The 63155-nt window shown below is 44.1% G+C and overlaps 4 protein-coding genes and 1 pseudogene across 4 annotated transcripts; 4 read left to right on the top strand and 1 right to left on the bottom strand.

Moving 5' to 3' along the window:
- Positions 1–12613: 12613 nt before the first annotated feature.
- LOC136650191 (5S ribosomal RNA) lies at positions 12614–12728 on the bottom strand (annotated as a pseudogene).
- Positions 12729–29596: 16868 nt separating this feature from the next.
- LOC136648377 (protocadherin alpha-5-like) lies at positions 29597–31978 on the top strand. The gene has a single exon (XM_066624485.1). The coding sequence runs from the start codon at positions 29597–29599 to the stop codon at positions 31976–31978; it is 2382 nt and encodes a 793-aa protein (XP_066480582.1).
- A 4006-nt stretch (positions 31979–35984) lies between these two features.
- Positions 35985–38345, top strand: LOC136648378 (protocadherin alpha-6-like). The gene has a single exon (XM_066624486.1). The coding sequence runs from the start codon at positions 35985–35987 to the stop codon at positions 38343–38345; it is 2361 nt and encodes a 786-aa protein (XP_066480583.1).
- Positions 38346–42314: 3969 nt separating this feature from the next.
- LOC136648379 (protocadherin alpha-13-like) lies at positions 42315–46692 on the top strand. Its single transcript, XM_066624488.1, has 2 exons — positions 42315–44627; positions 46597–46692. Exons 1-2 carry the CDS (start codon positions 42315–42317, stop codon positions 46690–46692), a joined length of 2409 nt encoding a protein of 802 aa, XP_066480585.1.
- A 2433-nt stretch (positions 46693–49125) lies between these two features.
- On the top strand, positions 49126–60443 carry LOC136648380 (uncharacterized). The gene is made up of 3 exons (XM_066624489.1): positions 49126–51489; positions 55797–55922; positions 57918–60443. The coding sequence occupies exons 1-3, from the start codon at positions 49126–49128 to the stop codon at positions 60441–60443; spliced, it is 5016 nt and encodes a 1671-aa protein (XP_066480586.1).
- The last annotated feature ends 2712 nt before the right edge of the window (positions 60444–63155 follow it).

The following is a 63155-nucleotide window of genomic DNA, read 5'->3' on the forward strand; positions in this document are numbered from 1 at the left end:
CAGCTGTTGATGTCGATTTAGTGCCGTTGGGATGGCACATGCTTTTCCACCTGTGCTGCCTACTCCCAAGTTCTGAGTGCTTTACAGAACTTTTGGGCAGCTAGCACTAATGCAGCAGCTGCTGTCCCAGTGGGTAGAGACTGGGCCATTAAATTGTTGGTTTGAACACACGATTCCCCTCCCCCCAAAGACTAGAGTTTTGAGGGTTCTTTACTAATTGACCAAATAGGCATCTTTTAAAGTGGCATCCTCATATTTACCAAGGGGAGAGCAACTGTTGCTCCACCGAATCTTGAGCCTCCGTGTCGGGCTGTCCACCCGACACAGAGTATCTAAATTCTATGCTGACCCTTGAGTTGCCATAGAATTGAGTAGCCCCATTGTGAGACTACTTGCCTTATGCCAGGGAAGGGGGCGAAAGTCGCCTTCTCCTGCGGAGGTGGCGGTGGCTGCCTGGGGTGTGCTGGATGCAGCGGCAGCCATTTTTGGCACTGCTGCAACCCTGTGCACTGGGCAGTTCAGGATTGGGCTGTCAGGCTGCAATCCTATACACACTGACCTGGGAGTAACTCCCATTGAACTCAGTTGCCCTGTAGCCAGTTCCTTTCCACTGTCTCCCCCAGCCTGCTGCTCGCCAGGAGTCTAGCTCAGTCTTCTTCTTGTGTGTTAATGTGCTGGTGGGGGGCAGGGGAGTGGGTAACATAATTTGGACAGGTGGTGCTTTAGCATTGATTCTCCCCCACCCCGGTATTTGGGTCTGTGCTTTCTTTCAGTACTTTTGAATGTTGGAAGAAAAGAAACACATCCATCTTCTGAATAACAGAATTGGCCTTGTATCTCTCTGCCTATTTATTCCTGAAAGCCTGCATCTCTAGAAACATGTGCAGATATGCGTAGAGTTATTAGTTTAATTTTGTTCTGAATAATAAGAGGAAACAGAGAGAATAAGGCTGGTGGGAGGAGAGAAGGGAAAAAATGAAGTTTTCTAGTTGAGGTGTTCATATGAAGCTATTCATTCTGGTCAGTGTTGGGAGGGGGCACATTCCCAGGGTTCCTAAGTTAATTGGGAGCTGGAGAGCAGCAATTTATAAAAATGGGAACAAGAGAGGGGAAGAAAATAAATTATTGATTGACGGGCTGAGTTGTTCATTAGCACTTTGTGTCTGATTTCTTTCCCTTGAAACATGAAATAGATAGCATGTTTGAGTGAGCGTGTTCAGTCTAGAAAGTAGGTGCCTGGGGGGAGACATGATTGACAGACCAATCCTAACCAGCTTTCCTGCATGGATGCAACTGCGCCAACAGGGTGCACGCTGTATTCTGTGGTGGGAGGGCAGTCATGGAGGCCTCCTCAAGGTAAGGGAACATTTGTTACCTTAACATGGGGCTGCATTGCGGCTGCATTGGCGCTGCAAAGTTAGTTATGCACTGTCAGACAAATAAAGTTATGCATGGGACGGATAGAGTTTAAAGGCATCTAGGCCAGATGCTGTCACCACATCCTGTGGCAAGGAGTTCCACAGACCAACCACATGCTGAGTAAAGAAATATTTTCTTTTGTCTATCCTAACTCTCCCAACACTCAATTTTAGTGGATGTCCCCTGGTTCTGGTGTTATGTGAGAGTGTAAAGAGCATCTCTCTATCCGCTCTGTCCATCCCCTGCATAATTTTGTATGTCTCAATCATGTCCCCCCTCAGGCGCCTCTTTTTTAGGCTTAAGAGCCCTAGACGCTGTAGCCTTTCCTCATTAGGAAGGTGCCCCAGCCCAGTAATCATCTTAGTCGATCTCTTTTGCACCTTTTCCATTTCCACTATGACCTTTTTGAGATGTGGCGACCAGAACCGGACACAATACTCCAGGTGTGGCCTTACCATCGATTTGTACAATGGCATTTTAATATTAGCCGTTTTGTTCTCAATACCTTTTCTAATGATCCCAAGCATAGAATTGGCTTTCTTCACTGCCGCTGCACATTGGGTCGACACTTTCATCGACCTGTCTACCACCACCCCAAGATCTCTCTCCTGATCTGTCACAGACAGCTCAGAACTCATTAGCCTATATGTGAAGTTTTGATTTTTTGCCCCAATTTGCATGACTTTACACTTACTTAGAAACGCACCTGCCATTTTGCTGCCCATTCTGCCAGTTTGGAGAGATCCTTCTGGAGCTCCTCACTTAAATTGCCTGGCAGGAGAGTTAGAACAGTAAAAAGGAAATATTTCTTTGCCTAGCATGTAATTAATATATGGAACTCCTTGCCACAGGATGTGGTGATGGCACGGACTAGATCCTTTAAAAAACGATTGGACTGATTTATGGAGAAAAGGTCTATCACAGGTTACAAATAACAATGACTATGTGCAACCTCCAGGTTTAGAGATAGCCTGTCTCTGAATGCCAGATGCAAGGGATTGGCAACAGGATGATTGATACCTTTGACCGTGTGCTTTCAGAGTCATCATGCGGGCCACTGTGAGATACAGGAAGCTGGACTAGATGAGCCCTTGCCCCGATCCAACAAAGCACTTCTTATATTATGTTCTTGTGTGAGAGTGGCATTGGATAGGAACACAATGCAGCATGGGGAGGAATAGTCAAATGTGCCCACTGCTGATGCAAAAAGAGCTTGTGCGTAGATGCTTGTGCATTATGTAGAAAAGATACAGAAATTCACTACTGGGCTACTACAAGTATGCCTCATTTACACAGCACCATCTAGTGGGACAATCTTGTATAGCTTATTTCTCCTAAACTACAAACCTGTACAAATCTCTATTATAATCTTATGGGACTGGCGTTGTGTATGCAATCTGTTGTTGGCCACAACATTGTTATATAGTGTGTACCTGTACAGAGAAGCATAGAAGACAGAAAGCACAAATTACCTGCACTTCCTGTTTCCTGCCACTCCATGCATCCAAAGTCATCCTGGGAATTTGGGGGATGCCTGTTGTCAGGCTAAGCACTGAGGCCTCTTTATCTGCAGATTCAGTATCCATGGAATTTCCTCACTACAGATGCTGAACCTCCAGATCGCCCCCCTGCAGACCTCCCATATGCAACTGGAACCTTGTACCGGTTGTGTCTGGAAGTTTTTCTGAGCCTCAGAGAGCAGTCGACCTCGCCAAGGCTCAGAATGCCACCCAGAGCCTTTTTTGACAACTTTCTGTAAATCAGAAGTCATTAAAAAAAATGCTCCAGGTGGCATCCTGAGCCTCGGAGAGGCTGCGTGTGGCTTTTCTGAGGCTCAGAATGGCTCCGGATGAGACCAGAGCAAAGATGGGCTCTGCAAACCACAGATTTCTTTTTCTGCGGTTTTCAGGATCTATGGAGGGGTCCCAGGTATGGAAACCTCGCAGATAAAGAGACTCTTCCTGTATGTTCATCTCTGAGATTATGTGACAGCTTGTTGTAGATTTGATAAAAGAGTCAAAGAAACTGGGCACGTCATTGTGTAGGAAATGTAGTCCCTTGGAGGAGCAGAGCAGGTGGTAGTAATTTATTTTTCACATTGTTATATTGCCCTTCCTCCAAGGATCTCAGGGTGGTGTACGAGCATGGTTCCTTCCCTCCATTTGTCCTCACAACAATTCTGTGAGGTAGGTTAGGCTGAGAGATAGTGACTGGCCCAAGTCACCCAGGAAGCTTTGAGGTTGAGTAGGTTTGGCTCATCACCTCCTCTTGCAACAGCATTTGGGATATCTGTGGTGGTAATCAGAGCTTCCATTTTTTTCATCAGTTATAGTCACTCCAATCACTTGTCACCATTGGGGTGATGTGGGACCAGTCTCTGCCTAAGGTTTAAAGGCTCAGACAACATATTGTTGAATTCCACAATTCTTTTCCTCCATTGGGAAGGACAGTTTATTGTTTTTAACCCGTAACATCTTGAAGCAGGCTACATTTGAGTGGGAAAAGGGAGGGCAGAGAGAGCTTATGACTTTCCCCTACTATCATTTTTCCACAGCCCACTCAGCACATAGCCATACCTCCTTAGGCTGGCCCCAAATAGATGTCATGCCATCTTCTGACAGATGTCATGCCAAAAGCTGCCCCTGCTGACCCAATGATGTGCTAGCCTCTGTGCCACCCACTCTGCAATGATGTAGCTCAGCACTCCCCATTTCCTTGTCCTCTCTGTCCCTCTCTTCTTTTTCCAGTTTGGGGAGTAGAAAGAGGAGGAGAACAGTCAAGATAAGCTGGCAGACAAAAATGCCTCCCCCCCCCCACCAATCTGCTGCCTGAGACGACAGCTTTAGTTGGCTTCATGGATGGGCCAAACTTGCCACACCTTCAGCTTCCTATGATATGATGCCTCTAGGAGCCCTGGGTTCATAACCCACCAGTTGCCCGCCAGTGCTGTAAATCCACTAATATATTCTAGACGGAATCCTCAGCAAATCTTTGCACCAAGCCTTTCATGCTAAATCAAAACCAAATGCTTATTTTAATGCACTGGCAACAATAGTAAACATGAATTTTGCAATGCTCCTTGAAGATGTAAAACATTAAGGAGCTATTGAGGCTTCCCCCAAAGCCAATTCCCCATGTGGGATTATTTTTCAAGATAAAGTCATTTACATAGCATCCCTCTGTGAAACATCTTTGGTTTATTCAGTAGGATAAATAAAAGCCTTGCAGGTACTCTCCTTTTTACTTCAGCATGTGTAGTAGATGGGGAAGCTTACGCAAATCGTTAATATTTAATACAATGCTGGGGAAAGCAGAGGCTCCTTTTGAGCTACCTTGCAGTCTCCGATCTCCTTGTCCAGCTCAAATAGGTCCCCAACCTGGAGAAAATAACCTTTACTCATATGAAACAACCCCTGTCTGCTCTTGGGCCTCCCAAATGGAGCTCAGCTGAGTCTCTTTATTCATCTCCTCTCTGACCTCACCTTTGGAGTTTGGTAAGGAAGGTCTAATTATCAAGAAAGATGACAGTTCTAGTGATGAACTACTTTAATTTCCCTTTGTTCCTCTCCCCAGTAGGCAGTGTGCTTTGGAAAAGTGTGCGGAAAAATGTCATTATTTTGCAACCCAATTAGATAAGCCTGGGTAATAATAAGCCACCTACAGATAAATTTCAAACTTCCAAACGTCAAGTTTTAAAATGGCAGGTAGAGCACAGCCACTCTATGCTTCCACCACAGAATTCCTGTGGAACTGTGGCAGAAGAAGCCTCTGTGACACCTCTAGCACTTGTTGGCCCTCCATACATATTCCTATCGCTCTGAAAGATTAACTGGCACACTTCGATGGCATTTCCCAGTGCCTGCATCAATCTAACCTTTTCCCTTCTCCCATGAGCCTCACTGCTAGTTCAAACAGACAAGCATATGAAAGATAGAGTGAAAGTATTGTCTGGCCCACACCCTGTGTTATAAGAACAGGCTGGATCCCTGGGGGAGCTGGATTATTATGAAGCTATTCTTATTTGTTTTTTTAAGTTTTGCATATTCACTTTTTCAGATTTTAACTATTACTGTGTTTTTGAACTGATTGTACCTTACTATGATCCAATCTGCTGACATTTTGACATTTCTAGCTTAGAAGCAGCATACCAATTTTCACACACACACACACACACGCACATTAGAGTTGCAAGGGTTGTTGGAAGTCATCTAGCCCAGGGGTGCACAAACCCTGGCCCAGGGACCACTTGTGGCCCTCAGGGGCTCCCAATCTGGCCCTTGGGGAGTCCCCAGTCTCCAATGAGCCTCTGGAGACTTGCTGGAGCCAGTGCTGGCCGGATGCAACTGCTCTCAGCATGAGAATGACTGTTCGATCTCCCATCTGAGCTGTGAAATGAGAGCTCCCTCCACTACTTGCTGTTTCACGTCTGTGATGCAGCAGTGCCAGGGAAGGAAAGGCTGACCTTGCTTTGTGCAAGACCTTTATAGGCCTTGAGCTACTGCAAGACCTTCATTCATTCATATGTTATATCTCTAAATAATTCATTTATGTAAATTTATTCAAATTTAAAATGTAAATTAATTCTTTTTTCCTGGCCCCCCAATAATAATAATAATAATAATAATAATAATAATAATAATAATAATAATAATAATACAGGTATTTATATACCGCCTTTCTAGGTCCTCAGATTTCTCCTCAGACTTTATTCAAGGTGGTTTACATAGGCAGGCTAATTTAAATCCCCGTAGGGATTTTGACAATTGAAAGAAGGCTCTATCTTTCAAGAGCTACAACAATTCAGATGTTTCGTTCTGATCTGGCCTCCATCCTGGCCTCCATCCTCCCACGCTCAGAGCAGATGGAATAACTCGGCCCAGCTTGTCAGCTGCTTCAAGGTCGCACGGTGCCGGTGGCCTTGAACTGGTGACCTTCGGATGTTATCTTCAGGCAAACGGAGGCTCAACCCTCTAGACCAGACCTCCTGCCCACACAGTGTCAGAGAGATGACGTGTCCCTCCTGCCAAAATTTTTGGACACCCCTGATCTGGTCCAGCCACCTGATCAGTGCAGGAAATTGTTACAGCATCCCTGACAGGTGGCCATCCATCCCCTACTTAAAAGGAGGAATGAGGATCTTCAAATGAGGAAGATCCCACTACTACATGAGGCAGGTTGTTCCAGTGCCAGACAGCTTTTACAGTTAGGAAATTCTTCCTCATGCCCAGTCTAAATTGACTTCCCTGTAGTTTCAACTCATTGGTTCTAGTCTTGTCCCCAGAAGCCACAGACTGCTCAATCCTATCTCCCACCACATTATAGCATGCGCCACACCAACACAGCACACATTGCATGCAGTGAGGGGGGCATTTGGACAGACTGCAGGAAGTACCTTAGGTGAAATTTTTGCCAAGTATAGTGGTGAAATTTTTGCCTACTAATCAAGCTCCAATTCTCACTTCACCTTATCTCCCGGGTCAATCAGAGGGCAGAGCCTTTCAACTCTGAACAGTTTCGGTTCTTGCTAAAGCAGGCTCATTTGTTTCTATAGCAGCTTTCACTGCTGTACACTTCTGTACTGCAGCGAGTCATGGACTCTTCGCTCACAACAGGAGAGGAAACTGAGCGCTTTCCACATGCGCTGCCTCCGACGCATCCTCGGCATCACCTGGCAGGACAAAGTTCCAAACAACACAGTCCTGGAACGTGCTGGAATCCCTAGCATGTATTCACTGCTGAAACAGAGACGCCTGCGTTGGCTCGGTCATGTTGTGAGAATGGATGATGGCCGGATCCCAAAGGATCTCCTCTATGGAGAACTCGTGCAAGGAAAGCGCCCTACAGGTAGACCACAGCTGCGATACAAGGACATCTGCAAGAGGGATCTGAAGGCCTTAGGGATGGACCTCAACAAGTGGGAAACCCTGGCCTCTGAGCGGCCCGCTTGGAGGCAGGCTGTGCAGCATGGCCTTTCCCAGTTTGAAGAGACACTTTGCCAACAGTCTGAGGCTAAGAGGCAAAGAAGGAAGGCCCATAGCCAGGGAGACAGACCAGGGACAGACTGCACTTGCTCCCGGTGTGGAAGGGATTGTCACTCCCGGATTGGCCTTTTCAGCCACACTAGACGCTGTGCCAGAACCACCTTTCAGAGCGCGATACCATAGTCTTTCGAGACTGAAGGTTGCCAATACATGTAATGATTTAATTGTATTAATTATATTAATTAAAAATTAATTGTAATATAGTAATTAAATGTAAGTAAAAAACTGGGAGTGTGCCTTGATCATTTTAGTGCCTTGACAGTGTGCTGTGAGCTGAAAAAGGTTGAAAATGGCTGTTCTATAGTAACTTTCCTGGGAAATTCCAGCCAAGGTTAATCTTTTATTCTCCGTTCCCTTTCGCTGCTGCAACCTGGTTCCTTTTTGCAAATGCATGCATTTGGCAGAAATATTTTTTTTTTCTCAACACCAGGATGGGATCCTCCTTTCCATCAGAAATTCAATTCAGACTACAATTCAATGCACCCTTACTTAAGAACAACACCCATGGAAAGCAGTGGGTCTACTTCTGAGTAAAAAGGGTTGCAAATATGTGCAACTGCATCTCTCTGCTGTGAATTGAATTGCACACTCCCAGTTATGTGTTATGGGTTGTATGTTGTACGTAGAGCTTCTGGCTTAACATACCAGACAGGGATGGCTTCTGTCGCCCCAGGGCCATCCCTGTAAATGCTACCCCCTGATTTGGAAGTAATTGTGGTGATGTGATTATGACTGGGATGCTGAGTGCCCACACTTCACTTAGAGCGGCTGCCTGCTTTTTTCACTTTGAAAGAAATGGGTGGCTGCTCCAAGTGACAAGCAGATGCTTTGAGTGGCTGTGGGTGGGGGCAGGTTCTCCCAGCCCAGCCAGGCAACTTGGCTGCTCCTGCTCCAGGGTTCTCTTTCTCATCCTTGCTGCTGCCTTGGCTTCAGCCTCCAAACCCCCCCCCCCCACCCCTGTGGGCAGCTGGCTTGCCTTATCCTCTTGGGCACCTCCTTGGAGAGAAGCCTTGGCAGGCTGTGCAACAAAAGCCACCGGCCTTCACTGCTGCTGACCGAAGAGATGCTCACAGTGTGGAAGGATCCTCTGGGCTGGGAAGTGAGAGAAAGGGGACTCTTGTCGAGCACCACCCTCCCCTCCTTTTCCAAGGTGCGGAAAGAGGGGGCAATGGATGGTGCCACCCCCTCAAACCATGCCACCCAGGAGCACTTGTACCCACTGACCCACCCCTGGTATGCCAGTAGTTGGCTGCCTGATTGCCTGTATGTCAGTCATTTTGTTGGAGCATTCAGAAACATGGGGAACAAGATTTGGCACACACAACTGCAGCTGGATCCACCCCTTTCCTCCCTCACACCCCAGTTCTTCTCCCTCCATGCCCCATTCTCACTGCCAACTGATGATGGGGGCAGGGGGAGGTCAGATTAGGACTGGAAAGGGGGTAGATTTGGCAGCAGTGGCTTCTACCAAAGCCAAACCCCTATCCTGGCCTCAGTATGTCTTCATGGGTCCACAAGGACTTGTACCAGCTATGGAGCTGATGCAGGTCTGAGTAGGCCCGGCAGGGGCTTACCCCCGGGCAAGGGAACAAATGTTCCCTTACCCTCAGGAGGCCTCCGGAGGCTGAAACACCCCCACAGGATACAGTGGGTGCTGCGTTGGTGCTGCAGCATCGCTGTGCAGAGTTAGCTAGGATTGGGCTGTCTGTCTTCCTCTTTCCCTGTGTGAGAGCCTTGAGATACCTGAAAATGGCTGTCATATCTCCCCTTAGAATAACAGAAGCCTAGAATGTTAGAAGAGATTTTGGAGGTCATCTAATCCAACTCTCTACTTGGTGCAGGCAACTCTAGCATCCTTGACAGATGGGCATCCAGCCTGAAAACCTATAAGGTAGAGCACACTACTGCATGACTCATTTTGTTCCATGCCAGTCAGCTCTTGCAATTAAGTAATTCTTAATTTCTTCGGTCTACCCTTTGACTTCCCTATAATTTCAACCCATTAAGTCCTTTTCGTCTGTGGGACAGCCACAGACAACTATCATATCTTCCCTTATTCTGCACTTCTGCAGATGACACAAACTAAGCTCATTTAACCGTTCCTCATAGGAATTGGTTTTCAGACCCTTCACCATCTTAACTGCCCTTTTCTATGTTGGAATTTGGATGGAACACAGGCTGCAGGACTCTGGAGGACATTGTACTGCCGAGTCACCTGAGACTGTCCTCCTATCCCTCTATAGTTCTTGCAGGAAATGTGGTCCTTAACACTATTTCATTCCTTCCCTTGTTCTCACCTTTTCCTCTACACGCCACTGAAGAAGCAGTATGTGCTCTACTGGGGCTCCATGCCTACCAGGCCCATACTCAAGAACTTCCACACCAAGGAAACAACTCTAGGGTTCTATGTTCTAAAGTAGTAGGGCCTCTGATCACAAGATGCATGTGAGTAAAGTATTTCTTCTGAAACCTTAACCAAGTTTCCACTTGCTCCTGTGTATGTTTTATTCATAATAACTAGTGGGATACTTTACCCACTCCAGCTGATCAATGCCCTTCTTAAGGTATTATGCCTAAAACTGGACACAGTATTCCAAGTGAGGTTTAATTAGTGCAGTACAGAGTTGAACCATTACTCCTTGTAATTTGAACTCCATGTTTCTGTTAATGCAGTCCAGCATTGCATTCACTTTTTCTGCCGCTGCCTCACGCTGCTGCCTCATGTTCAGCTCAGACACCTGTATCTTGTTTGAACATGCTGCTGCTAAGCTAGGTCTTTCTTGTTCAGAACTTGTGCCTCTGATTTTATGGTACCTATGGGTAAGGATATACATTTGTCCCTGCTGAACTTCATCTTTTTGATGTGGGCTTCAAACATCTTGAAGACAAGATAGTTTTGAATCGTAATTCAGTCTTCCATGGTTTTAGTTATCCCTCCCAGCTTTGTGTCATCTATGCATGACATAAGTTTTCCTTCTATTCCCTCATTCAGGTTGGTTATAGGAATGTTGAATAGAACAAGACCCAAGAGCCTTGTGGCATCCCACTTGTGGCATCATGTCTTTTCAGGTTGACATGAAGCTATTTATTAGCACTCATTGGGAATGGCTGTTCAACAAGTTTTTAGCCCACTAACAATAGTATCATCTAGGTCATGTTTTCCCATTTTATCAACAAGTGCATAACTACCTAACGTTACATACATAAATATGATACTGCCTTTAAACACACTTCAGAAGCTTCAGTTGGTGCTGTACAACACTGTTGCCCAAACACTGGTGGGGACACATCAATTGGAACATATTGCACTACTTTTATTCCAGCTTCATTGGCCACCTATACATTTCTGGGCCTAATTTAGACTAAGGGTGCAACTCAGATGTGCCCTTGTGCCGGTGCAAATCCCTTGTGCCGGCCCAGGAGGGTTGCAAACATGCTGTAAGGCACGTTTGTGTCTCCTCGGGAGGAAGCCAGATCTCTGTGCACTGGCCTGTGGAGGCTGACACAAGCCTCTGCGCCAGCTTCCTCGGTGAGGCTTGCATCGGCCTACCTGGGCCAATGCAAGCCTCTGGGGTGGTGGGGAGGAAGAGGTGGGAGGGCAGTGTTCCTGAGCGGGAGTGGGAGGGCGGGTGGGTGGAAAGCAGGAGGTGAGGCTGGGATCCAGCAATTATGCTGGATGCCAACCCTTGTTCCCAAGGAGTTTGGAGCGACTTCAAGCTGCTCCGCTCTCCTTGGGCTTGTGCCACCTCAGGAAGTGGCACAAGTCCGAGGAGACCCATAGAGGCCAGCATGCTTTACCCAGAAGTAAGGGGAAAAGTTTCCCCTTGCCTCTGACTAAGCCGCCTTGGGCCCCTATCCTGTGCTGGATACAGTGCAAGACTCTTGGCTTGCCTGTTCCAGCGCACAGTAGGATTGCACCCTAATTCAATGTGAGTTTAATCACAGAACCAGGCCAGATTGGGAGGGGATGTGTGTGTTTTAGTGCTAACTAGCCACTGAAGTGGCCATGAAACAGAGTGAAACCATGATGAGAGGGTAGGGGGGAGGCTCTTGTATTTTAACCTCACCTCAATATTGCATGTTTTAAAGATAAATAGAGACAAGGGCTGGTAAATACCAGAAAGGTGCTTGCTTGGACCTTAGGGCCAAACTATAAGTGACCTAGGAGAAAGCAACCACAAAGTGGTCATATTTAGACCGTAGTGCAGAGAGGAGTGGATAAAAACATCTTCTCCTTTAGGTGTACATAGTCACCATTCTCTTTGTTCAGTTTTCCCCATCAGAGGTCTAGGTGGAAGCCAGTACACATTATTCATTGGCAGAAGCATGTTTTTTTTTCTTTAATATTTTGCTAATTGTACCAATCTTTTGCAGTCATTACAGTATTTTATGCAAGTCAAAATTAATATTTTTTAAAAGGAAACCTGACCTGGTTATTCACAGCTATGAACTGGAACTATTGCCATTAAGATTAAGATAATGGAATTTTAAAAAAAATTAGCAACTCTTCCGGCTACAGAAATCTGAATGATCATTAAATATAATCTGTATCCTTAAAAAAAAAAAATGCCCCAGCATCTGGTAGGTTATTAATAAATTGTATGCAATCTGTAAAGGAGGGAAATCCAAATGAGTAACTAAACCATCTGCTACAGACCATTAATCCTAATGGTGCCTGGAATCTTTTGGCAATAAATTTAAAACGGAGAGAACTCAATGTCCAGAGAGAATTGAACTGCCTGCCAGCAAAGATATAAAACATATTATTGTCCTATGTAGAATTTCACAGAGCATCTGACATGAGTCTAGGTGCTGCAGGTAATATGAGTGATTAGCATAGCCTAAAGGGATTGTCCACTTCTGAAGGGATCTGTTCAACCCTGAAGTCCTGAAGTCTGAAGTCCTGCTCCATTTCAACTGGCCTGGCAAATGTCCACATTGTGAATGTGGCTGCTTGTTAAGAAGCTTAAAGAACCATCTGGTGACAGTGGCCTCATTCAAAGCATGGGTCTATAAGGAAGCAGATCAACCCCACAAGTGGGTGGCTTGTCCAGATAGTGGTGACAGTGCTAAGAATTTGGATGCTTCTGACTTGCACCTTAGAAAAGGTGGGCAATGGTTGGCAACCTTAAATCTCGAAAGATTATGGTATAAGCCTACAGCACCTGGTATTCCCAGGCGGTCTCCCATGCAAGTACTAACCAGGCCTGACCCTGCTTAGCTTCCAAGATCAGACGAGATCGGGCTTGTGCAGGGTAACAGGTGGGCAATTATTTGAATATTTTCCCTACTTCCTCTTTCAAATAGTTTTGTCTAGGGCAGTGATTTCTGAACTTTTTTGACCGTAACTCTGAATACAGTTTTTCTCCAAGTCTGGTGACCCATGGAGTTGATACATGTAAACAACAACAAACTACTACCACCACCACCACCGGTAAAATGAACACACTGGGGTCCAAATTCCCAGATTGTTCATTGAGCTCACTCAAGGCCCAATTCTATCCAACTTTCCAGTGCTGATGCAGCCATGCCAATGGGGTGTGCACTACATCCTGCAGTGGGGAGGCAGTCACAGAGGTCTCCTCAAGGGGACATTTGTTCCCACCTTGGGGTTGCATTGCAGTTGCATCGGTGCTGGAAAATTGGATAGGATTGGGCTCTCAATTGCCTTGGCCGCCCCACCGAATGTGCAGCTCACCCAGGTGTGCCTCTCAATGCCATGGGAGGTGGCACTTGGGTCTCTGGAGGTTCCCCAGGGGCCAATGCCTCAAAAGCAGCCTGGTTCTGTGGAGGAAAGGGTGACACCAACAGCAGGTCCAGAGCCATTGGAGCCAAGTGCGTCTGAATCTGGCCATCCAACAACCCCCCCAGACCTTTCTGGAACTGTCAGGAACATCCACATGATCCTTGTTTGGCTTCTGACCCCTGGTTTAGGAACCAGTGGTCTATGGCTGCAGTTCCCAGGAGAACAGAGACTTGCGCTTCCTGCTTCCAGTGTATTGGCATCGGATCCAAAGTATTTCAAATATGTTTAATGAAGCATTAACATAATATTCATGGTGACTGGCCCTCCTCACCCCAGCAGTGTCTTTTTAGTGGCTGCCTGCTGGTGTTCTTTTGCATCATTTTAGATTGTGAGCCCTGTTGGGACAGGGAGCCATTAGTTATTTGATTTTTCTCTGTAAAACGCTTTGTGAACTTTTTGTTGAAAAGCAGTATATAAATACTATTAATTAATAATAATAATACTTGAAAACTAGGCATAGCTTGATTCCACATTCTGCCATCTACAGGCTGGCAGTGACTAACAGCTGTGCATTCTTACTTTTTACCTTTTGAATATTCTTTTAATTAATTATCCTTGGTGGGTTTGGAGAATTTCTGATTTGATACAGAAATACTTTTTTGGTATTTCTCTTTGGCCTGCAGTAGACTTCAAATAATGTAAACAGCCTGTCTGTGTCTTTCTCATCGGCTTCAGTAATCTTTCCACTGGAGCTCCATGCTCTAGAGATATCCCTGTCCTTGGACCAAAGAACATTAGAAAATGAGCCACTTTTTGGCCCAAATCCTAACCAACTTTCCAGCACTGGCATAGTAGTGCCAATGGGATGTATGCTGCATCCTGCAGTTGGGTGGCACTCACGGAGGCCTCCTCAAGGTAAGGCAATGTTTGTTCCCTTACCTTGGAGCTGCATTGCCTTTATGTCAGTGCTGAAAGTGGGTTAGGATTGTACCCTTTGTTGTTGTTGTTGCTATAAACCACTTGTCTGATTTTGAGCCTCCCAAAATCACTTCCTTCCATCAAGATCAGTTCTTTGCATACAGGTTGGCCCTTGGTATCCTTGGGGGATCCATTCCTGAACTCCCTGTGGATACTGAAACCTGCAGATAATAGAATCCACAGTTGGGGGCCATCAGAGGACCTCTGGATGTGACCTGAGTCGTGAAGTGTTTTGAGGCATGCAGAGGTTGTGTGTGACCGCTGTGTGCCTCAGAACGCTTCCCAGAGGCTTCTGAGAGGCACTTTCGGTTTAAGTAAAGGGAAGTGTGGTGGGGTCCTTATCCACGGAGAGGGGCTTGCTGATCCCACAGCCTGCTTGTATGCTGGCCTGCCCACCTGCTCTCCCTTGTCAATTATGGGGAGCACATATGTGAGAGAGCATAGCGGCTTCTGTTTGAAAAGGAGGCTCAGCATGTGCTTTGCATTTCAATGGCTATTCTCAACAAGAAACACTGTTTCATTCCAAATGACTACTGATCCTGTTAAATGTACCTAAATCTCCTTAGGGTCCAATTCTATCCACCTTTCCAGCACCATGCAGCCACAATGCAGCCCTGAAGTAAGGGGACAAATTTTCCCTTATCTTGAGGCAGTGGTGTCACTAGAGTTTGCATCACCTGGTGCAGAAGGCCAGCGTGTCACCCCCATGATGGACCTCCTGGCTGTGATGGACCTCCTCCATTCAGTGGATGGGGCAACACCCCTGGCAGTGGGAGTGGTAATGCACCATCGCTCCACACCTGCTGGTTTTTTGGCTGAAACTTTTGATAGTATAGAGATATTTCAACATGATATGTTTCACTGCATTCAAACTTCAAATGATATATAACATGATGGTATTATTCAAAAATACGAAAACTGTAAAAAAATTTCAGCCCCCCTATGCATGTCATCCAGTGCGGCCCGCACCCCCTAGCAATGCCAATGCCTTGAGGAGGCCTTAGTGACTGCCCCTCCACTGCAGGATGCACCACATGCCTTGTCGGCATGGCTGCAACAGTGCTGGAAAGCTGGATAGGATCGAGCCCTTAACAGTCCAGGATAAACCTGTAAATTAATAAAGGGCGCAATCCTAACCCCTTATGTCCAGCACTGACATAAGGGCAATGCAGCTCTGAGGTAAGGAAACAAACATTCCCTTAATTTGAGGAGGCCTCCATGAGTGACACCCAACTGCAGGATGCAGCGCATGTCCCATTGGCACCGCTATGCCAGTGCTGGAAAGCACTGACATAAGGGGTTAGGCTTGCGCCGAAAGTGTTATTGGTGGCATCCATCTGCTGGTAACATTTTTGTTAAAGCACTCCTTTGGACTACAGCTTTGATTGTTTCTTCTGCTGGTTTCTTTTTTATAATCTGATTGATACGTTGCATTTTATTCATCAACATTATCAGCAATATTATTGTCTGTCTGTGTCTGTCTGTCACCTGTGTTTCTAGTTCAAACACAGATCCAGTCAAGATGGCTTACAAATACAAATCTAAAACCAATACAAAAAAAAAATCACTAAAATAACACAAAAATACAAGCACAGCAGATAAAATAATTATGCCTCACTGCCATTTCTGCAATCAACTTTGCAGTTCTCTCCACCCTGCATTTCCCTAAAAACAAAAAGACCACCTGCAGGGACTAGATAATAACATTTGATTACATTACAGGTTTCTCATCTATAACTGTCTTTCAGATTCTTTTTCCTAGTAATATGGTTGTGATAACACAGGATATATTTCAGAGTGGTTCTTTCTCTCCACTATACCTCTTATTAATACAATGTTATTAATGATAAACTTATTTGTATTTACAAAGCAAATTTTTAAATGGTGAAAACTAAACCTCCTACATATTTTCTACACAAAATAAGATTTGAATTAGAGCAAATATTCCTATCTTTGCTTTTTATGTAAGTATAAAAAACATATAAAATAAATGTAGAAAATTGCCTTATATTAGGAAAATTAATTCAACTAGCTTACTTTTATTGACACTGACTAATCAGCTCCCCTGGATTTTCCATCTCTGTCTTATGGTTAGTTGTCACTTCTGTCAGGGGCAAGGGAAACAAGCAATAAGAATCAAGAGCACAAAAGTCTTGTTGGCAGACAAGTTGGCTGGTCTAGATTTTAGTAAATCTATGGTTTTCTCTCACTGAAGAAAGAGCAGGGAGGGGAAGCCTGGAGTGCGAGTTGGGCTTGACAAGCTGCAGTTCATTCACTGTGCCTGAATATAACACAGGAGGAGAGGTGGCTGGTTAGCTTGCATCATTGCAAGCAAGAATACTGTGGTAACCCTTTTAGTTAGACCACAGGATTATGCTAACAGTGTTATTCTGTGAGTCAAACAGAAATGGAAGCTATGCAGACTGAAGTTTCTTCCTGCTTGGCTTTAGATTACAACTGTTACCCTACACATAGCTGATCTCATCTGATCTTGGAAGCTAAGCAGGGTCAGGACTGGTTAGTACTTGGATGGGAGACCGCTTGGGAATACCGGGTGCTGTAGGCTTATACCATAGTCTTTCGAGACTGAAGTTTGCCAACCATTTTTTCTGTGTCCTTATCATGATTGCACTTCCTAGGATCCTCAAAGGAAAGGAGGAGGAACAACTTTTTTTCTCCAGGACGAGGAACTTTCTCTCTCGTAATCACAGGGTACAAGCCATGAGGGGTATGTGCAACCTCCTGATTTTAGGCTGCCTCAGCATGCCAGATGCAAAGGAGGGCACCAGGATGCTGGTCTCTTGTTGTCTTGGGTGCTCCCTGAGGCATCTGGTGGGCCAATGTGAGATATAGGAAGCTGGAATAGGTGGGCCTTTGGCCTGATCCAGTTGGGCTCTTATGTTCTTAAGCACAGAGAAAGCTGGAGGAAGGAAAGGAGATGATAATGACAAAAACATGGGTTTAAGTACTTCTGCCCAGTGTGCCTTCTTCGTCAGGAATTAGCCATAAAATGGCCTCTCTTGTTTGACTAACTTTCATGTTTTTGAATTTAAGAAAAAACCCTTACAATACAAGCAGGCAGCATCTCAGTGTACGGCCATTCCAACCTTTGCAAAGCATCCACATTTTAAAAAAGTGAACATGAGTACAATACCATTTTACTTTCATACTTTCCATTTGCAGTTAAGACAAAATCAAAGCTTATGGATGCGGAAGAGGCTTCCAAGAATATCTTGAATTGAAATGACAACTGAGAATATTATTGCTGATTTTGGTTCTGTCTCTTCATCTGTTGACTTGTGCAACTCTTCCTTCAAATGAAATAAAAGTCTTATGGTAGGCAGGAGGTCTGGTCTAGAGGGTAGAGCCTCCATTTGCCTGAAGATTAACATCCACAAGGTCGCCAGTTCGAGGCCACCGGCACCGTGCGACCTTGAAGCAGCTGGCAAGCTGCAGCTGAGCTGTTCCATCTGCTCAGAGCGTGGGGAGGATGGAGGCCAGAATGTTAAACCAGATCGGAGTGTAACACCTTGAATGTGGTGGTTCTTGAAAGAGAGAACCTTCTTTCAATTTGTAAAAATCCCTGTGTGGATTTAATCAGCCTGCCTGTGTAAACCGCCTTGAATAAAGTCTTGAATAAAGACCAAGAAAGGCGGTATATAAATACTGTATATTATTATTATTATTATTATGGTATATCATTAAAAAGCTCCAATTATTGGCAATGTGTCTTTGTACTTCTGAACTGGGAGGAAAAGGCAAAATCCTGTGTCATTATTGTTTTTATGGTATTGAATTTTGTGTAAAGGGGGAGGTGCCATCTCATCCTTTACCTTAGGCAACAGAATGTCTTGGGCTGTTCCTGTCAATTAGCACAGGATTCTAACTGAGTTGACAGTGAAGTTGATGAGGGGAAGCCAGGGCCACAGGCCCTCCTTTGTGACCTAAATGGCTGTGTTTGTCTTAAGACTATGAAGCTCTCAGAACTGTGACATTGTTTGGCAGGTCTGAACAGGATATAAAGGGCAAGGTGTGGCTGCTTATGAGATTTTACTAGAGGTCACTCTGAACTAGAAAGGTAATGAGGGATGTTACTCCAAAGAACCAATGTTTTGCCTTTTACCAGAGGTTTGTGGGCCTGATGCTCTTTGGTATCAGCCTCGTCAAGGAAAGTCCGAATCTGGTTTGTGTCACACAGGGCACAATCCTACGCTGCATTGAAACAGGCAAGCCAAGAGGCTTGTGCTGTATCCAGCGTGGGATAGGGGCCCAAAGCGGCTCAGCCAGCAGCTCAGCCAGAGGCACCTTTGCCTCTATGGGTCTCCTCAGACTTGTGCCACCTCCTGAGGTGGCACAAGTCTGAGGAGAGCGGAGTGGCTTGAAGCTGCTCCGAACTCTCCAGGAATGGGGGTTGGGATCCGGCATAACTGCTAGATCCCAGCCCTGCCTTCCGCCCACCCGCCTGACCAGGAACAACTCCCATCCACCTTCTCCTCTTCTTCCCCACGCACCTCAGAGCCTTGCATAAGCCCAGCCAGGCCGACGCAAGGCTTGCCACACAAGCTGCCTTGGAGGCTGGATTTAGCCTCCATGTGCGGGCGCGGCTTACTTCTGAGGAGGTGCAAATCTGGCGCCAGCCCAAGTCCTCCTCTGGATTGTGCCTATACTCTCTTAGTATGCACCTAGGCCCACATACACATGCTGACATGTGTATTGAGTAACTCTTCATATTTGAAGAAGAAATAAGAACACTGTGAACCAACTCTCTGAGGTAAATCAAGACATCTGTGCTGAACTGTAAGAAGCCCAATGGCACCTAAGAAAAATGCATTGTAATGATAAACAGCAAGCATAACAACAAGAGCGTAATAAAAATCTCTTATAGATATGTTCACCCCTAAAACCAGTGCGTTAGGCAAGTGACTGGGCCAAAAGTTAAATCCAAACAAGTTTATTTTTGCGGGCAAGATATGCACAACCACAGCACCATTCAGCAAGGTATTCTAGGCAGCTGAATCCAAATCTCCTCCTCTTCATGTTGTTTTTATTGTGCTCTCAGACTGTATCTTCCAGTATCTCAGTGCAGTTTTTGTGTAAAAACAGCAGAAAATAACATTCTCCCACACAAAGATAAGAAGATTTAGATTGGCTTATATGGCCATTTTGGAAAAGCCAGGACCCTGTTTGTCCTACACCGATGGACTCTGGGAGAAAGGCAGGATGATACAAAGTCACACTGAGGTAAAGTTAACAAACGCAATTAATATTTATTAGAATGATAGAAATTGAGAAGATTTAGGCATCAAGTAAACATACAAATCAATACAAAATACCCCTCAGCTTGATATACTAATATTGCTTTCAACAGTATTACGTATATGTAATCAAAGCTTCTCTCCTTAGGTGGCCCAGAGATTTCTGCAGAAAAGGCTCAGGAGAAGTGGGGCACAGCTGAATGCAAGAAGGTCTGTGCTGTTTGAAGAGATCCTCCTCTCAAGTTACTCACAGCCTTCCTATTCAGGTAAGTATTTCAGCTCTTTAAGTTAAGGTCTTTCTATTCCTTCAGCTCTCAGTTCTGTTCCCTCACTCTCACCTTGTTGCTCACTCTCTTTTATATGTCAGAACTTCCTAGGCCTTATTCCATATATGATAAAGCCTTCTTGTTGAACACTAGAATGGTAGTTCTTAATCAGGTCAGAGATAACTATTGCCTCCTAAGGCATATCATCTCCTAAGAACCATAACTGAAGGGAAGCAGAGTCCAGAATGGGGAGGCAGGGAAATGGACACAAGGCTTCTCCCAACCCACAACATTAAGCAGTGGATGTATCATGGGTCATATTATGTGCTAGGCCAAGGACGTCAAGCATAAGGCCCAGGGGCCAGATGTAGCCTGTGGAAGCTCTTTATCTGGTCCTCAGCCTCTCCCAGCACCACAGTCAGCTGCTCTTATCTGCTGAGGTGTCACTGCCGAAAGAACAGTCCACATGATAATTGGGCTCTCCCATATCTTGAAAATATGGTTGTGTATTTTCTCTTCTGACATTTGCAACTAATGAGTTCCTAAATGAGAAAAAGTGCTTATTTCTGAACTTGACCTGCTTAATGACATCACTTCCTGCTTAATGATATCACTTCTATGATCATATCATGCATGCTGTTTGGCCTGCTGTATGAAATGAGTTTGACACCCCTCTGCTAGGCAATGGCTGACAGTGCAGACATTGCTTAAGACTGCAGGGTAAGTCTTAAACATGTTGCAGGAAAAAGACCGCCAGGTGTCAGCAGAGGATCAAGTTCCAGCAAAGACAAGAGTTGCCGCTATATTTTTTCTCCGATTCAAGGACTGTGAGGCTGATTTTTGCAACAAATGGAGTCCCTTCTTCTCTCTCAATCTCAGGAGATGATGTAAGCTCTGCTGGGTTGGGTCTGCTGTTGAATTGTTGACATCAGGGTTGGCAGGTTCCATTCTTTAAGCGCAACCTCCTGATTTTAGAAATGGGTTATGTCAGAATGCCAGATGCAAAGGAGGGCACCAGGATGAGGTCTCTTGTTATCTGGTGTGCTCCCTGGGGCATTTGGTGGGCTGCTGTGAGATACAGGAAGCTGGACTAGATGGGCCTATGGCCTGATCCAGTGGGGCATGTTCTTATGTTCTTATGATGTAGCCCCTCCTTTAAGGTAGTAATTGTCCAATTGGAGTTGGGATGAGAGACCCACAATCTGAAGGGGAATAAGGAATAAGGCTGGCTATCTGCTCTTAAGATAGCTTCATGGGGCAGCTCTGACTGCAGAGGAGGGTCTGTGCTAAAAAGATTCAGATAATCCTGTATGGCATGGCCGTCATATTTTACAGAGACAGTCTTGCTATGCTTATCCATCATTAGTTTCAGAACTGGTGTAATGTAATGGCCAATAGACTGAACAATGAATCAGGAAGTCTAGTTTGAATCTCACCTCTGTCATGAACTCACCAGCCTGGTTTGGATGATATATTTATCCCTTGAATCAGCACTACATGCTAAATGACGTATGGACTCATGGTGTAAGCATGCCTTTGTCCCTCCCTGTGCTTCCTCTGCTTTCTGTTATAATCTTCCTAATTGTAGTGGTGGTGGTGGTGGGGGGGGGGGTAAGTCTGCATGCAGACTGTAAAACTTCTGGGTTTTAGAGGTAGCCAATCTCTGAATGCCAGGTGCAAGGGAGTGGCAAGAGAATACAGGTTTCTTGTTGACTTATGTGGTCTCAGGGCTAATGTGAGATACAGGAAGCTGTATCTTGGCCTGATCCAGCAGGACTCTTCTTATGTTCTTAACTGTTCAGCATGTGTAGAGGGATGATTTGCAAGACTGCCCCTCCCCAATGTGAGTTGGAAGATTTAAAAAGAAAGTGGAGAAGTGAAGGGAAAGGACAGGATATGTGTATGTTGTGAACACGTTTTGTCATTTACTGTGTGGTGCTGGTTCAGGGGATAAAATATCAGAACGGACCCTCTGTGGACTTAGCAAGTCACTCCCACTCTGCCTCAGCCCCCTGACTACAATATGAGGATAATAGCTTACCTCAGTGGTTCTCAAACATTTTAGCATCGGGGGCCACTGAAAAAACACATTTCACTTCACCAGCCGCTCAAGCCTCTGTGGCTATAATGGTGATTTGGCAGCAGTGCTCACTCAAGTAGCAGCTTGTTTAACCCTTGATTCAGATAGCCTAATCTACCAAAACAGTTTTGTCAACCACTAAAAATTGGTTTGTGACCCGCTGGTGGGCCATGGACCCGTAAGTCTGAGAACCCACAAGTTGTACAGATTATAAGTTAATGTATGTATGTGAAATGCTTTGAATAGTCAACAGAGTTACACAAATGATGAAGATGATTATCCATGCTCTGGTAACATTCAGATGGATGAGTGCAATGTATTTTAGGTGGGCTGCCCTTGAAACTATTTGGAAACTTCAGTTGGTTCAGAATATGTTGGCTAACCTCGATTATTAACTGACAATGGCCGCTCAGAACATGTTGCAAATATTAAGCAAAACATTGGCTTCTCATTTGTTTTCAGATACAATTCAATTTGCTGATTTTGACCTGATTTTGCTGATTTGGCTTGGGACCAGGGTATCTGGGGTATCTGGGACCAGGGACTGCCTACTTCCAAATGAGTCTGCCAATTAATTAAGATCAATATTAACCAGATCAAGGCTTAACCAAAGAGTATGATGTCAGTGAAGAAAATGGTGTTTCCCAGAATGATAGAAAACATGGTCAGTAGACAGGCACTGCTAACAGTAGAAAGGGAATACAGTAGATGAAATCATTCATGGGCCTTTCAGAAGGACTCTTTAGGGCCAGTATTGATATACAATAAAACTTCAATAGTTTACATATATACGTATATGTAACCACTTACTGCATTTGTCTAGCCAGGATCTTTTTTCATGTGGAGCACCAGGCAGTGTTGGAGGATGGGATGGAGCCTGCTGTGTAGTTGTGGGGCTGGAGCAGTCCTTGGTTGTGAGCAGGGGTAGCTCCTTCTGCCTGTCCCTGCATGGCCAAGGGCAGGAGTGGAAGAGATGTGGAGGCCTATGCCAGCTTGGGGTACTGCCTATATTGCTTGGGTACCCATGTTGGCTTGGAATGATTGCCAAGCCCCAGCTGTTTGGATGCCAAACTATTGAGAATGCTGTACTATGGATGCTAAACTATTGGTGTTTTACTGTAATCTGTTTTGGAGCTGCTGGTTAGTTATCCATGGCAACACAGAGATGTTACCACTTCCAGGGTGCCTTCTAGTGTAAAAACCAGCCTTGACAAATGTTCTTCTGAGCCTATATTCTCCTTCAAGTCACCCCTTATGAGAGCTTACTGCAGTGGCAGCACTGCCACTGTAGACTACATCAGTGCCCTCCATTTCCTCCAATCTTTTCTCACAGATAAGGTGTTCCAGTTCCTTGATCATTTTGGTTTACCTTTTAGCATGTTATCTGGCCCAATAGTATTCTTCTTGAGATGGAGCAACCAGAACTGTAAATGGTATTCCAAATGCAGCCTGACCATAACAGAATTATGATACTGGTAGTTTTACTTTCAATCCCTTTCCTAACACCAGCATAGAATTTGTTGTTTACTGCTGCCACACACTGAATGGATATTTTCATTGATTGACTATGACCACAAGATTTCTTTCCTGGTCATTCAGCCACTGTTCAGACTCCATCAATGTAGAATAGTTTTGGTCTGATGTGCATCACATTTAAATTATTCAAACAAAAATTTATTTTAAATAAACATCTAAACCGGGGGTGTCAAACTTGTTTCATACCGAGGGCTGAATAGCATTCATGATGCCTTCTGAGGGCCGGAAGTGATGTCATTAGGCAAGAAGTGATGTCATTAAACTGGTCATAACCAAAAATATGCACCACTTTTTCTCACATAGGAACTTATTAGTTGCAAATGACAGAAGAGAAAATACACAAATCTTGATAATCTTTCAAGATATGGGAGAGCCCCATTTTCATGTGGGCTGCCCTTTCAGCAGTAACACCTCAGCACTGCTCAGCAGCTGAGAGCCTAAGAGCCAGATAAAAAACTTCCACGGGCCGCATCCGGCCCCCAGGCCTTATGTTTGACACCCCTGATATAAACAGTGATAAAAAGACAGCATAATCACTGATGGCAACATAGTTATTGCAAAAATGACACCAGTATATAACACCAACAATATGTAAAGTCACATCCCACGCAAAGAAAACATAAAGCAGACTTAAGAGTTTCACATGAGCACATCATTATTTTTAAAAAAAGAAACATATTATTTGCTAATATATGAAAATGTGTTTATAAACCCAGCTTAATAAAATATCAGTTAAGAATCTGGTGGCAAATGTTTTCTTTATTAATTCATTTTAAAAATGTATAAGCCACCAAATTTACTAAAGAAACTAAAATGGAATAAAATTAATAGCAGCAATACAACCACAGAAGGCAAAATGGATCAACAACACTGAGAACGTCTTCCACAGAAGCATTAAAATATTCCACAGCAGATAACCAAAAATGTGCTGAAACAGAAAAGCTTTCAATAGGTGTGAGATGTAGGCAGAGTAGGTGACAGGCGCACCTCCCAGGGCAGGTGGCCCCACAAAGTGGGAGCTACCACTGAAAAATATTGCATCATAAGAACATAAGAACAGCCCCACTGGATCAGGCCATAGGCCCATCTAGTCCAGCTTCCTGTATCTCACAGCGGCCCACCAAATGCCCCAGGGAGCACACCAGATAACAAGAGACCTCATCCTGGTGCCCTCCCTTGCATCTGGCATTCTGACATAACCCATTTCTAAAATCAGGAGGTTGTGCATACACATCATGGCTTGTACCCCATAATGGATTTTTCCTCCAGAAACCTGTCCAATCCCTTTTTAAAGGCGTCCAGGCCAGATGCCATCACCACATCCTGTGGCGAGGAGTTTCACAGACCGACCACACGCTGAGTAAAGAAATATTTTCTTTTGTCTGTCCTAACCCTCCCAACACTCAATTTTAGTGGATGTCCCCTGGTTCTGGTATTATGTGAGAGTGTAAAGAGCATCTCTCTATCCACTCTGCCCTTCCCATGCATAATTTTGTATGTCTCAATCATGTCCCCCCTCAGGCGTCTCTTTTCTAGGCTGAAGAGGCCCAAACGCCATAACCTTTCCTCATAAAGAAGGTGCCCCAGCCCAGTAATCTAAGATCTAAGAGATCTAGTCGCTCTCTTTTGCACCTTTTCCATTTCCACTATGTCTTTTTTGAGATGCGGCGACCTGAACTGGACACAATACTCCAGGTGTGGCCTTACCATAGATTTGTACAACAGCATTATAATATTAGCTGTTTTGTTCTCAGTACCCTTCCTAATGATCCCAAGCATAGAATTGGCCTTCTTCACTTCCGCCGCACATTGGGTTGACACTTTCATCGAGCTGTCCACCACCACCCCAAGATCTCTCTCCTGATCTGTCACAGACAGCTCAGAACCCATTAGCCTATATGTGAAGTTTTGATTTTTTGCCCCAATGTGCATGACCTTACACTTACTGACATTGAAGCGCATCTGCCATTTTGCTGCCCATTCTGCCAGTCTGGAGAGATCCTTCTGGAGCTCCTCACAATCACTTCTGGTCTTCACCACTTGGAAAAGTTTGGTGTCATCCGCAGACTTAGTCACCTCACTGCTCAACCCTGTCTCCAGGTCATTTATGAAGAGGCTGAAGAGCATCGGTCCTAGGACAGTTCCTTGGGGCACACCGCTTTTCACCTCTCTCCATTATGAAAATTGCCCACTGACACCCACTCTCTGTTTCCTGGTCTTCAACCAGTTCTCAATCCATGAGAGGACCTGTCCTCTAATTCCCTGACTGTGGAGTTTTTTCAGTAGCCTTTGGTGAGAGACCGTGTCGAACGCCTTCTGAAAGTCCAGATATATAATATCTACAGGTTCTCCTGCATCCACATGCCTGCTGACCTTTTCAAAGAATTCTATGAGGTTTGTGAGGCAAGACTCTCCCTCAGCAAGGTCTGTTTGTCTATGTGTTTTGAGATCCTATCTTTGATGAGGCATTCCACCATCTTACCCGGTATGGATGTTAGGCTGACCAGCCTATAGTTTCCTGGGTCCCCCCTCTTTCCCTTTTTAAAGATAGGCATGACATTTGCTATCCTCCAATCTTCTGGCCTAAAGATGAGGCCAACTGAAATGCTCATTTTGAAGGCAAGCTGGGAGGGAATGATGAACAAGTGAGAGGAGCTGTGCCCCCTGCGCCTGTCTGCTACCCGCTCTCTGGCCTAATGCATACCAAGCTGCTTCAGCAGGCTCTTGGATCCCTCTTGCTGAGAGTGAGCAGAAAGAGGACTGGGCCAGCAGCAGCCCACTTCTTCCTGCAGTGCTGCTGGCTGCCACCACTGCCACTGCTTTCTTGCTCTCCTCACCTACACCTGGCAGCTTAGGAAAGCAAGGAGAGGGAGGTACAGTGATCCTAACTCAGTGCTCCCAGAATGCTCTGCTCCTCTTGTTTATTTTAAACAGGCTGGGGTGGAGGAAGGAGGCAGAGCTCAAGGTAAAGAAGTCAGAAGTGGTTTGCTGCACCTCCCTTTCCTTGCCTGCCCTGCTGCTGCCAGATGGAAGGGAGGGCACCAGAATGAGGTCTCTTGTTATCTGGTGTGCTCCCTGGGGCATTTGGTGGGCTGCTGTGGGATACAGGAAGCTGGACTAGATGGGCCTATGGCCTGATCCAATGGGGTTGCTCTTATGTTCTCATGCTATCCTAAGCAGCCATGTGTGTGCAAGGAGAGGGTAGAGGCGGAAGCAGCAGCAATGTTGCAGCAATGTTGGGGCATGCGCATGCATTGCAATTACAAGTTTTTTGTAGGGAGCCAGTAAAAGTTTTTTGCAGGGGCAGAATTTACACACGCCTTCAGATACGACTTTGACTTATCTGGCTGGGCCTGATTTACATGCATGGGTAGTACAAACCTACTAAATTTTGAGTTCAACTGTGACCCAAAGTAAAAGTCTGTTAAAGTCCTGAGTTTCTCTGTTAAAGTCCTGAGACAGAACTACACCAACACCAAAGAGTTATAATACAAAGGATATCAGAGGAGAAAATTATTTAGGTGTGCAAGAAATCATGACTTTCAACTGGCTATTGAAAAAAAACCAGGGTGGAGACTTGTAAAAAAGTTTATAATTATGGTGCCAGAGCATATAATTCCCTATTCATGTTGGCCTAAATACTGTTACTTCATATATGAAAAAACCACAGTTGTGTATCATCAGTGCATGTGCAGTGCATGGAGCACAGTCATGATCTAGACGCTAGGTGTTGCTGTTGTCCATGACTGGAAAGGAACAACCAGCCATTTTTAGGAATGTGAGTCTCCCAGCAGCTCAGAATTCAAGCATAAATCAGAGCAAAACAATAATATTTTTTGAGAACCTGCCACAGATTTGGTATCCCAAAGTTTCTTATTTTGCTAGAAGCAGTGTTGATCAACAAAAGTTGCAACAGAAGGAAATGATTTTATTGCGAAATCTTTATTTTGCTGCTGCTGCTACGAAGAAACAAGCAAGCTAACATGTCGATCACAGGGCTGGTCTTTCATAATTCTGTTTGCTGCCTATTGCCATGGTGTGCCTTTGGCAGAAAAGCTTGTTGCTTGACCCTAGAGAAGGTGAAATCCAGTGCTGCCAAGGAGTCCACTGCAGGCAGTAGATATCAGAAAACAGGCAGCTCTCAGCCTACGTATTGTGCATGATTATCAAACCAGTGGAGAATGGAGGAGCTGCAGGTGCAGACAGTAAGTGATTTGTAAAACCTGAGCTTGTGTTTGGCATTGTGTTATCTGGACTTCAAAATCATAGATACTAAAAATGATTTATTGTTATCTTTAAGTAAATATATTATGTGTATGTAAATTATATTATATGTACAGCATTTCAAGATATGAATTTAGCCTGCTTTGTATGTACTCTGTATGCTTGTATTATGTCATTTTGAAATGAATTAAAAAGAAAATCTTCAAAGTGAATGATAATTCATCCAGTTTCCTTTTTACGGAGATATTACTTATAAGACCTGATGTGGTAGTAATGTATCTCCTATTTCCAGACATTAATAGAGAATCCATTCACAACACAATAAGCAACAAAGGATGAAAGACCTTCCTAGAGGTCTGGTACACTCAATGCCAGCACCACTGAACTGGGTTTCAGTGACAACACTCTTGCATTTAATCAGAATATCTACACTGTCAGTTTACATGAGGACTTGGGCAAATGTACAATAATTAGTTTGATTGAGAGGTATGGATGAAAAAGAACATGGAAGCAAGTGGGGAAAAATGAGATATGTAAATATTTCCTGTAGATCAGAATAGTCTTCACTTCTGTAATGTGAAGACTTGAAGGTGGTCTGGATTTTGAAGACAATAACCAACTGAAATTGGAAATAAAAGCATGTTATGCAGTGTCCATTAATATCCTTGGCACTATGCATCTGAAAATGGATAATAAGAATGCAAATGCTCATGCTGGTGATCTGTTTTATAACACATTTATGGAGCGTATTCATTTATTTATTTTAAAACATTTGTACCCTGCCTTTTCCTGTTTAAAAACAGCATCAAAGGTGGTTTACAATATTTAAAAATCCAGCATTAATGTACGATAACAGAGATATAGTACAATCAATCAATCAATCAATCAATCAATCAATCAATCAATCAATCAATCAATCAATCAATCAATCAATCACCTAAACAGGAATTAATCATCACCAAGAATACAAATTCAAGCTCAGAACATCACAGCAGATCAGAAATGGTGGAACAAAACACTCTTCAGACTTCATTGAATCACTGACAAGGAGAGGGCAGATATTTCATGAGGGAGGGAATTCCACAAACACCCCTCTGTTTCTCCTCTCTCATTCTAATGTCTTCTCACTGTTCCTAGCAGTTAGAAACTATATATATAGAAAAGTGGATTATAAATGTTGAAACCAAGCAAATAAAACCATTTTCTGTTTGGGGAAGTCACTCTTTTCCAAGTTCTGAAGTACAGAAGTGAAAATATTTCTCATTCAAAATGTGGTTTGGAACTTCTTTCCTGTTCCCTCTGATCATCATTGTCATCATTATCACTTTGGAATTAAAGCACATCTGGAAATCAGGACATTTAATATAATCTCTCTTTAAATACCAGCTATATGAGTTATTTCAAACTTGAGAAAGAACATTTGTGCCATCAATCCTGATAACCACAAAGCTAGAAGCTGTCGCTCTCCAGAATTACAAGATAACCATGACATTTCTTAGCCATTCTTGAACCTAGTACTGGAAAGAGGTGTGGAATATCATATCCTCCCAAGAGCATGCAAAAGAACTGCTGAGAAAAACATCAAACATGTGAAATGAAAAAAAGTATTCATACTGTAGGTTATATCAATTCTAAAAGACAGTAAAATTCAAAGGTGATCTCCAGCAAGTGAAAATATACATAACAAAAATATATTGTTATTGTTAAAATTGTTAAAATATTGTTGTTAATATTGTTAAAATAACAAAAAATATAACTATGAATTTTCTCTCCATGCATTGAAAACAGACTCCAGATGTGAATATCTCAATTGAAATACTGGACATCTATCTATTGTATTTATCCATTTAGTCGCATGATGTCGCTCTCCCCTTAACTATCTTGTGGAGAAAAGGGAGACAAAAAGGCTCCTCCTTGCTTTGTCATCAGAGATCATTTACTGCATGTAACTGGCAGTGCAAAAGAGAGATTACCAGGCTGGATTAAATTTTTAATTTTTTTAAAAAAAAGATATATCACGAACAGGGGAATATTAATGGTATATTTCTGAGATGGCTGATCCATGGAGAGGAGACTCCTCAATGGGGAGAAGGCAGCTGCTGCAGCTGATTCTGCTCCACACAGCCTGGGAAATGGGGAGCGGCCAACTCCATTATTCTGTGCCTGAGGAATCCCAGCACGGCACCTTTGTGGGCCGCATTGCCCAGGATCTGGGGCTGGAGGTGGAAGAGCTGATGCCTCGGTTGTTTCGGATGGAATCCCAAGGAGATGGGGACTATTTCAAGGTAAATGAGCAGAATGGGATTCTGTTTGTTAATTCTCGGGTAGACAGGGAGGAGCTGTGTGGCAAGAGCCCCATCTGTACCATTCACTTGGAGGTGATTGTGGATAAACCTCTCAGGGTCTTCCATGTGGAAGTGGAAATCAAGGATATAAATGACAATGCCCCCCTTTTCTCAACAAGTAAACACAGTCTCAGTGTTGCCGAATCAACAGTGCCAGGTGCACGTTTTCCTCTGAAGGCAGCTTCTGATGCAGACATTGGTTCTAATGCTCAGCTGAAGTACAAACTCAATTCCACAGAGTATTTTGTTGCTGAAGAAAAAACAAATGATCTGCACAGCACATCACTGGTGCTTCTTTTAAACAAACCTCTGGACCGAGAAAAAATATCTGTCCATCATTTATTACTTACGGCCACTGATGGGGGTCAGCCAGAACTCACTGGCACGGTCCTTCTTGAGATCACTGTGATGGATGCAAATGATAATGCACCTGTATTCAATCAGTCTGTGTATAGGGTGAAACTATTAGAAAATGTGGCAGACGGAACGCTGGTCATTCAGCCCAGTGCAGTGGACTTAGATGAGGGAGTGAATAAGGAAATCTCGTACTCCTTCAGTAATAGTATTCCTTCCAATATATTCAGTATACATTCTGCTACTGCTGAGATCAGAGTGAAAGGAAAAATAGATTTTGAAGATATTAATTTGTATAATATTGAAATTGAGGCAAAAGATAAAGGTAGCCCTCCATTGTCTGGACACTGCAACATTTTTATTGAAATTTTAGATGTAAATGACAATGCTCCTGAGATGTCATTGAAATCCATGTTGATTCCAGTGCCAGAGGACTCATTACCAGGTGTAGTGGTGGCCCTAGTCAGCATTTCAGACAGAGACTCTGGGGCCAATGGAGAAGTGAGCTGCTCCCTATGGCCGACTGTACTTCCATTCAAGCTGATGTCTACCTTCAAAAATTATTACTCACTGGTACTGGCTGAGCCTGTGGATCGAGAGCAAGTGGCTGAGTATGGACTGGTGGTAGTAGCCCAAGACGAAGGAGTCCCATCACTATCAGCAAGCAGCAGCCTGGTAGTGCCCATCAGTGATGTGAATGACAATGCGCCTGCTTTTGCGCAGCCCTCCTACACCATCTTTGTAAAGGAAAACAACCCACCTGGTGCTCACATATTCACAATGTCTGCCTCTGATCCAGACTTGGCTGAGAACTCTCTGATCAGTTACTGGCTGGATGAAAAACTCTGGCCACTGTCAAGCTACATTTCAGTGAACTCGGAGAGTGGGAGAGTATATGCCTTGCAGCCCTTTGACTATGAGGAGCTGAAGCTTCTGGAGTTCCAGGTGAGCGCCAAGGATGCTGGGCTGCCCTCCTTGTGCAGCAATGTGACAGTGCAAGTCTTTGTGGTGGATGAAAATGACAACGCCCCAGCACTGTTTGGGCCAGAAGAGTCTCCCATCCTGCTGGTGGTCCCTGTCATGGCTGGGCACATGGTGGGCAAGATCCGTGCCTTAGATGCTGACTCAGGTTACAATGCATGGCTGCGATATGAGCTGCATGAAGGAAGCCGAGGCCCATGGCGAGTGGGGCTGTATAGTGGTGAGATCAGTACAACCCGTGCCCTGGATGAGGCAGAGGGAAGTAGTACCCAGAACCTGTTGGTGCTCGTGAAGGACCATGGCAAACCACCACGGTCAGCTACAACCACACTGAGTGTTTCATTGGTGGTGAACACCCAGGTGGTGCATGCTGATGCTCATCTTCCCAGGATGGGAGGTAGCCCAGGACCTCTGGTCGACAATGTCAACGTCTACCTGATCATTGCCATCTGCTCAGTGTCCAGCTTGTTCCTGCTCGCAGTCATTTTGTATGTGGCTCAGCGATGCCAGAACCAGGCGAAGGAAAGAATGATGTATGGTCCTGGAACAGCCACACTGGTATGTGCAAGTGAAGTGGGCAGTTGGTCGTACTCGAATCGCCACAGCCACATCCTGGCAGGAGTGAGCGGAGAGGCTGGTGCCAAAAGCGACCTCATGGTTTTCAGTCCCAATATACCTGTCTTTGCAGAGAATGGGGAAGTAGGAAATATGAAGGAGCTTATCCCAGATTCATCGATGCAGGTGAGTCTCTAATATTAACCTGAAAAGTATTGCTGTGTAGCATTTCACTGTATCATATAATGTGTCAGTATTGAGAGCGCTGAACATACCTTGAATACACATGGGATGGTGGGGTGGAATGATAACATGAGATAAAATATGTTTTTCGTTATTTTGGTTTGTCCTTTGATGGTAGGGAGTAATACTGACTTTTGTTTTAAATTATGCTGGTTAGAGAATAGCCTAAAAGGTCACCTCTAACTCTACAATTCAGTGATCTGATGTGTGGTCAGCAGGATCCCAAACCACATCTGCTTTGCTATTTTTAGTCCACACAATCTCAGTGTATTATTATACATTTAAAACATAGACACACTAAAAAATATATGATAAAAAGAATATTCATTATTAAAACTCCCATCCAATCTCATTTTTCATAATTTCCCAGTTTTCCTAATCTGTTTTTCTTCTGAGCAAAGGAACATTCCCCTTGTCCTCACACTTACACTGTCCTCACAAGCCTTGCTCCAACAACAAAGCAATAATAATCTAATTACATTATATAATGACTTTATATTGCCTTTATCATTCCCTGGCACAGTTATGTGTGTGTTGTCGTATGTGTTTTGTATTCAAATGGAGTGAATTTATTGTGTGCTGTGCCTTTAAACACATTCCAGCTCCTCCCTCCCTCCCTCCCTCCCTTTCCTTGGCCCAGTACAAATCCTGGGCAGTGAAACAGCCTCTGCGCTGTCCAGTGTGAGAAATGTACCACTTGTGGCTTATAACCTTGTAAGTATTACAGAGAACTAGACTAAGTGAAAGGTGCTGATGGAGTTTATTTTTGCAGTGGTCTGCAATCCAACAAGCAGCTCATTTTAAAATATGTCTTGCTCCAAACAGCAGGGATATCAGCAGACCATGGGCTCCAGTGGAAAGATGATAATGCTAGGCTGGAAACACCCAGGTATACTGTTTTCATTACTTGTGGTCTTCTGCAGTCCAGAAGAAATTCCTCCATGCCGAGAAGTATTTTTCTATACCTTGGCAGGTAGGAATGATATGCAGGATAGAATTCTCTCTCAAAAAGAAACACAGTATAAATTGCAGGAGGACAGAACTAGGTAAAGCAGTTGTGATACCTGGAGCTCATGAAGTTCCCAGAAGACAAATGAAAGTACTTTCTAGGTGCCAGGATGCACAGCTTTTGAAGTGAAGTGGCAAAGGTGTGCAAGAGGTACAGACAAGAAAATGCACAACAATACAACAGACGCGCATTACAGCTTGAAAGATAAAAGGAGCGCCCAGTCTTAGGGAAGACATGCATGAAGCATTACAAAGAAAACGTGCAAGAGCATGCCATACAAACAGGCAAACACATGCACACAATGCAGGAATGTTCCCAAGATGAAGTCAATGACGACTATTGATGACGTCACTCACAATTTGGCAGCAGCAAGTGTATTTAGTTTACTTGGTGCCAGGCTGCACACTGGCATTTCATCCTGGATGCTGGATAAAAAGGGCTGAATGAATTTAGTGCTTAGTAAGGTTCTTTGATTTCTTGCTTGGTTTCCTAATTCTCTATGGTTAAAAAAAAAGTTATTTGAAAAAGAAGGAAAATAACTACACCATGAACTACACCATAAATGAAGAGTGGCATGATCTCTGGTTTACTAAACTACTGAGACATACTTCCATCTAAAGATTTTCTGAAGTGATGACAATGATCAGATGAAATCCAGTGTGATAACGTAGACATTAGTAGATAGTGGTGTACATAAGTTATACATAGTACAGACAGAGAAATGGGCAGATTTTCGGATCTGATTGCTACCTGCTGGAAAGGACACTGGCAACATAACATACAAGTTACTGAAGGTAAATATGTTGCTCAGACTCCCACAAATGGATTTAATCCCTACGTGAGCTGGATGAGAAGTCAGTATATATTTCAGTATATATTCACTCTATTATACTACATCCATGATGCAAGAAAATTTTTTGTGCTGTCCAGATTTCAAGCCAAAATCATGGAAGAACACCAGAGACAACTTCTGTCTGATTGAACGTTTGGGAAAGACATACCCTCTTTGTCTCACAACTAAAGAGTAAGCTCAGGTCTGAGGAAACCCATTGACAATTGAGGGGCTTATGGAGGGGTAAGGGAAAATATTTTCTCTTTCCCCTCCCAAGCCTCCTGATTCCCCCCCCCCCATAATATGCAGTGTAGCCCTTTTCAATGTGGCCTCAATGCTATGGAGTGGAAAAGCATAGAATTGGGCTTTAAAAGTTGATAGTAGAGGAGACAATAAAGTGTGGAAAAGGGAGGGGTGGGAGGACAGAGCGAATGTGCAAATGCAGTTACACAAATTTAAGCATGTGTAAGAGGCAGTAAGAAGTAAAGGCTTAAACCAGGAGTGTCAAACATAAGACCAGCGGACCAAATGTGGCCCATGGAAGCAATTTATCTGGCCCCTCCTTATAATTGGGCTCTTCCAGCTTGATCATTGGGCTCTCTCATATCTTGATAATATGATTTGCATATTTTCTCTTCTGTCATTTGCAGCTAATGAGAGCTTTGTTTGAGAACAAAGTGCTTATTTCTGGTCATCATCTGCTTAATGATGTCACTTTTGGCCCTCAGCACATGCCATGATGCCAGTTTGGGTCCTCTCTATGAAACAAGTTTGAAACCTCTGTCTTAGACTGTGTGGAAGAGGTGGGTTGACTTTTAAGTAAGGATTTGAAAGAAGAGGTGATGTTTGAGAAGGGAGTCTCCAGGCATTAAGAGATACTGAGAGATAAATGGGTGGTAATGGACGGCAAATATCTGAGGATAATAACGCTGGTGTAGTGAAGGCCACAGAGAGGGATACATCAGGGAATGGGGACAAAGATATTATGGGGAACAAGGCCATGGAGGCCATACACACCTGGGCATGAGATTGTACTTAAAAGCAAGGAAAAGCAAGTACAAACAGCTCATATTCATATAGAAAATAACTCACCAGCGTGTCACTGTTTGTGGTTGAAATACAATTCTATAGATTCTCCCCAAGAATGATCTTAAACACTTTTCTGCATCATTGTGAGAGATGCTAGCTAGTTCATATTATGGCATCGCACATATCCAAAGGAAATATCACAGAATTTTATCATAAAATATATCACATAGCATGTACCTCCGAAGAATCAATAAAAAGATGTGGTCAGAAAGAAAGGGAGGAGCAAATATATAAACGAGGGAAAGAGAATGGAAATATATTCTACATGGACTGTATTTGCTTCCTGTTATTTAGGGAACACTGATCATTATCTGCCATACAATTACCTTTCTGACACAAAAGGAATGTTCCACTTTCAAGGATGACCACTAAGCATCTCTCTCTCACAGCACAACCTATGTGTGTCTATTCAGAAGTAGGTCCCATTGTTTTCAATCAGGCTGAATCCCAGGTAAGTGTGGATAGGATTGCAACCACAGTTGCTTTCTTTCCACTCTCTTCTCCATTTATCCTGTTCCTCTCTTATACTGAACTGTCTTTAATTGATAAGAATGAGATCACATTCATGTTTGCCCCAAACCAACTTTTAGCAATGGAAGTTTTCACAAGCAGGGAAGTGACCTGAAATGAACACGATCACATGGAGTACTGCATTTCAGTGTATCAAAATATTTTCATATGTGTTGAATTATCCGAAAGGTAAATATGGATATTTTCATATTAAAGGAATGTTTGGAGCAGCAAAATGTATGCAAAAGTTTGGAAACCAGAAAGCTTCACAAAATATTGCAAGAATTGCATTTTTAACTCTCTTCACATGGTGTCGCTCTTTACTCTGAAATATCTTCATCAGACCTAAAGAGGAGCTCCTCCTTTTCATTGTCATCAGAAAACAGGCAGTACTTGAAACTGAAGGGGCACAAAGGATATCAGCAAGATGGATTAATATTTTTTCACCAAAGATAAAGCACTGCACAGAGATTTAAAGGAATATATCTGAAATGGTTGATCCATGGAGAAGAGTCTCCTCAATGAGGAGAAGGCAGCTGCTGCAGCTGATTCTGCTCCACACAGCCTGGGAAATGGGGAGCAGCCAGCTCCATTATTCGGTGCCTGAGGAATCCCAACACGGCACCTTTGTGGGCCGCATCGCCCAGGATCTGGGGCTGGAAGTGGATGAGCTGGTGCCTCGGATGTTCCGGATGGTTTCCAAAGACCACAGGGATTATTTAGAGGTAAATATGCAGAATGGGATCTTGTTTGTGAATTCAAGGATAGACAGGGAGGAGCTGTGTGGCAAAAGCCCTGTTTGTCCCCTGCACTTGGAGGTGATTGTGGATAAACCCCTGAGGGTCTTTCATGTGGAAGTGGAGATTACAGACATAAATGACAATGCTCCATTTTTCACAGCAGGGGAGGAAAACCTGTCCATTCTAGAATCAAGACTTGCAGGATCCTCTTTCCCTCTGGAGGGAGCCTTAGATGCTGATGTTGGTATAAATGCACAATTAACCTACCACCTCAGCGCCAGTGAGCATTTCAAGTTAGACTTCCAAAACAGTGGTGATAACTCCTTAGGCTTTGTAATTAAAAAGCCTTTAGACAGAGAAGACATTTCTGTGCATCGCTTACTGCTCACAGCCACTGATGGTGGGCATCCAGCCCTAACAGGATCGGTTCAGCTGGTGATCATAGTGCTTGATGTGAATGATAATCCTCCTGTCTTTAACCAGTCAGTGTATAAGATCCAAATGTTTGAAAATGCCTCCAATGGCACTTCAGTGATTAAACTCAATGCTACTGATTTGGATGACGGTATTAATAAAGATATTACATACTCCATTCGCAGTGTAAATCCACACAAATTAAGTACAGTGTTTAGGATAGATCAAAATACCGGGCAGATTGTACTGAATGGAGAATTGGATTATGAGGACACTAATTTATATGAAATTCGAGCAGAGGCCACAGATAAAAGTGGTTACCCATTATCTGGACATTGTAAAGTTTTAATAGAAATTTTGGATGTGAATGATAATACTCCAGAAGTGTCAGTGTCTGTTCTGTTGATACCAGTGCCAGAGGATTCTTCAGTGGGGACAGTGGTGGCTTTAATCAGTGTTTCAGACAGGGACTCTGGGACAAATGGACAAGTGAGCTGCTCCCTGTGGCCCACAGGGATCCCTTTCAAGCTGGTGTCTACATTCAAGAATTACTACTCGTTGACACTGGCTGAACCTCTGGATCGAGAACAGGTGGCTGAGTACAGGCTGATAGTGACAGTGCAAGACCAAGGGACTCCATCGCTGTCCGCCACCAGCAGCCTTGTGGTACCCATTGGAGATGTGAATGACAATGCACCCACTTTTTCACAGCCCACCTATACAGTCTTTGTGAAGGAGAACAACCCACCCGGTGCTCACATCTTCACTGTGTCTGCCTCAGACCCGGACATGGCTGAGAACGCCCAGGTCAGCTATTGGCTGGATGAGAAGCTCTGGCCGCTGTCCAGCTACATCTCGGTGCACTCAGAAAGTGGGAAGCTCTATGCTTTGCAGCCCTTGGACTATGAGGAGATGAAGCTGTTGGAGTTCCAAGTGAATGCTAAAGATGCTGGGCTGCCCTCCCTGTGTGGCAACGTGACAGTGCAAGTCTTTATATTGGACGCAAATGACAACGCACCTGCAGTGTCTGCACCAACAGAAGATGGCCCCACTGTTTTGGTGGTCCCTGTAGCAGCTGGGTACATGTTGGGCAAAATCCATGCCTTGGATGCTGACTCAGGCTACAATGCATGGCTACGCTATGAGCTACATGAAAAAACCAGAGGCCCCTGGCGGGTGGGATTGTATAGTGGTGAGATCAGCACCACGCGTGCCATGGATGAGATGGATAGCAGTGGTGGCAGTCAGAATGTGCTGGTGCTGGTGAAGGACCATGGCAAGCCAGCACTGTCAGCCACAGCCACACTGAGTGTGTCATTGGTAGCCAGCTCTCAGGTCATCCACACTGATGCTAACCTTCCCAGGATGGGAGGGAACCCAAAGTCCCTGGTGGACAATGTCAACGTCTATTTGATCATTGCCATCTGCTCAGTGTCCAGCTTGTTCCTGCTGGTGATCATCGTATACATGGCCCTGCGATGCCACTGTCAGCCCAAGGAGCCAACCATTTATGGGCCTGGTACTGCTACACTCGTATGTGCCAGTGAAGTGGGCAGCTGGTCATATTCAAATCGCCACAGCCACATTCTGGCAACTGGGACCAGCGAGGCTGTTGCCAAAAATGACCTGATGGTGTTCAGTCCCAGTATTCCTGCCACTGTGGAAAATGGGAAGCCGCAGGATTTGCTCTGTGCAACGGTTAGTGACCCGCTTTTTAAGTCTCTGTGATTACCTATTGTGTTTATGCATGTTTGTGTAATATTACTTATATATAATATTCATTTGCCTTCATATTTTGACAATCTCAATAAGTTTTCCCCCCTGAAATAATGAACACCATTTTGCCTCTCAATATTTTTAAGGAAGCCTGTGACCTTTTACAACTTCCTTTGGACTTTTCCAGATAATGCGTTGTTTGGGGCGTGGCAATGATGCTCAGTGGTTCTTGTGGCATAGTAAGAAACTGAAAAGAAGCATGAGATTTTGAGTCTTTTACCAGTTGGCTACTCAGCTACAAATACTTCGTTTTGTAAAGCTGTTCTCTGTTTCAAACTGTTTTTGTCCACCTTTCACCATCTTAGTGAGCAACAAAAATGAAGGAAACCCACTCATGAAATAGGAAGAATTTGGGTGGAATTGTCCTTGTTTTCAGCATCTCAACACACACATTTATTTGTTCACTTGATACATTTATACTTTGACTTTTAAGATAAGATCTTCAGAAGGTGACTTCCAAAAATAAAAGCACCAATATAACAATATGATAGTGAAACCACAATAAAATAAACAACACAACATCAACACAAAATGTTATAAAAAATCAACATTAAAAGAATAGATTCAGAATAACTTTTATCAGAAAGATGTTCTATGGCTATATGTGTATATATGTAGACTCCATGTGTTCTCTGTGTTGCATAATACTGTGGAGACCTTAGGTGTGTACAGCTGCAAGTGCAGAAGCCATCAATGCTGAATGTTTGGATGTTGAGTGTGGGGTTGAAAGAAGCATGGGTGTCAGAGTTGGGGCTCATGGGGGCAGCTCAACTTCCATCTGCACTTCTTGAGCATATATGGAGTGGTTCTTCAGAGCTAAATTTATGTCAGAGGTCTGTAAGCAAACTCAAGCTAGAAGAATTTGCTTCAGATTCTCCCCAGTTCATTTCAGCTTTAGTGTGCACTTGCAGAGAAGTAGACATATATTGGCTGCTTTAGATCAAATGGTGTGTTCACACAAAGTATGGTGTTAGTATGTACATGCCAAGTATGTTATGACAGATATTCAGAGAGCAATAAAAGATTCCCTTACAGGAACTATCATGTTGAATTCCATGCAGGCATCCTTATGTTGCGGCTTCCCAATAAAGAATCCCTCCCCGGCTGCACAGTACTAACAGAAAGTACACAGTATTCCAGGGACAGAGAAGGAGTGATTTTGGTGTTAAATGAAGCCAACCCACCAATGTTGTATTTCAGACTTGACAGAACTTTATGTAGGTCTGATCCCAGTTGAGATCCAGAAGATGGGAAGTAGAGAGAATCTATTGTATCCTAGCACCTTCTTGTTTGATGGGAAATACTGAAATGTAGAACCATGATCAAAGTGCTAGCTTTGGCTCTTTCAGACTATGATACTTGGCATTGGGAGTTATTTGCCTTCAATATCTGTCTATTGATACTGATTTATTTAAAAATCTTACCACACTTACCAAGGGGCTTTCCAAGCGTTTTCCAAAAAATTATCACAATCACATTAATATGTGGAGCAGAACATTTCAGGAGTAAAAGTAACATGGTTTCCACATGGTACCAAGATAATTCAGGCAGGACTTCCTGCTCTCATTCTTGGTCCTTTCCACATTTCCAGTCATGATTTGGTGTCATTCTTTGGTTACTTCTTTCCAAACAGCAGCTTCTAGTGAGAACTTCTGAAGTAAGGAAGAGGGTGGCCAGACCAGTGCGTCTTTCCTTGTTGGCATTTGGTTGTTTTACACTGGAAGAATGGCAGCCTCTATTGAAGGGGCTAAACATCTTGTCTGAGGCTTATAGAAAACAATCTATAGAGTACTTGGAATCCATGACATGTGCAACCCTGTCAAACCTGGTGGGCTACTTTTCATATGCTTTGTTTGTGACAATACTGTATACCAATTCAGTGGGAAACAGCAAGGTGGATGTCTTATCTATTAATATCACCAATGTTCCAGTGAAGAGGTCCCAGTCTATCCTAATGCTTTTTCCATAGGACCGTTGATGTGACTTGTCTTTCCCAGGTTCAGAAACCTCTGCTAGTGGATTCATATGACTTCTGATGCTTAGCAGGATTCAAGGAAGGGGAAAGTACATGCTTTGCATGCAATGGGTACCTGACATCTCCAGGTAGGGCAGAGAAAGATTCCTGCTGAAATCCTAAACATCCATTGCCAGTCAGCACAGACAAAACTGAGCTATATGAACCAATGATCTGACTTGCATAAGGCAGTTTCCTATGTTATAGGAATTATCACAAGGAATTACTGTGATCTTGGTGGTTCTGTGTGCATTGGCCAAGATGTCTTGACAAGCATTTGTTCTGTTGCTTTCTCTTGGCAAAATAGATTTTGCAAGTTCTTGAAACACTTCCACCATGATGAGTATGCATGCTGCAAACATATGCCTCTTTCAAGCCTCCTTTAACTTGTCAAAAAAACTGTTGCCTGCAGCCTCCCCACACCGGGTCCCACAAATTTCAATGAAGTCTCGTACCCTCCCCCTCCATTACAACCAACAAACACTAGCATTTGGGAATTAAACATAATGAATATTCAGATTAAATATATCTGCTGTGGTTGCTGGAAAAGGATTTAGATAGAAGGCTATAGAGTGAAGAATCAGTCACACAGGAGGCATTACAGAGTGGCAGAGCAAGTTTGCTTCTGTTCTGCCCAGCTGTTCTGGCACATCCTACATGTGCTTCCCAGAGGTTTTACCGGCTGCCTCCTGCTTAGCTTGAATTTCCAAAACCAAAGCTACCCACCACTGACCCATATGAATTCAGACAAGCCAATGACACCGTCACATTGCCCATCTGCATAAAACAGTTGTGATGATAGTCATGATGATAGGAGAGTTGCTTCCCCATTATGTATCCCTACACCACTCTGTGAATGCATGCATGAAAGAAGGTTGTGAGACCAATGACACAAATGACAAAAAAAAAAAAAAATGGTTGGCAACCTTCAGTCTCGAAAGACTATGGTATAAGCCTACAGCACCCAGTATTCCCAGACGGTCTCCCATCCAAGTACTAACCAGGCCTGACCCTGCTTAGCTTCCGAGATCATACAAGATCAGGCATGTGAATGACAAATGATTCATAAAGGAAAGAAAAGAAAGGAACCATGCCAGTGGCCTATGTGTCTTCTTCAGATACATGTCAGAAGAAACAATATGGGAGCAGTATAGAAGCACACCAGGAACTGCTTTGCGCATAACTGAATCAAAGGTTGACCCTCTTCAAACAAATCAAAACAATCCCTTGACAGCACACTGTCTGCTGAATATCTGTCTACCACAACCCAGGGCAGAAAAACCTTATGCCCCACCATGGAACAAAGCAGCATTGGGGCAGATCTCTTACCAGAGCAAACCAGTATTTTACAGTCAACAGATATTTATAGTGAAGGGTGATATGCAAATCTCTTAAATTAGTAGATAAAAGGAGACATGAGTGTAGTCATGACTTAATGGAAATGATATCAACATACCTATTAACTGCACATGTCAATGCTACTGCTTCACGGCTGCCAAAATACACAGACAGACAGTCTTTTTTAAGGAAAATTGGATGGACGATATGTTCAAATACATTAAAAATATTTTATTAAAAACTAAGAGTTTAGTAAATCTGAGTTTTGTGTGCATGAAAACATAAAGACTAAAACCAGAAGAGAAGAGCACCGTCCTTGCAATGTGAAAAACTTCCATCACATGGTGTCGCTGTTTAATAAAAAATAGTATCAGAGGAAGGACAAGTCTGCTCCTCCCTCCTTTGTGCAGAAATCTGCAGCAAGTAAATGAACCATGATGACTGCTTGATGTAGGATCTGAAGTGGACATTTAGGATACAGTTAAACCCCTTTTTATCTACGTATTTGGAAACTACAGAGAAGCAAGAGATTGTGTATTCCTGTGATTTCTGGATGAATACAATTGACAATGATTGTTTGGCATCAAAGCTCTTTGATGAGGAGGCGTCTGCTGCAGCTGGTTCTGCTTCATACAGCTTGGGAAATGGGGAGCAGCCAACTCCATTATTCTGTGCCTGAGGAATCCCAGCATGGCACTTTTGTGGGCCGCATCGCCCAGGATCTGGGGCTGGAATTGGATGAGCTGGTGCCTCGGCTGTTCCGGATGGAATCTGAAGAACATGGGAACTATTTCGAGGTAAATATCCAGAATGGGATTTTGTTTGTTAATTCCCGAATAGACAGGGAGGAGCTGTGTGCCAAGAGCCCTGTTTGTGTCATTCACCTGGAGGTGATTGTGGATAAACCCCTGAGGATCTTCCATGTAGAAGTGGAAATTAAGGATATTAATGACAATGCTCCCATTTTCCCTGTAAACCAGTTAAATCTCTCTATATCAGAATCCACAGCATCTGGTTCTCGTTTCTCACTAAGGAGTGCGTCAGATGCAGATGTTGGTAATAATGCCCTTCTAGCATACAGGATCAGCCCAAATGAATATTTTGTTCTGGACACTCAGAGTAAGAATGACAAAAGCATGTCACCAGAGCTTGTTTTAAAAAGGACTTTGGACAGAGAAGACATCTCTTTGCATCATTTATGGTTGACAGCAACAGATGGGGGTGAATCAGTGCTCACAGGGACAGTACAGATAGTGATCACTGTCTTGGATGTTAATGATAACAGTCCTGTTTTTAATCAGTCAGTCTATGAAGTTAGCTTATCAGAGAATGCAGCAAAGGAGACCCTTGTGGTTAAGCTAGAAGCCACAGATCTTGATGAGGGCATTAGCAAAGAAATTATATATGCATTCAACACACCCCTGCCCCCAGCTGTTCAAACAACATTTGATCTTGACCAAAACACTGGGGAGATCAGGTTGAAAGGAAAACTAGATTTTGAAGAAGTGAACTTATATGAAATTCAAGTACTAGCCATTGACAAAGGACATGCACCAATGCAGGGTAACTGCAAGGTTTTGATAGCAGTGTTAGATGAGAATGACAATTCCCCTGAGATGTCACTGAAATCACTGTCAGTGCCAGTGCCAGAGGACGCCCCACTAGGGACTGTGGTAGCCTTGATTAGCATCTCAGACAGGGACTTTGGGGTCAATGGGCAAGTAAGCTGTTCCATGAATCCTGCTAGACTACCCTTCAAGCTACTGTCCACCTTCAAGAACTACTACTCACTGGTGCTGTCTGAGCTGCTGGATCGAGAGCAGGAAGCGGAATACAAACTGGTGCTGACCGCCCAAGACCAAGGGACTCCATCACTCTCCACCACCAGCAGCCTGGTGGTGCCCATTGGCGATGTGAATGATAACGCACCTGCTTTCACACAGCCCACCTACACAGTCTTTGTGAAGGAGAACAACCCACCCGGTGCTCACATCTTCACTGTGTCTGCCTCAGACCCGGACGTGGCTGAGAATGCCCAGGTCAGCTACTGGCTGGATGAGAAGCTGTGGCCTCTGTCAAGCTACATCTCAGTGCACTCGGAGAGTGGGAAACTGTATGCCTTGCAGCCCTTGGACTATGAGGAAATAAAGCTCCTGGAGTTCCAGGTGAATGCTAGAGATGCTGGGCTGCCTTCCCTGCGTGGCAATGTGACAGTTCAGGTCTTTGTGGTGGATGAAAATGACAATGCTCCAGTAGTGTGTGCGCCAGCAGAAGATGCCCCTAATCTTCTGGTGGTCCCTGTAGCTGCTGGGCACATGGTAGGGAAAATCCGTGCCCTGGATGCCGACTCAGGCTATAATGCCTGGTTGCGCTATGAGTTGCACGAGGTGACCACAGGTCCCTGGCGGGTGGGGTTGTACAGTGGTGAGATCAGCACAATGCGTGCCCTGGAAGAGATGGAGGGCAGCAGCAGCCATAACTTGCTGATTCTGGTGAAGGATCATGGGAAACCAGCTCTGTCAGCCACAGCCAGCTTGAGTATTTCCTTGGTGGCAAGTGCTCAGGCTCTTAATACAGATGTTCACCATTTGAGGACAAGAGAAGGTACTAAGCCATTGGGGGACTCTGTTAATGTCTACTTGATAATCGCCATCTGCTCAGTGTCCAGCTTGTTCCTGTTGGTGATTATTGTGTATATGGTCCTGAAATGTCAATGTCAAGCCAAGGAGGAAATGATGTATGGTCCTGGCACAGCCACACTGGTTTGTGCCAGTGAAGTGGGCAGCTGGTCGTATTCGAATCGTCACAGCCACATCCTGGCAGGAGTGAATGGGGAGGCCAATGGCAAAAGTGACCTCATGGTTTTCAGCCCCAACATTCCTGTCTTTGCAGAGAATAAAGAGGTGAGGAATATGAAGGAACTCACCCCAGATTCATGTGGAGAGGTGAGCCCCTTATGTTTGTTTTTTTTAAGAATTATTACAATGAGATATTGCAATTGTTCATCTCAAATTTATGTATTTATGAAAATGTCATTGGAAATGAGGGTAATTGGGTACAGAATTTTTAAAGTATAATCTTAGTTGATTATGGTTTTCAATGAGTGCTGTGGGTGCCTTAAAAACAATATTTTTTTAAAATACATAAAACACATGGATTTTATTATGGAAAATAATTAGTTCTACATGCACACTGGTGAACATTAGCACTTGGGTCTTGTATGGAGCCTATGCAACTACATCTATTTGTGTACCTCCTTATAACTGGGAACCCAGGTTTGTAGTCACAAGGAGGGAGCCGTATTAGCTTTGTATTACATTCAGCATGATCCAGTCCTCCCTCCAAAGTGCTGAATGTAGAGGAGCTCTGTTTAGCAATGTGTCATTGCCCTCTCCCCCTCATTGTGTTCATATGAACACATATTGGTTCATATTGGTTCATATGAACCAATGCTGCATTGGATGAATGCCCATGGCCATTCATGATAAAACAAGGCGCCAACCCTTGGTGCACAGGATACTTGGGATGCGGCGGTGGGCATTGGGAAGAGTGGGCCTCTGTGTACTTGTAGATGAGTTACTGGAAGATCTCTTCATATGAATGGGCACATTTATTTTAAAAAGGCACATAAATACCACGAAAGCCATCCACGGTTGCTGTTCACCAAAATAAGAAGAAATAAGATTGATTTAAAGCAGAGCACAGTAAGATTTTGGATAGAATTAAAAGTTTTGTGAGGCAAGAAGCAGAAGCCGTGCTGATTCTTCCTCAGCAAAGCTTGTCCTTCTATATGTTTTATGTTGTTATCTTCGATGAGGCCTTCTGCCATTCATACAACCTTCATTCAGAAGATTCAAGGTGCTCACCATCATCCCCTATGTCTCTTCCTTGCTCCAATCACACAAAACATGGCAGACCACCACCTGTTTAATAAATGGAGAGAATATATTTGATAAATTATTGAGATGTCCATCCTAACAGAACAGAGACAGTGAAAAGGGCTCACATTCTGCCCCAATTTAGGAATGTCTATCCTCCCCCCAAGCAGCTGACAGCCCAATCCTATCCTCACTGGTACCCAGGGCTACAGCCTCACCTAAACAGCGACTGCTGTATCCTATGGGCACCAGGTTAGCGCTGGGAGTCTCCTGGGAGTAAGGGAGCATTTACTTCCTTACCCCAGGTAATGCTGTCCAGGTAATTACCCCAGGTAATGCAGGTCATGGCTCTCCTCAAATCTGAGCCTGCTTTTGAGGGGTGGAGACCCTAGGAGGCCTGTATTGGGCTGCCCAGGTTGGGAGGGAGCATAGGATATGGCAGTAGAGCCTGTCACTGTCTGCCCTGCCTCCTTCCTCACCCCATCTTCCCCACACCCCCAGAAGCCTCGCTGCTGCCCAGCGGTGCCACTTACCGCCATTAGCCACATGGAGTCCTCTTCCTGGTGCTCCCAGCGCCAACAGGCACTGACTGGCGCTGACTATCATTAGTAGCAGTGATCTGCTCTGGATTGGTTGCGTTGCACAAGGTTTTGCAGCCACCCCTCCATCTATATGCCTTATCCCTGCAGTGGATGGTGCAAAATCACCATCTCCCTCCCCTGGAATGAGGCAAGTAGAAAATGCAGCTCTGCTTCTTGGTAAGGACGGCCAAAAAGTGTCTCCTGTTGATATGTCTCTTGATGAAAATCAGAACATTTGCTCACACTAGCGTCAAATGTGGAGACTAACTGAAATGGGCAATTTTTATCAAGAGGGTGAGACGATCCAGTTATTTTTCTAAAACCTAGGCCCAGTCCTATGCCAGTCTCTGATGGCGGGATGGGTTCACACACTGTTGCAAATGTGCCGTAAGCCATGTTGTGGCAGTGCAGAGAACTCTGGCACTGGTGGCAAGGCCTGTGCTGACCTGCTGGTGCCAGCTGGATGCCAGTGCCTGCCAGAGCAGTAGGCACTTTGCTGGCAGGGGGGACGGGAAACAACGTGGAGGAAGTATTATGGGGCAGGGGAGGGTGGGAAGGAGGGCAGATCAGGCCTAAGAGGGGAGTGGGGACAGCAGAGTCCTCTGCTATATCCTATTCCCCCTCCTGAGCCTTTCCCCCTCACACTGTATGGCTTAGATTTGTTCCAGCGATATCACTGGTGGGATCCAAGTAGCCCCATAGAGAATGCTGGTGCTTTACTCGGGGTAAGGGGATGAATGTCCCCAAGGAGACCTCCAGCAGCCTCTGGTCCCACGCTGGATGCAGTGGAGGCTACACTGGTCCCACTGAATCGTAGTGGGGGACTTTAGGATTGGGGTGTAAGACAGTTTCCCTTGAACAAACTGGAGTCTTGTTAGGAATAAATATCTTCTTCCATGCAGTTGTTGTGTGCTTTTCAATAATCATGGACATTCCATAAAGATTTGAAATAACACATGACATGTGGCTAGGGATGACTTAAGTTAAATAATTCTGCTGTCAAAAAACGTTAATCCAACAACTCTACCCAAAGTGCGCTTGTAAGTTCATTGATCTCAGTGGGATACAACTGTGCTGTATCTCAGATACAAAAAATTGTGTTGAGCCTGTAGAGTGTCAGGCATGACCAATAGATTTTAGTTATTCAGTCCAAATAAATTAGATTTGATGAGCTGGGCACCAGGATTGTCCTCAACATGATTTCTCTTGCATTTGGGGGGGGGGGTCTCCTGGATTTAGAGGCAATAAATATGATTTGCCCAGTTCTATCAGGCATACATCTTAAGCCATTTCTGCCCAACGCTGCATATACGCAACAGGGATCAAATGTGCACACCTGTGGGCTGGGCAGAAATGGGTTAACAATAACAGAGACCCAATGATGTGTGGGAGGATAATTACTAATTTCCATTTCCTAATCTTTCTGTTTATAAAATGGTTTTTTTTTTTTTGCTATTTTCTTCTCCAAAATACTTCTTTAATCTCTGTTATGAAACAGAACTAGACTCAAGAGTTTGACTCTAGAACCTGAATTTTCTTCCAGTTACAATATCTACATCTAGTGCAACGTTGGGTCTTGCCAGCCTTAAGGGGGCAACAGAGACCAAGAAGCAGTGGGTGCTGGTGGAGGGAGAATTTGTTGATTTGTATAACCAGGAACTTCTTGCTATGCAGAGTTCTAGTTTGTTTTGTTCACTGTGTGTGATTCTAGTGTAGTAACAGCACAATCTTATACATGTCTACTCAGAAGCACGTTCCCACGAGCTCAGTGGGAGTTATTCTCAGGTGAGTGTGTATAGAATTGCAGCCTATATACATAACAGTGAACATGGATGATTAAGTTAACTGCCAATACCTAATAAAGGTTTTTGAAACTGAAAAAATTTCAAAGTTTAAGTTAACATGTGAATGCTTTGAAGTTTATAATTTGAAATTACTTTTCTGATAATCTGAAATGCTTTTCCCCACTTCAGAAGGAATTTACCAAATTCCAGGCGCTCATTGTAACAAACGCATGTTTCTTATTGATTTGGCAAGGCACAGAATAAGACTTAAGTGAAAAAAAATCTATCCTAAGAATTATCCAGCCCACACATGGTCAAGAAATCTACGGTTATTTTAGAAGGTGGAAATTGGATTTTCAAAAGGGAAGGATGCACCTGGTTTAGGACCAATCGTTCTGGGACACTTCTGTGTGAATACTTCAGCCACACTGATACAGGGCAATCACTCAATGTAGATAACCTTTGGCAGAGGAAAGGTGGGGTAAAAAATCTTTTAAATAAATAACTTGGAAGCTTCTCAAGTTGTACATAATAGTTCTCTTGAATTATAAGACAGACTCTGGGGAAAAAAAATAAACTGCAGTCTCCCAAGAGTTGCTGAAAGCCACTGAACTTCTGCCTCATGTCCTCGCTTTCTTTCGTCTCCCTTTTTATGCTGTATAACTCACAGACTTGAAGTTGGTTCCCAATACCTTATTTGCAGTTCCTGTTTCCTATTTAATTATGAAGATTCTCCCGCAGTGTGCTTTAGAGATTCACTAACTACTGGAAACAAACCTGAGAGAATGACCCTAATCTACAAAGTCTGAATTAGAATGTGTTGTCTCCCCGTCCACCCTTTTAACTTGCATGGACATTCTAAAAACAAACACTATCTCAAAATAAGTTTGAACTACTAAAAAAAAATCCCACCAATTGCATTTATCCATTTTAGTCGCATGATGTCGCTCTCCACTTAAACATCTTGTTGAGAAAAGAGAGACAAAAAGACTCCTCCTTTGCTTTATCATCAGAGATCATTTACTGCATGTAACTGGAAGAGCAAAAGGGAGATAGCCAGACTGGATTAATTTTTTTTTTAACTGATTTTTTAAACAATATACCACAAATAGAGGGATTTAATGGTATATTTCTGAGATGGTTGATCCATTGAAAGGAGACTCCTCTATGGGAAGAAGACAGCTGCTGCAGCTGATTCTGCTCCACACAGCCTGGGAAATGGGGAGCGGCCAGCTCCATTATTCGGTGCCTGAGGAATCCCAGCACGGCACCTTTGTGGGCCGCATTGCCCAGGATCTGGGGCTAGAGGTGGAGGAGCTGATGCCTCGGATGTTTCGGATGGAATCCCAAGGAGCTGGGGACTATTTCAAGGTAAATGAGCAGAATGGGATTCTGTTTGTTAATTCTCGGGTAGACAGGGAGGAGCTGTGTGGCAAGAGCCCCATCTGTACCATTCACTTGGAGGTGATTGTGGATAAACCCCTGAGGGTCTTTCACGTGGAAGTGGAGATTGCAGACATAAATGACAATGCCCCTCTTTTCTCCGTCAGAGAGCAGAGTATAGCTATTTTAGAATCAAGAGTCCAAGGCTCTTATTTCCCAATTGAGGCAGCATCAGATGCAGACATTGGTAGCAATGGTCAGGTAACCTACAAGCTCACTCCCAATGAATATTTCTCTGTGGAAGACATAAAAAATAATGAGGACAGTAAGTCTTTGGTCCTGACATTAAACAAACCGCTGGATCGTGAAGAATCACCAGAGCATCATTTGTTACTTTCAGCAACAGACAGTGGACAGCCAGCACTCACTGGTACAGTCTTGCTGGTGATCAGTGTAGTGGACATCAATGACAACGCACCAGCATTTAACCAGTCAGTCTACAAAATCAAATTATTGGAAAACTCTCCAATTAGCACATTAGTGGTTAAATTGGAGGCAAGAGATATGGATGATGGCATTAATCAGGAGATTTCCTATTCATTTAGTAACCTTGTAGCTCCCAATATAAAGGAACTGTTTAGCATTGATCCTAATAGTGGAGAAGTTAGGGTCACAGGCAATGTGGACTTCGAAGAGAGTACTGCGTATGATATTCAAGTTGAAGCAACAGATAAAAGTGTTTACCCCTTGTCTGGACATTGCAGAGTTCTTATTGAGGTATTGGATGTGAATGACAACACTCCTGAGATGTCATTGAAGTCATTGTCAGTGCCAGTGCCAGAGGACTCCCCACTAGGAACTGTGGTAGCCCTGATTAGCATCTCAGACAGGGACTCTGGGGTCAATGGGCAAGTAAGCTGTTCCATGAATCCTGCTAGACTACCCTTCAAGCTACTGTCCACCTTCAAGAACTACTACTCACTGGTGCTGTCTGAGCTGCTGGATCGAGAGCGGGAAGCGGAATACAAACTGGTGCTGACCGCCCAAGACCAAGGGACTCCATCGCTCTCCGCCACCAGCAGCCTGGTGGTGCCCATTGGCGATGTGAATGACAACGCACCTGCTTTCACACAGCCCACCTACACAGTCTTTGTGAAGGAGAACAACCCACCTGGTGCTCACATCTTCACTGTGTCTGCCTCAGACCCGGACATGGCTGAGAACGCCCAGGTCAGCTATTGGCTGGATGAGAAGCTGTGGCCTCTGTCAAGCTACATCTCAGTGCACTCGGAGAGTGGAAAACTGTATGCCTTGCAGCCCTTGGACTATGAGGAAATAAAGCTCCTGGAATTCCAGGTGAATGCTAGAGATGCTGGGCTGCCTTCCCTGTGTGGCAATGTGACAGTTCAGGTCTTTGTGGTGGATGAAAATGACAATGCTCCAGTAGTGTGTGCGCCAGCAGAAGATGCCCCTAATCTTCTGGTGGTCCCTGTAGCTGCTGGGCACATGGTAGGGAAAATCCGTGCCCTGGATGCCGACTCAGGCTATAATGCCTGGTTGCGCTATGAGTTGCACGAGGTGACCACAGGTCCCTGGCGGGTGGGGTTGTACAGCGGTGAGATCAGCACAACGCGTGCCCTGGAAGAGATGGAGGGCAGCAGCAGCCATAACTTGCTGATTCTGGTGAAGGATCATGGGAAACCAGCTCTGTCAGCCACAGCCACTCTGAGTATTTCCTTGGTGGCGAGTGCCCAGGCTCTTAATACAGATGTTCACCATTTAAGGACAAGAGAAGGTGCAAAGCCATTGGGGGGCTCTGTCAACATCTACTTGATAATCGCCATCTGCTCAGTGTCCAGCTTGTTCCTGCTGGTGATCATTGTGTATATGGTCCTGAAATGCCAATGTCAGGCCAAGGAGGAAATGATGTATGGTCCTGGCACAGCCACACTGGTTTGTGCCAGTGAAGTGGGCAGCTGGTCGTATTCGAATCGTCACAGCCACATCCTGGCAGGAGTGAGTGGGGAGGCCAATGGCAAAAGTGACCTCATGGTTTTCAGCCCCAACATTCCTGTCTTTGCAGAGAATGGGAAACAGCAGGATTTGCTCTGTGCAACGGTTAGTGATCCCAATTTCAACTTATATAGTGAAGCTATGTGTTGAGAATATTTGTGAACTAATTTTTTATTATGTTCATTTATTTTCATATTTCCCTATGTCGATATTAGAACTTTTAAAAAAGAAATAATGACCTTTTCACTATTTATAGCAGGACTTTTAATTGTATTTGGCTTTGTGTTTGTTCAGAGGTTTATCTGGGCTTTGCCAAGTAATTGTTTGGCTTTCATGGAATTTCCAAGTCAACAAATGATTTAAAATGGTGCTGGTAATATCACAATTATGTTGCTACTACATTAACAGCATAATTAGCATGATTTCTGATTTTTAATAGCTTGTGGATATTCTGTGTAAGAGTGCCTTCGTCATTTGCTAGTTTTTTGCTGTGAAGCCACCCTGGGTCCCTTTAGGGAGAAGGGCGGGGTATAAATAAAGTTTATTATTATTATTATTATTAACTGTAATCAGAAAAACGTAATGGTTTTTCTTCTTTCCTTGAGTTTGGCTTGGAAATTAGAATTAAGTACAATCCTAAGCAGGTCTATTCAAGGGTAAGTCCTATTGCGCTCAGTGGGACTTACTCCCAGGAAAGTGAGGTTAGGATTGCAGCCTAGATCACATTGTCTCATGGGTATAAACTTTTAATGTTTGGGATATTTCCGTGAATTGATTTGAAACACTGAACTTAGTAAGCAGGAAACAAAATGAAGAAATTGTTTCCTGTCTCAATGTGACCATGTTCTTTCATACTGTCTCAACTCATGAGCACACTAGGGAATTCTCAGTGGAAAGACCACATCAGGTAGGGGTGCATAATTCGGTGTGCATTCTTCTGCTTGAAAAATAATATTTTACCACCATTCCCTGACCCAAAAAGATTCATGAAGAGGCAATAACATCCTGATCTTGATGGGATGAATGTTGGAATAGGTGATGGAAAGGATTTTAGAAAAGCAGTTGTGCGTGTTTTTGAACACAGGTGTGGACTCCTGGTCTTAAATGTACTTGGATAACAGTTATTGCACTTCTTAAATCTTTTGAAATGAGTTGTATGGGTACATGCCAGCCTGCAAGTCATGCTTTATATCTCACAACATCATGTATACTTTGTGGAATCCAGTTAGAATGTCTCCGTATTGACTGGATGCGCTTTTTTAATGTTGTCAATAGCACCCTTTTAAATTTTTAGACCAAGACTTCATCCTGTGGTTTGTTTAATATCCTGTTCATTAACTGATGCTGCAATGATCAAGTGGTGAACATGCATGTATGGACCACGTTAATATTCATACAAGTTAGGTAGAATTTCATGAGATCATCCCCTTATCTCTGAATCACAGAATGTTAGAGTTGGAAGGGACTTTGGAGATCATCTAATTTAATCTTGTGCTTAGTGTAGGAAACTGCTACAACGCCCCTGACAGGTGGCCTTCCAGCTCTGCTTGAAATCCTTCAATGAGAGAGATCCCACAATTGCATGAAACAGATTGTTTCAGTGCTAGACAGATCTTACAGGTAGGAAATCCTTCCTCACATCTTGCCTAGTCTTACACAGAGCAGAGCTGAAAAACATTTTGAGGATGACACTCTCAGACAACTTTTTCAAATTAAAAATTGCTCCAAAATTTTCAAAATAATCTTCTCCCAAAGACAGGGTTGTAGGGAAAAAGCAAGATGAAAAAATATTACATTTTACAAATGCATAATTTCTTAACATTTGTCAAATTCTATATTAGTGTAAAATTTGTTTCTGCTCTCTCTCTCTCTCTCTCTCTCTCTCTCTCTCTCTCATGAAAGAGATCCTGTGACATATTGGCAGGGTGTATTCAGTTTGAATACAACATTCTATGCCAGTGATTCTCAACATTTTCATCTCATGGCACACTGGCAAGGCACTAAAATGGTTAAGGCACACCATATGTTTTTCACAATTAACAAGGCACACTCTGCTGCCAATGGAGGGTTCACATCCCCCATTGTCCCTACCAATAAATGACTCCTCCCCCAAATTCCTGCGGCACACCTTGGTACCATTCGCGCTACACCAGTGTGCCACGTTACAGTGTTTGAAAATGGCTGCTCTATGCGAAGGATTTGGGGCAGATTTCAATATATTAATTCTTATGCAGTGCTCATCAATTGTTCTATATTTACATAATTTATAACCTGCCTTTTGATTGAATTATCTGCAACACTGCTTACAACAAATTGCAGTATTGGTAATTATCTTCCAACACATACCTTAGCATTCCTTCGTCTTGATGACAGAGGCCTGATTATGCTTTCTTTTGCTTCTGTAGACCCTGGAAAACAGGCACTTGGATTAAACGGATTAGTAGCGCATTCGTAAATATATGTAGCCGTTTCATTTAACCTTTATTGGCATAAACAATATCCAATAAATGACAGCAATATCAACATAATAAAACTTAACAATAAACAGAGGGATAAAACCGTCAAGGTTGAAAAATATCTGTAGCCAGAAGTTCCTCTCAATTTAGTTCCTCTAAATTCAATAGGACTTCCTCTCTACTGTTTTTAGGACTGTAGATAAATTGATTGATTGAATTAACTGATTAAATCCCAACTTGATTTATCTCACAATTATATCCTGGCCATCAAGATCTAATTTCAATACTGTATACAGTAATACTACTACTGGAAAGCACCTAGACTTGCCCTAGTGGCGTCACTAGGGTTTGCATCACCTGGAGCAGGAGGTCCACTCATCTCCCCTATGATGGACATCCTCCCAAGCAGTGGGCGGGACAGTGCCCTAGGCGGTGGGTATTATAACCTTGCCTCTGTTGGTTCTTTTTTTTGTTATAACTTCTGATAGAATAGAGATATTTTGACGAGGATTGTTTTATTGCATTCTACATAAAAATATGCATCGATTGATATATCACATGATGGTACTATTCAAAAATAGCAAGATTTTATAAATTTTGGTGAGTAGTGGTGTCATCCCCCCCATGTGTGTCACCCGGTGAAACCTGCAACCCCTGCACCCCCTAGCAATGCCACTTTAGGTGTTTCTAGGGAAGCGAATTCTAGAATTGAAGAGACATCATCAAGAATTCTACTCTGTGCTCTGTGCAATTTAATGCATTTAAGAGGGCACTCTTAATTGGTCTTAAAGGTTGGGAGGGAGGGAGGATTGACAGTCACTTGGCTTTGTTGGGCTTAGGCTATCTAAGCTTTTATGGGCCATTACTAGTACTTGGACACTAATTGAGGTTTGACAGTAATAGGAAGTCAGCACAGACACCAGAGACCCTATAAGAACATAAGAAGAGCCCTGCTGAATCAGGCCAAAGGCCCATCTAGTCCAGCTTCCTGTATCTCACAGTGGCCCACCAGATGCCCCATGGAGCACACAAGACAACAGACACAATCTGCGTCCCGGTGCCCTCCTCTGCATCTGGCAATCAGAGGCTCTATGCTGCCAACATGAGGCTGCAGGAGACCCTGGGTGAAAGCCCTGCACACACACACACCATATTACTGGTGAAAGTGGTGGGGCAGTGAGTGGTGGCTCCTTACCCTGTTCCCCAGAGCAAATGAAAGGAAAACTTTGGCAGCAATGCTCTTTCTCACCCTTCCATCTTCAGAGGGTAGGAGGAAGTCCTGTCTCCATTTGCCAATGGGGATAAATGATGGGATGAAGAAAATTCAGAAGAAATGTTCATAAATAAATATTAAGATAATGTGCCTGGAGGAAATGTCATACTCTAATATCAAAAACTACTAGAGTGTTTGACACTGAAAACATTGAGTTATCACCAATGTATCTTTGTTCTTGTCCAAAGATGACATCCTCCCAAGTTTCATGCAGTAAATGGTGATGTCAGGACATCATCAGGGCATCTAGGAGCATCATGTCCAGTTCTAGGAACACAGTCAGATTGTGATCCAGTTCTGTTAAGGAGAGTGTGACCCCATTTAGAACATAGGACTTTGCTAGATCAATCAGATCACCAGTTCTCATCATCTCTATCTTATTTGAATTCATCTTCTGTTTGCTGTTACTCATCCAGGCATTCAGCATTCACACAACTGAAACAGTTGTTTTCAGATTAGCTGAAAGAACACAATATAGTCATCATCGATCAAAGTTATTACCAGTTTCAAGTGCCAAACAACTTTTCCCAGTGGTTTCAAAAAGGTAACAGTACAAATGTTGGGATGGAGCCCTGAAGCACCTCACAAAACTGAAGAGCAGAAATCACTCAGCACATACTGGAGCTATTCAAGAAGACTGGAAAAGAGCAACTGCAAAACAGAACATTCAATTCTCTTTCTAGCAATGCACAAAGTATCCTGAGTTGCCCGGTGTCCTACCTCCGCAGCACTTTATGAGGGAAGAAGATGGCATCTTGTTGCTTAATAAGATCCTGGCTGTGCCTGATGCCTCAGGGGTGGAGCCTGGGGTACATAGGAACAGAGTGAATAGTTGAGTCGAAAGGTGAGCCAAGTGAATAGCAGAAGTTTTTTAAGGTAAGCAGAAAACAGCCTGCCTCCTTGATTCTGGTTCCTAACCCTGAGATTTTAGTCCTCCCCTGGAGTGCTTGAGATAAAGGCTTTCACCTCTGCAGGACAGAGGTGGTGACCATGATAGGAGCTGCATGGAAGCCACTGAGAGATCGAAAAGAATCAGCAGGGTCACACTCCCCACCTATTTCTTGGTATAGATTGCCTACCAGGGTCATTTAAACATTGAAATTGGTCTAAAAGTCATTTTCTTCTTGCAGTGATTGACGTCAAAAGACCACTTAATTGGCTTTGGGCACAATCCTATGCTTATATAGAAGTTCATTGTCTTCATTGGAGCTTACTCTCAGGAAAGTGTGCATCACTTCAGCATCAGTCATTTCAGCCTCAATAACCTTTTCTCCCAAAGGTCAATTAGACACTGTGTATTTTGGTACTGTTTCTTTGAGGTCAACTCTTATAGAGCCTCTAGAACAGCCATTTTCAACCACTGCGCCGTGGCACACTGGTGTGCCGCAAATGGTCTGCTGGTGTGCCATGGGAGTTTGGTGGAGGGTCATTTATTAGTAGAGCCATTGGGGGATGTGAGCCCCCCCCCCACCAGCAGCACAGCATGCCTTGTCAATTGTCAAAAAACAGATGATGTATTACAATCATCTGTGACAATTTTAGTACCTTTTAGTACCTTGTAAGTGTGCCATGAGGCGAAAAAGGTTGAAAATCACTGCTCTAGCAAGACATTCAACTTGCCTGCATAATTAGAAAACTGAGCAGGAGCTCACTGGAGTCAGAGTCCGGCTGAGGCCTATTGTTGTAACTAAAGGGCAATATTGTCACAGAACATTTTTTTGCTTGTTTACTCAGAAGTAAATCACATTTTGTTCAATGAAGCTTACTCCTAGGTAAGTGTGTTTTCAATTGCAGCCTCAGCTGTTGTAGTCCGTAAAGGCATCTGATTTACAGGCATTCCAGATTCTGTTGAAGTCTGTAACAAAACTCAGTATTAATGGGAACCCTTAGCACCTTTCATTTGGTTATCCCAAATTCAAAGAAGTTAGAGTGCCTACTTGGATGGGAGACCGCCTGGGAATACTGGGTGCTGTAGGTTTATACCATAGTCTTGCCAAACAGAGTGCCACAAGGGAAGTTGTCCACAAGACCTAGATCTCGGGATTACAGAAGAATCATTTGGGAACATAACCACCGGAAGCATGATATGAGCTAGACGTGAACTTCTTTTTTCTTTTCCTTTTTATTATTAGGCAAATATTACTCTGGAATTTTCTGCAGGAATCTTGCTAATTTAATGATGAATGTCAATGATAGGAGGATAATTAAAACTCTTAGAATGGTTGGCAACCTTCAGTCTCGAAAGACTATGGTATAAGCCTAGAGCACCCAGTATTCCCAGGCAGTCTCCCATCCAAGTCTCCCATCCCATGCATTTGTCTTGGAAATACTGTACAATATAAAGTTATTGTTTAACTGTTTAGCAAAATATAATCAAAGATATATTGTTTATGTCTAAAGTAGCTTTGCCCAGCTAAAATCCAATACATCTTGCTGTGGATTAGGTTGCACGTGACCAAGCAAATGTGGTGTGTTGTGTTTTTTTTTAACAAGGTATGGGCCATCGTTATAATTTTTGAACTGAAAAGCAACCCCTAAACTGTTTGCCTAATAATTAAAATTAAAGCATGACTCCAAAGCACAAAAAGAGTCTCTAAGGTGGGGAAACAGTTTTATAAAACTATGCAGTTCCCCGCATGCACACACCAAACCCACCCGTGGTTCTGACTTCAGACACATGATGTCGCCCTTGCCTGCAAAATCCGTTTAGGAAACCTAGAGAATGTATCACCCCACCCACAAATGTAAAACAAATCATTTGATACAAGCCATTAGGAATACCCAGATGTCACAAAACGGAATAGAACAAGACTCAACCTTTTTATCACGACAAAGCACTTACGTTAACCAAAGGATGGATTAGTAACTTGAAGGAACGTCACGTTTTGGACACCTTTCTCATAAGCCTCGACTCGATGGGGAGAAGGCAGCTACTGCAGTTGGTTCTGCTCCACATAGCCTGGTTGGTAGGAAGCGGCCAGCTCCATTATTCTGTGCCGGAAGAATCCCAGCATGGCACCTTTGTGGGCCGCATTGCCCAGGATTTAGGGCTGGAGGTAGGAGAGCTCGTGCCTCGGACGTTCCGGATGATTTCCAAAGGGCCTACAGACTATTTTGAGGTAAATATACAGAATGGAATTCTGTTTGTTAACTCCCGGATAGACAGAGAGGAGTTGTGTGCCCAAAGCCCCATGTGCATCATTCACCTAGAAGTGATTGTGGATAAACCTCTGAGGATCTTCCACGCAGAGGTGGAGATCAGGGACATAAATGACAATGTTCCCATTTTTCCAGTAAATGAACATAAATTGTTTATTTTAGAATCTAGGCTGCCGGGTTCCTATTTCCCACTAGAGGGGGCTTCAGATGCAGACATAGGTCCGAATGGGTTGCTTACCTACAGTCTTAGACCAAATGATTATTTTCAGCTACGTGAAGAAAAGCACGGTGACCACAGCAAATCTTTAGCACTAGTACTACAGAACAGTTTGGACCGAGAAAAATCCCCTGTACACCATTTATTTCTCACAGCCACTGATGGGGGACAACCAGAGCTAACTGGCACATTGCAGCTGGAGATAACAGTACTAGATGTAAATGATAATGTACCTGTGTTTAACCAGTCTGTATATGAGGTTCATCTGCTAGAGAACATCACAGAGGGAACATCAGTCCTGATGCTAACTGCTTATGATTTGGATGAGGGACTTAATAAAGAAATACGGTATTCATTTAGCAATATGGTGCCTTCCCCTATAAGACGCATATTTTCTATAGATCCAGCCACAGGGGAAATTAAAGTGAAAGGAGAGGTAGACTTTGAAGAGACTAGCTTGTTTGAATTACAAGTTGAAGCTGCTGATCAAAGCCCATACCCTATGGTTGGACACTGCAAAGTTCTAATCCATATTTTGGATGTGAATGACAATGCTCCGGAGCTGTCTGTAACATCTCTATCTGTGCCAGTGCTGGAAAGCTCTCCTTCAGGAACAGTGGTGGCCCTGATCAGTGTCTCAGACAGGGATAGTGGGATCAATTCACAAGTTAGCTGCTCCCTATGGCCTCCTGGGCTTCCATTCAAGCTGGTGTCTACCTTCAAGAATTACTACTCACTAGTGCTGGCTGAACCCTTGGATCGGGAGCAGGTGACTGAGTATAAGGTGGTGGTGATGGCCCAAGACCAAGGAGACCCCTCACTGTCTGCTAGCAGCAGCCTGGTGATACCCATCAGTGATGTGAATGACAATGCACCCACTTTCATGCAGCCCTTTTACACAGTCTTTGTGAAGGAGAACAATCCACCTGGTGCTCACATCTTCACAGTATCTGCGTCAGATCCGGACGTAGCTGAGAATGGCCTGATCAGCTATTGGATGGATGAGAAGCTCTGGCCACTGACAAGCTACATCTCAGTGCACTCAGAGAGTGGGAAACTCTATGCATTGCAGTCATTGGACTATGAGGAGATGAAGCTGCTGGAGTTCCAAGTGAGTGCCAAGGATGCTGGGCTACCCTCCTTGTATGGCAATGTGACAGTGCAAGTCTTTGTGGTGGATGAAAATGACAATGCACCTGCAGTAACCGCACCAGCAGAGGATACCCCCATCCTGTTGGTGGTTCCTGTGGCAGCTGGGCATATGGTGGGTAAGGTCCGTGCTTTGGATGCCGACTCGGGCTACAATGCATGGCTGTGCTATGAGCTGCATGAGGGAAGTAGTGGCCCATGGCGAGTGGGACTTTACAGTGGTGAGATTAGCACTACACATGCCGTGGATGAAGCAGAGATTATTGGCAGCAGCAAGACTCTCCTGGTACTGGTGAAGGACCATGGTAAGCCTGTGTTGTCAGCCACAGCTACACTGAGTGCATCGCTTGTGTCAAATGCCCAGGCTGTTCAGGCTGATGCCCACCTTCCCAGAGCGGGAGGGAGTCCAAAGCCTCTGGTGGAGAGTGTCAATGTTTATCTGATCATTGCCATCTGCTCGGTGTCCAGCCTGTTCCTTCTTGTCGTCATTGTGTATGTGGCCTTGCGATGCCAGTGCCAGGCCAAGGAGGCAATGATGTATGGTCCTGGGACAGCCACGCTGGTGTGCGCCAGTGAAGTGGGCAGCTGGTCGTATTCGAATCGCCACAGCCACATCCTGGGAGGTGTGGCTGGGGAAGCTGGTGCGAAGAGCGACCTCATGGTTTTCAGTCCCAACGTTCCTGTCTTTGCAGTGAATGGGGAGGTAGGAAATGCAGCGGAACTTGTTCCAAATTCATCTGGTGAGGTGAGTCCCGTGGACCCAAGATCTTTGACATCAATAATCTTGAGTATCATTGTGGTTTGAAATAAGGTTTTATGGGGTATGTATTGCATATCATGTGGCTAGACGATTCTGTGCACTTTTTACAATCTAATTTTTCTTTCCATTTATTAAATTCATGGCTATTTTTCCATTTTTGCTCATAGTAGTTACAGTGTTGCTGCAATTAAAAAATGATATTGTGTTGAGATTTTTGGTAGGCTTGTGAGAATAGCACAGATGTGGGGTAGACCGGGGCCTAGGAGAGGGGGGGTAAAGGGGGTAATTTGTACCCAGGCCCAGGGTCAAAAGGGGGGCCCAGGAGCCAAAGGAGGGGGCCCAGATATTTCCTGGGATCTGACATTTTCCTATCTACTCAGACTTGTTGCCCGTACGGGACGCTGGGGACACTACCATGACTGGGGATGCTGGGGACACTACTGATGCCACATGGGTGGCTAGACCTGGGTTCCAAAGACTTTTCCAGCTGTCTCTATGCTCCCCCACCCTGTTTTGCTCCTCCCTGCCCCTATTCTGCTCACCTATCAGCACCCTCCCCTGTTCTGTTTTACCCCTCTCCCTTTGCAAAGGGGCCCAAAAGAAACTTGGTACCCCCTGATAAAATTCCTCTCAGAGGCCCTGGAGTAGGCAAATGGGAGAACAAAAGAGAGGCTGTCAAAATAACAGCCATTGGCGAAATGTAGCTATCCCTGTGAAGGAGGTCCTAAGGAAAAGTATAGGACTTTTCAGATACACATGCTGATGCAATTTTGCTTGAGAAGTGGTAAGAAACTGTAACTGTTTTTGGTGCTCTGTGATATATTTCAGTCTCTGGCAACTGTGGTGCTGTTTTCAAATGCAAATTAGCATATTGATAGGGGAGTCAAGCTGCAATCCTGTGCATGCTTCCCTGGGAGCAAGCCCTATAGAACTCAATGAGATTTACTTCTGAGTAGCTGTGCACAGAATTGTGTTGCCACTCAAGTTTGAGGGGCGGCCCAATCCTAATATGCACTGGAATAGGTAGGCCAACTGGCCTGTGTCATATCCAGCTCATGTTAGGAAATGGCTACTGTGCATCTCGGAGTAAGGGGATAAATTTCCCCTTAATCCGTGTCCCATAGCAGCCACCTCTTTGGGACTACTTAAATCTGTGCCGGTGAAATTGCTGGCACAGATCTGAGCAGCCTGTTGGTAACATTGGGCTGGCTAAGAGGGGAATTAGGATCTGGCCTAAGTCTCCCGGGCTGGTTCCACCCACCTCCCAAGTCTGGTCCACTCACCAGTACTTCCTCCCCCTGACTCAAAAGACCCCCATTTCTCCCTCCCACCACCCCCTTCAACCTCCCCCCGTCAGCTGCCCTACGCTGGTGCAAACTTATGTTTTCCTGGTGATGTGGAGGCTGGGTTCGGCCTCCCTGAGTCTACGGACATCTGTGTGCTGCCTCAACTGACTCCTTTATGGCTGGACTGGGCTGGACACTTATGGGCTGCGCAAGGGACTTGTGCTGGCCCATCTCCATTTCAGGATTGCGCACTGAGTATCCTACTTCACTGAATCCATATTAAATTATCACATATTGATTCAGGAAAATTGGACTCAAAATTCTTTACTTTAGCTGGATTGTGGTGTTAATTTTATTACTATAATTTAGAACTGGGTTCAGATCTCCACTTGACGTCGAATTGCATTGAGTGATCATTAGTACTTCAGTGGGGTGAGAATAAGATGGGATAACCCCATCATTGGAGAAAAATCAGGATATAAATGTGAGAAATAATTAACAGTACAATCCTAGGCATATTTAAGAAGTTAGTCCTACTTATTTCAGTGGGTCTTCCTCTCAGGATTGCAGCCCTAGAACATGAATACAGTCAGTTCTCTTTATATGCAAATTTGCTGTCTTTGAATTCGCTTATCTGCAATTCGAATTCACTTATCTGCAAGGTGCAGAATTGCCACCTACCTCTTGTTATTCTGCAATCTCATTATCCACTAATACAGTGCTGCTGTTGCATCAAATGGGCATTTGTATTGGCCCACGGAGAATTGTTGGACACATTTGTGTCTGCTTCCAGACTTGCTCCACCATCTGGGCACCATCTTGGGGATTTCAGCGGAACCTTCACAACTCTGGCAATGATGAAAGGCTGATGATGAGAGGTCTCTGGAAGGCTGGGGCAAGCCAAGGGTAGGAGCCAAGAGACAGGTGGACAAGGAGGACAGGTGAAGCGACCCCCTCCCCACTGCTGCTCTCTGAGGCCTCATTGTTGGGCCAGCAACCTTCAATGAGTCAAGGGATATCCAGTATAGAGAAATTGCCATCACTACAACCTTCAAGGCATCAAGGGATATCCAGCATGGAGAAGCATCAAATGTTGGAGAAGTTGAGCCCTCGCTATCACCCATCCCCCATATAATGCAAGTTAAGATTCAGATTCCTAAAGTTTGTGAGGTGTATGGTGAAAAGAGTCCCCTGGAACCTAACCCCATTTTCCCCATAGGCTCAGTGATTCAGTATCCACTAATTCAGTACCCACTAGGTTTTCCAGGAGCCTAGCAGATAATGAGAACTGACTGTATGTTATAACATGGACAGCATGAAAATATATACAGTAGTAAAATTTGCAATGGTAGTTTTTGGTTATTTCTCTTAAAAAGAGGAAACTGTAGAACAGCAATTTCTAGAAATATGCTTTCAGGAAAAATGTGAGAACCTTCTAATTCAGTGGTTCCCAAACTTTTTCAACTGGTGG

Source organism: Tiliqua scincoides, chromosome 4 (assembly GCF_035046505.1).
Source record: "Tiliqua scincoides isolate rTilSci1 chromosome 4, rTilSci1.hap2, whole genome shotgun sequence".
In the NCBI taxonomy this organism is placed as follows: Eukaryota; Metazoa; Chordata; class Lepidosauria; order Squamata; family Scincidae; genus Tiliqua; species Tiliqua scincoides.

Bases quoted from the DNA above. Each gene is read 5' to 3' on its own strand.
- LOC136648379 (XM_066624488.1), top strand. From the start codon at position 42,315: ATGATTGTTTGGCATCAAAGCTCTTTGATGAGGAGGCGTCTGCTGCAG. The intron at 44,628-46,596 runs GTCTTTGCAGAG...ATGTGCCGTAAG, and splicing joins TTTTCAGCCCCAACATTCCT to CCATGTTGTGGCAGTGCAGA.
- LOC136648380 (XM_066624489.1), top strand. From the start codon at position 49,126: ATGGTTGATCCATTGAAAGGAGACTCCTCTATGGGAAGAAGACAGCTG. The intron at 51,490-55,796 runs GTTAGTGATCCC...TTCTCTTTCTAG, and splicing joins AGGATTTGCTCTGTGCAACG to CAATGCACAAAGTATCCTGA. The intron at 55,923-57,917 runs GTACATAGGAAC...AAAACGGAATAG, and splicing joins CCTCAGGGGTGGAGCCTGGG to AACAAGACTCAACCTTTTTA.
- LOC136648378 (XM_066624486.1), top strand. From the start codon at position 35,985: ATGAGGAGAAGGCAGCTGCTGCAGCTGATTCTGCTCCACACAGCCTGG.
- LOC136648377 (XM_066624485.1), top strand. From the start codon at position 29,597: ATGGCTGATCCATGGAGAGGAGACTCCTCAATGGGGAGAAGGCAGCTG.